General features: G+C 46.1%; 1 protein-coding gene across 1 annotated transcript; it reads right to left on the bottom strand.

The window, feature by feature from the left end:
• Nucleotides 1–18,515: 18,515 nt before the first annotated feature.
• APOA5 (apolipoprotein A5) lies at nucleotides 18,516–33,936 on the bottom strand. The gene is made up of 4 exons (XM_068240921.1): nucleotides 33,789–33,936; nucleotides 32,166–32,218; nucleotides 26,143–26,248; nucleotides 18,516–19,570 (listed from the first exon to the last, which is right to left on the bottom strand). Exons 2-4 carry the CDS (start codon nucleotides 32,212–32,214, stop codon nucleotides 18,700–18,702), a joined length of 1,026 nt encoding a protein of 341 aa, XP_068097022.1. The 5' UTR covers nucleotides 32,215–32,218; nucleotides 33,789–33,936; the 3' UTR covers nucleotides 18,516–18,699.
• Between the last annotated feature and the right edge of the window lie 34,537 nt (nucleotides 33,937–68,473).

Genomic DNA, 68,473 nt, shown 5'->3' with positions numbered 1-68,473 from the left:
TGCGTATGTACACGCACGGAAGACTTAAGGAGCCTCGGGACTGAAGATTGCATGATTTGATCCATACATATATGTCATATTCAGTCTTCTTAGTAGCTGTTCTTTTTCACCATGGGGTGTCAGTGTTGCTACCCTAATGACTTTATAATGTGAACATTTGATATGTAGATATGTCCATTCCTTCCATTGCTTCCTTTTGTATTGTTTATTGTTTATTTACTTACTATTACTTTATCTTTTATCTTTGTTGATACATCTCTTCCCTTGCCCCCATTTTATGTTACCTATTGCGCGCATGCCCCAGCTTCACTTCCTTCCTATTCGGCTCTTTTGGACAGCGCCGCTGCGTCTGGGTCGCCATGGCGACCCAGCGTAGCCGGCGTCTTGACGCGGCCGCGTCATGTCCGGGGTTTTTTCGCTACTACGTCATTTCCTTCCCGGTTAGGTTAAAGGGCAGCTAATACGCTCATTGCACTAGCCTCCTCAGAAGCGGGCGGTTTCCCGCGAGGTGCACTAAGGCGTTCCCTGCGTCTGGGGGTCCCATTTTTTCTCTCTCGTGCCTTCCATTGTGAGTATTCCGCTGTTCCTCTGCACTCTTGTGTTTCACCACGCCATTTTGGCGCATCTATTCTTAATTATTCCCTGTTATTTCCACAGTATTTACCATTGTATTGCGTGTTTTGCACAAGTATATACATTTACAAAAATATATTTTGTCACAGGTGCACGTGTCACTTTGTTTTTGCATTATTGCTTGTTATACATACTACCTCATTGCTATTTTGCACTATATAATATATTTCATGTATATATACAATCTTGGAACATTGGATCATTGTCACTGTTTATTGTCATATTACATCATCTGGCACTGCAGAGAGCTTTTTGTTATTATATAACCTTTAAATGCACTGTGCTATCATTTTGTATCGCATTAACCACTATATGCACTGTGTTATTATCTTGTATTACATTATCAGCGCTGGTGCATTTATTTACTGTTTATCATCATTTGGGACCCCAGACCCATGGTTTTGTTTTTATATGGTTTTATCTTGTGTTGTTTCAATAAAGATATACCTTTCATACATTTATACACTTTGGCATGGTGTGGTGCTTGTCAGGCTAGTCTTTTTTCTTTTGAGAGGTTTGCCGTATTCTGTATCCGGCTATAGTGGAAAGTGGGTGGGCACATGTGTCTTATGTCAGTTGAAGACCCATGAGCAGTGGTTGGTGGACAGGCTGGCAGCTACTTGTAGCATCTGCACACTTCTCTGAGTCTGCGTGGATTACCTCAAAAGCACTAGGTGATGAGATCAAAATTTCCTGTGTAAGCTGCTGCCTGATTACTGAAGGAATTGCCTGTCATCTGTGACTTGCTAGTGCATGGCTCAGTGGCGTAGCTAGAGGTCAGTTTGTGCCTTTTCTGCACGTGCCTTCGTAAAACAGTTGTCCCTACGTAAGTGTTGGCCTTTCCACGGCTCAATTTTTGGCAGCAGAGAGAACAGACAGCATTGCTCTCATCTAAGGCAGACACACAAAAAAATTTCCAAACCGCTGAGCCCCCCTGGGGTGATGGCACTATGGTGGCATCAGCAGCTGACGTTGAAGGGCATGTTGGCTGGCTGTACATAGGTGGCGATAGATGACGCTGGACACTGCCACCAGCTGTTTCTGACAACGAGCTCCCCCTGCTTCTTTCAGGAACTCATCTCCTCCTACTCCTCTCTGACGCCCCCTCTGAACTGTCCCCTTGGTCATCTTGTCTCTTAGGATCCCATGTGACATCCGTATCATCATAATCATCCTGCCCAGCTTCGCTTGCCTCAGACACCTCATAAACTGCACCAACAGCAGGTACTTCATCATCCTCCTCCTCACACCTTACGTCCATAGTGTCGCCTAACTTAGACATATGAAGTGGTGTAACTTGCTTAGCACCTTCATCTTGTTGTAACAGTAGTTGCTGTGAATCGGTTAATTCCCCACCAAATAACTCCTGCAAAGTGTCAAATGGAACGGATGTGGTGCTAGTAGTAGCGCTGGTGGCTGCGGAAGATGAGGTGTTCTGTGTTAAATAGTCAACCACGTCCTGACAATCTTGGGAGTTGATGGGACGTGCCTTCTTCTGAGCACTGTACTTTGGTCCAGGGCCGCACGAAATCACATCAGCACGACCTCGAACAGACTTGCCGGGTGGCCTTCCTCTGGGTCTTCCTCTGCCTCAGCCTCTACCTGTTTTGTCCATATCGGGAGGGGGGGGGGGGGGTGAAGTGAAAGGTATGCACTGACTTGACTAATACAATGTGCAGTCACACAAGTGCAGTTAACAGGTATGCATAGAGTGGTATATCACACTCCGTGCGCTCACGTAGGTAGGTGGGTGCACTGAACAACAGGTAGGTAGGTATATGCAGTGCTGCTGGGTATTACAAATGTGCACCTGTCACACACACACATAGGTACCGTGAACAGGTGCAATGACTGGTGGCATTAACAATGCGTGCGCTCATGTAGGTAGGTAGGTAGGTGGACTAAACAGTGAACAGGTGTAGTGATTGGGATTACAAATGTGCAGCTGCCTGTCACACACACAGGTAGTCACTGAATGTGCTGGGCCTGGCAGTGGCACAGTAGGAATTAAGGGGCCAAAGGCCAGCTGCGACTGACTGACAGGGCTGTATATAAATATAATGCAAGTGGGCCACACACACACACACACAAAAAAATAGATCACAAGAACAAGATTAGCTCTCAAAAGAGCTTTTCAGGGGTGCTTTTTTAGCAATAAGAATCAGCCAGGAGCAAGCTAACAAGCCTACTAGAGCATAACTAAGCTTTCCCTATGAGAGTCTGCAGCAGCTCTCCCTTCTCTAGTTACTGCAGGCACACGAGTGAGTCCAATGCCTGACGCTGCCTGCATTTTATAAGGGGGGAGGGCCTCCAGGAGGGAGTGTAGCCTGATTGGCTGCAATGTGCATGCTGACTGTGATGTAGAGCAGGGGTCCCCAACTTTTTTGAGCCCGGGGCCCACTATACCGACCAAAATTTTCTCCGGGGCCCCGCGGGGCGGCGGTGGGGGGGGGGGCTAGGAGGGGCGTGGCTAGTGGCGGCGGCAGTTAGCCCAGTATAGCAAGTACAGTTACCACAGTATAACAAGTACAGTTACCACAGTATAGCAAGTACAGTTACCACAGTATAGCAAGTACAGTTAGCCCAGTATAGCAAGTATAGTTACCCCAGTATAGCAAGTATAGTTACCCCAGTATAGCAAGTACAGTTACCCCAGTATAGCAAGTATAGTTACCCCAGTATAGACAGGAGAGAGAGAGAGAGAGACAGGAGAAAGAGAGAGAGACAGGAGGAAGAGAGAGAGCAGAGAGACAGACAGGAGGAAGAGAGAGAGAGCAGAAAGACAGACAGGAGGAAGAGAGAGAGAGCAGAGAGACAGACAGGAGGAAGAGAGAGAGAGAGAGCAGAGAGACAGACAGGAGGAAGAGAGAGAGAGAGCAGAGAGACAGACAGGAGGAAGAGAGAGAGAGACACTGGCAGCCGTTAGGGATGTCCAGTGATATACTGCCCGCAGTGGAAGGTGTTGTGGCTCAGAGCTGAGGCCAGCCATGGTGTACCTGGACTGGTGGCCTGGCCCAGCGGTCGGCGATAAATCAGTGGCATCTGGCTCTCATTGCCTCAGCAGTGGTGGAGGAGTTGTGGCGATGAGGCCTCTCTCTTCCCCGGTGTAATGATCCGGATGGTGGAAAATGCAGTTGGGCCAGCCTCTGGGTTCCCAGGGTGCAGCAGAGAACTGGCATCGCGGCGGTGCAGAGTTCACGTGCTGAGGAGCCGGAAGAGCAGCATGGGTGAGACCCAGACAGCCTCCGGATCCTCCTCATGTAGCGGTGGAGCAGCCAGCACATCCATTCTTTAGCAGCAGCATCTGACAGTTCAGTGGGGCCACTGGGGGTGACAGCAGCGGCGATCCTGCAGGAATACGATCCTCCCTCCCTAGCAGGAAGACTGTGTGCCCCATGTGCTGCCCTGGTTTCCGCAGGAATTGAAATTACGAGCCGGAATGACGGAGGCGGGGCCAACGGGGGTCTAAACCAGCTGCAGCCAAACAATGAAGAGGAGGTAGGCGGAGCAGGTACTGCTGGCCTGATATCTAACTGTGGCTGGCCTTTTTGACACCCCCTCCCCGCCTGTCACCCGGAGCGCACTCCCCCTTGCGCTCAATGGACCGTACACCACTGAACAGGAGCGGCGGCAGCGGGGGGGGGGGGAGAGGGAGAAAGGCCAGCTCCGCCGCGGCCCCCCAGAAATTTGCCCACGGACCACCAGGGGGCCGCGGCCCCCAGGTTGGGGACCTCTGATGTAGAGGGTCAAAGTTGACCCCAATGATGTACTATGGGGGCGAATCAAACTTCCGGAAAAGTTCAGGGTTCTCCGCGATCGCGAACCCCGGAAGTTCGCCGGGAACCGTTCGCCGGTGAACCGTTTGGGCCATCTCTACTCCCTAAAGGTGGCCACTAATGATACAATTTTCTGAACAATCAATTACGATCAATTCTTCGTATGAACGATCGTAAATGATCATTTGGGACCACTAATGGACAAAAATCTCCTAATCAATTAGTTCAGATTAATTAAAATCGATTCGAATTTTGGTTCGATCCCATCAATCTGATCAGATTGGTTAGAAGATTTTTTTTCCATCAGTGGTCCCAAACAATCATTTACGATCGTTCATACAAAGAATCGTTCCTAATTGATCGTTCCGCAAATTGTATGATTAGTGGCCACCTTTAACGGTGCATGTTTTGCAGGCAGCCTCACCTATGCACAGGTGGGGTAATTAGTGTCACAGCTAGGTGGATTCCATGTAACTGAGACACTAATTACCCCACCTGTGCATAGGTGAGGTTGCCTGCAAAACATGCACCATTGGGGAGTCACGAGGACAGGTTTGAGAAACACTGCTTTATATGTTTGAATGTAACAATTTCTGATATAGTAAACTTCAGATATAGTAAACTACTTTTAGCGGTCCCTTGGAGTTTACTATAAAGGGTACTTACTAAATAATTATAGTATTGTCATGGAAGTGCAAATTAATGGAACTGTCTACGTGCCATAATAACAAAGCAGTCAAATGGCATCCATGTCACCATAGCAGGTTTGTCTCATAATGGGAGGGCAAGGAATCCTGGGAAGTTCCTGATAATCGTGTGAGCCATTTCTGACGATGACCTGTTACTACATATTCGCAAACATCTGCATTTATATTTGAAGGCATAACTCTTTTGGCAATTCACAAAAATTATTGAAGTAAATATAAAATGAATTATATAAAAAAAACAAAAACAAATGCAGGTATATTTAAAAAGAAACATAAAAAAAATGCTTTGGGAATCTGAGCAAAGGTTACCAATGGATTCAAACCGGAGTGTGCAGATCACAAGATATCCATTCAGTTAGGAGAATTGTTTATCAAATTTTATTGTATTTATTTTTTTGTTTAACATTGAAATAAGTATCTATACAAATACTTACTTTGAAAACCTCGTACTGCGCCTGCACAGGACGCTCCTGGCAACTGGAGCGCAAACAAGGACGTGCATGTGTAGGGCCGCTTTGGCACAGTGGCCTACGACAAACTCAGTTGGCGAAAACTAAAATGCACAACGGTGGGGGACCGGAGGATTATTTTGTCCCAGCGTGGGCACAGGACATCTGCTGGGGGCTGATAGAAGCCCCGGGTATTTACAGGGATGCTCGGATGTGCCTCATCCACGAATTCAGAAATCCGCGTGGTTGCAAAAAAAAATCCGCATTCGGCCCCGCCGCATGCGGATTTTCGTCCGCGTCCACGCAACCACGCGGATTTTTTTCCCGTGAATGGCGTAATCACGCGCGGATTCACGCCCGGAGGCGGATTTTCTTTTAACGTTAATAACAAAGCCCCCATACATGCTACAGTCCCCCAAATAGCATGGATTATCGAGGTGATAAGGGGCAACATAACTTCAACATAAAAAATTCCCCAAAAAAAAATTTTTCTAGAGAAAATGGATTTTAAAGTGAAATCAACACTTTAAATGGGGCTATTAATTGGTAATAAGTGGTTTTAAAAAGGGATATACGCGTTAAGCAGTCAAAGAGGTGAAGGCGAGTTCCAATGGCAGTTGGCGGCGAAGGTACCGCTGGAGGAGGATGAGTGGCTGGCGGCAAAAAGGCTCCAGAGAGTTTTTTGTAATTTTTTTTTTTTTTTTTTTGCAGCAATTAGCAATGACATCGCAGCAGAGTTGTCAGTGGACATGGGCAGTGTGAACGCAGAGTGCAGTGGTGGTAGCGACTGAGTCAGGAGAAGGACTATGCGGGCGGTCAGTTCAGCAGCACAGAAGGACCACGGCAACATACTGGTGGTAGTAGTAGCAGCACAGCGTCATAGTGCTGGCCAAAAAATTAAATGCACCCGGTGACCCGGGCAGTGTGAACGCAGAGTGTAGTAGCGACTGAGTCAGGAGGACAAAGCGGGCGGTCAGTTCAGCAGCAGCAGCACAGTAGTAGTAGCACAGCGTCATAGTGCTGGCCAAAAAATTAAATGCACCCGGCGACCCGGGCAGTGTGAACGCAGAGTGTAGTAGCGACTGAGTCAGGAGGACAAAGCGGGCGGTCAGTTCAGCAGCAGCAGCACAGTAGTAGTAGCACAGCGTCATAGTGCTGGCCAAAAAATTAAATGCACCCGGCGACCCGGGCAGTGTGAACGCAGAGTGTAGTAGCGACTGAGTCAGGAGGACAAAGCGGGCGGTCAGTTCAGCAGCAGCAGCACAGTAGTAGTAGCACAGCGTCATAGTGCTGGCCAAAAAATTAAATGCACCCGGCGACCCGGGCAGTGTGAACGCAGAGTGTAGTAGCGACTGAGTCAGGAGGACAAAGCGGGCGGTCAGTTCAGCAGCAGCAGCACAGTAGTAGTAGCACAGCGTCATAGTGCTGGCCAAAAAATTAAATGCACCCGGCGACCCGGGCAGTGTGAACGCAGAGTGTAGTAGCGACTGAGTCAGGAGGACAAAGCGGGCGGTCAGTTCAGCAGCAGCAGCACAGTAGTAGTAGCACAGCGTCATAGTGCTGGCCAAAAAATTAAATGCACCCGGCGACCCGGGCAGTGTGAACGCAGAGTGTAGTAGCGACTGAGTCAGGAGGACAAAGCGGGCGGTCAGTTCAGCAGCAGCAGCACAGTAGTAGTAGCACAGCGTCATAGTGCTGGCCAAAAAATTAAATGCACCCGGTGACCCGGGCAGTGTGAATGCAGAGTGTAGTAGCGACTGAGTCAGGAGGACAAAGCGGGCGGTCAGTTCAGCAGCAGCAGCACAGTAGAAGTAGCACAGCGTCATAGTGCTGGCCAAAAAATTAAATGCACCCGGCGACCCGGGCAGTGTGAACGCAGAGTGTAGTAGCGACTGAGTCAGGAGGACAAAGCGGGCGGTCAGTTCAGCAGCTCAGAAGGAGGACCATGGCAACTTACTGGTAGTAGTACCATAACACCAAAAAATTAACCAAGGTAGGCACTAGGCAGGTAGTAAATGTCTTTATAAAGGCAGGCATAGTTAACAACAGCACATGCAGCAGCCACTTCATGTCCCCCTGTGTCCGACAATAGGGGCCAGGAACTCACCTTCCACCCAAGCCTGGTTGATTTTCAGGAAGGTGAGTTTGTCCACAGAGGCGTGGGAGAGCCGAGAGCGCTTCTCTGTGACCACGCCACCGGCCGCACTAAAGCATCTCTCTGAGAGGACACTGGAAGGAGGGCAGGATAGGAGTTCCAGGGCGTACTGGGAAAGCTCGCTCCAGATGTCCAGTCTCTTGACCCAGTACTCCAAGGGGTCCACGGGGCTGTCGGTGTCATTGAGCCCGCTGGATGACCCCATATAGTCAGACACCATGGTGGTCAGTCGTTGCTTGTGCTGGTTGGTGGTGGATGCTGTGGCGGGCACCTCTGTTCTGGGCTGCTGCACTGCATACAGGCTCTTGCTTAGGCTCTTCAGGTCTCCGGGGCGCCAGTTGCTGCTGCTGCTGCTGGTGGTTGTTGTTGTGCTGCTAGTGGCAATGGCAGGCACCTCTTGCTGGCTTGGCAGAGCAGTTACAGTGGGGGTGGAATGCTGGGGGAATGCTTCCAGTAGTCTGCGCACAAGGGCCTCCTTCAACTCCCTTGTGCGTTGCTCGGTGGTGGATGGCGTCATTAAGTCTCCCAGCTTCCCCTTCAGACGGGGATCAAGCATCAAGGTAATCCAGATGTCCTCCCTTGAACGCATCTGGATCACCCGGGGGTCCCTGCGAAGGCAGCGCAACATGTGCACAGCCATGGGAAACAAGTGGGCCCTGCCAGCAAGATCTTCCTCGTCCTCGCCATTGTCCCATAACGCATGCCTGTCCTCTTCCTGTGCCATGTCGTTGTCCTCCTCAAACCGCCATCCACGTACAACGCCTGCTGCACTCTGCTCCTCCTCCTCCTCCTCATTCAGGTTAGGGACCTCCAACTCTTCCACTACCTGCTGTGAGCCCTCCTCTGAGCTGGACTGTGCTGCCATCTGCTCCTGTTCTTCCAACTGCCTCAGGGCTTCATCCCCACGCTCAATTAAATTGTCCATTGCCTGCTCCAGTAGACAAACCAAGGGCACCCACTGGCACACAGAGGCCCGCTCCTCACTGACCATCTTGGTTGCCTCCAGGAAGGGACTCAGCACCAGGCATACTTGCTGCATCAGTGTCCACTGAGTGGCAGTAATCATGGGGACTTGCTGGTTGCTGAGAACACTTGGGTCTAGCATGTAGGCCCTAAGAGCCAGCCTGTGCTGACACAGCCGCTCCAACATGGCCAGAGTCGAATTCCAGCGAACTGGCATGTCGATGATCATCCGGTGTTGTGGCCTTCCATACTGCTGCTGTAAGGTGGACAAGAGTGCAGAGGCAGTGGCTGACAGGCGGAAAAAGCGTACCACCGCCCGGGCATCCTGCAGCAGCTCGCTCATCCCCTGGTAGGTGCGCAAGAAGCGCTGCACCACAAGATTGAGCACGTGGGCCAAGCAGGGGATGTGCTGGAGGTTTCCCTGCTGCACTGCTGCCACCAGGTTGGCCCCGTTATCGGCTGCCACATACCCCACTTCCAGGCCTCTGGGGGTCAGCCACCTCCGCTCCTGCTTCCTGAGGGCGGCCAGGACGTTGGTGGCCGTAAGCCTCTCCTTCCCCAGGGTCACCAATTTTAAAAGGGCTTGGCAGTGCCGAGGCTTGGCGCTGCTGCTGCCGAGGCGGGCTTGCTTTCCGGGTGCTGAGGGAGTGTCGTGACAGGACCCTTCTGCATCCCCCCTGATCCCGCGTGGTGGCACCACTAGCTGGGCTGATGCGCTCTTGTCCTCCCTCCCTTCCATCAGTGTCACCCAGTGGGCCGTAAAGGACAGGTAGCGACCTGTCCCAAATCTGCTACTCCACGAGTCCATGGTCACGTGGACCCGCTTGCCCACAGAGTAGTCCAGGGAACGGGCCACGTTTTCCACCGCAAACTTGTGGAGTGCTGGGATCGCGCTCCTGCTGAAATAGTGGCGACTGGGGACTTGCCACTCGGGGATGCCAAATTGGAGCAGCGTCCGCATGGCGCTCCCCTCCTGCACCAGGGAGTAGGGAAGCAGTTGTGATGCCATGGCCCGGGCCAGCAAGCCATTTAGTTTGCGGATCCGCCTGTGGCTTGGAGGCAGAGGCTTGGTCAGACCCTGAAAGGTGTCGCTCAGCAGGGTCTGACGACGCTGGGATGCAGGGGAGGCAGAGGAGAGAGACGAACACTGGCTGCCAGCCTCAATGTCTGTGTCCTGAGCAGCCGAGGTGGAAGAGCGCTTGCGTGCTACTACTGCTGCTGCTGTGGGGGATTCACGACCCTGAGGGAGGGAGGATGCTGCTGCGCTGGTGGGCCTTCTGCTCTCAGGAACCCCTGCCAGCAGTGCCTGCTTCCTCTTAAAGTCCGCATACTCGCGGCAGTGGCGGCTTCTCAGGTGGCCCTGGAGGGATGAGGTACCCATCTTGCTCAGACTTTTCCCACGGCTCAATCTTTTGCTGCATAACCTGCACACCGCATACCTTTTGTCATCAGTACATTCCTCAAAGCAATCCCACACTGGTGACTTTAATTTACTGCGGCCCCCACTAGCAGAGGGTGCAGCGGAGCAATGTGTGGTAGTAGTTGCCGGGGGTTGCATGGTGGTGGTGCCGGCTGAAGCAGTGTCCTGTCTACTTCCTTCACGCCCACTGCTGCCGATGCCCCTGCCCCTGCCTGACATATGGCGATATCCTTGCCTAGGCCGAGGTGACTCGTCATCCTGCTCTGACCATTCTTCCACGGACTCAGCAGGCTGCACATAGTTAGGGTCCACAACGTCATCATCAGCAGCATCATCATAATCCAGCTCTTCCTCTGACTCCCCCGCCTCCTCTTCTGTCCCTACATCCCCAGACACAGACCCCTCTTCTTCATCACCAGAACTCAACAACGCTTGTGATTGTGGCCCGATCTCAATCTCTGCCACATCAGTCCCCAGTAAGTCCTGTGCTTCTTGCATCAGCAGGTTCCCAGATGCCGGACTGAGGGACAGAACGCTGTCATCCTGGGAGGGCTGCTGACCAGTGGGTGCTGGGGTGGATGTCACAACAAGCGTGGGATGTTGGCTGCTGCTGCTACTGCTTGGAGTGGTGCTTACAGTAGAGGTCTGGGAGGAAGTCATGATGTCCATGAGTACGTCAGGTTCCATTTGCTCAACCACCACACGGGGACCAGAAACTTTAAAATATTTGGACAATGGCGTCCGCTGACTCGGCCCAGGCTTTGCTGCCCCCTTTTCTGCTGCATCACGACCACGTACAGCTGGGCGTCCTCTCCCTGGACGTGGAGCAGTCCCAGAAGTGGCTGAGGCAATTGAACTCCCTTTCCTCTCACCCCGCGAAACCCTGCCAGACATGTTGCTAGTAATGAATCACTGGATGCAGTGGGCACAGTACAAGGTCACTGAAGGATGCAGTGGGCACAGCACAAGGTCACTGAAGGATGCAGTGGCCACAGTACAAGGTCACTGAAGGATGCAGTGGGCACAGCAGTGGGCACTGGATATACAACTAGGTCACTGAAGGATGCAGTGGCCACAGTACAAGGTCACTGAAGGATGCAGTGGGCACAGCAGTGGGCACTGGATATACAACTAGGTCACTGAAGGATGCAGTGGGCACAGTACAAGGTCACTGAAGGATGCAGTGGGCACAGTACAAGGTCACTGAAGGATGCAGTGGGCACAGCAGTGGGCACTGGATATACAACTAGGTCACTGAAGGATGCAGTGGCCACAGTACAAGGTCACTGAAGGATGCAGTGGGCACAGCAGTGGGCACTGGATATACAACTAGGTCACTGAAGGATGCAGTGGGCACAGTACAAGGTCACTGAAGGATGCAGTGGGCACAGTACAAGGTCACTGAAGGATGCAGTGGCCACAGTACAAGGTCACTGAAGGATGTAGTGGGCACAGCAGTGGGCACTGGATATACAACTAGGTCACTGAAGGATGCAGTGGCCACAGTACAAGGTCACTGAAGGATGCAGTGGGCACAGCAGTGGGCACTGGATATACAACTAGGTCACTGAAGGATGCAGTGGCCACAGTACAAGGTCACTGAAGGATGCAGTGGGCACAGCAGTGGGCACTGGATATACAACTAGGTCACTGAAGGATGCAGTGGGCACACAAGGATGTCACACTGTGTAATGAGATGCTCATATGCCAGCGAGCAGTGGGCACTGGGCACGGCACAAGGTCACTGACAGAATGAATGAACAGCGCTGGCAGAGAGTGGCGGCGCCGGCGGTGTGACTGGCTGCCTGCAAATAGTACAAGTGTATAACTGTCACTGGAATATACAAGTGAACACTGCAGCTGCACTAACCTGCCTGCCTGCACTCTACACACAGATAATCCCCACTCCCACTACACTGCAGCACTGAACCTGCCTGCACAGCACTACACACAGTTAAATAATCACTAGACTCCCACACTCCCACTACACTACACTGACTACAACTAACTACAGCAATCACTCACTGACTAGCTAACTGTGTACAGTATAAGAGCAGTGTTAGCAAAAAAAACGCTTTGTTTTTAACACAATAAATGCACTTGCTCAAACAACAATGGCCTGGAGATAATCCTCTCAGCACCACAGTCTAGTAGCAAGGACAGAGCTTTTCCATCATGGCCGCCGCTTTATATTCAGGAGGGGAGGGCATAGCTCCCCTCCTGTGATTGGTTGCTAGGGCCTGGCTGGGGCACTCTGATTGGCCTGCAATGTGTCACTTCCGCATAGTTTGACGCATTTCCGCAAACCACGACTTCAGCCCCGGGTTTCACGAGCGTGAATGCGGATTTCTGTCCGCATTCACGCGAAGCCGAAGTAGATTTTCGTGGTTGAAAATCTATTCACGGATTTTCGTGTCCGAGGCGGAATGCGTCAAAATGGTCGTGAATCCACGCGTAAGCGTGATCACGACCTGGCGGTGAGCACCACTGCCGGGTAAGTTAAACTCTTTTTTTTCTTTTTAAAGACCTTACAGGTTTCCTTTAAGAAAGAGCCTTACATGACAGGCGCCATCTTTTTCACTGGTAGTACTCTTTGGCCTCAATTCACTAAGCAGTTTAGGCTAGTCTACAGATGGTATTTAGTCTATTGATGGTTTGGTGTAATGTTTTAGACCTGTTTTTAGACCTGGCCTAACATTCAGTAATTACACAATTCACAAAGGCAAACAAGGAGTAACCACACCCACTTTTTCTGACTGAGATTAGAGCAGCTGATTTCTGTGAGTAAAGTAATTCTGTAAGGTATTTTAGATGTGAGGATGGAACCTTTTGAATTCATTATGCAGGAGTTTAATTGTATGCAGAGGAGAGCTCATCAAAGGAGAAGGATGTCAGTCATAGTTACTCATTTGTGAATTGCATCTTTTGATCATTTCCCCTGCTTTACCCACCTAATTACCAAATGGATTAGACCAGGTCTAAAGCATTTGGTAAAAGTGAATTCCCCTTTGATGCAACTGACCAAACCATCAGTAGACTAAAAACCATCAACAGACTAGTCTAAACTGCTTAGTGAACTGAGGCCATTATTATTAATCGGGTGTTACTTTTTTTTTACTATAATAGTACACACATTATATAATATGGTGGAAAATATGTGTTCCATAACAATTTATGCTTTGCTTTAGGGCCCGTTTCCACTATCGCGAATCCGCATGCGTTGCCCGCATGCGGATTCGCACAGCCAGTACAAGTGGATGGGACTGTTTCCACTTGTGCGTTTTCCTGCACGTTTGTCTGTGCAGAAAAAATCTGCAGGGTAGGGCCCTCAGAATTCGCCTGCGTGTGGAATGCAGGCGAATCGCACGCAATGTATTTAATAGGGAAATCGCATGCGTTTTCCCCATGCGTTTTTTGCCGCGATTTCGCATGCGATTTCGCATAGGTACCCATGTTAATTCACACAGGCAGTGACATGGTTAAAATCGCATCACCCTAACCTATGCGAAATCGCGGCAAAAAACGCATGCGGAATCGCACCCGCATGCGGTTTTCCTGCGGTGATTCGCCGGCGATTCCGCAACGCTATAGTGGAAACGGGCCCTTATACATCATTGTTTTCCTATTTGGCTATTTTATAATTTTCCTGAAATAACAAATAACTTGTATAACTACACAAACATATTTCTCATTCTCCTTATTACCTATTTAAAGCTAATGGGAACCCATATGTAAATAGAAAAAAGTCAGATACTCACCTAAGGAGAGGGAAGGCTCTGGGTCCTAATGAGCCTTCCCTCTCCTCTTGCTGTGCCCTCCATGCTGCGCTGGCTCCCCCGTTCACATCCCCCGCCGAGGGGACTTCGGGAGCAGAGTCCTCCCAAAGACAGGCGGCTCCACAATGTGTATGCGTGAGTGCATCATCGAGGGCGCTTGCGCGTGCGCAGTGTAGAGTGGCCCGTCTTCGGGATCACTCAGGCTCCGGAAGCATTTCCGAAGCCTCCCTTCGGCTGGGAAACAGCGGTATTTGACCGAAACGGTCGAATAACGCTATGTGGGAGCCAGGACAACAGTGGGCACTGGGAGAGGAGAGGGGACGCGCTATTGGACCCAGAGCCTCCCTCTCCTTAGGTGAGTATCTGACTTTTTTTATTTAAAAACGGGTTCCCATTCACTTTAAGGTTCTAGTATAGTAATATAATGTCTTATTACCATTTATTTTCAATATGTTGACTCATTTAATTTTGTTTATGAACACATCAGTACACTAGTGCCTTCTATTCTAGTAACCATGCATTTGCTAACAAATATCTATTCCAATCTCAAAATGATTTAACTAATAAATGCATTTGATTATTTCCAAAATTTCACTATACCCCATCTAGATCCTTGCAGTACAAATTAACAAAACTTTTGGATTTTTTGTTCATAAACCTAAGTCAGGCCCAGTAACACGTTGGAATGAGATGGTTTCTATTGAATTTGTAGCTTAATTTTAAAGGTTTCTTGATTTTGAGCTAAAAATACTGGGCTATCATAAATCTCCACCAAATATGGATTAAAGTTTCTAGCTCTGAACATCCTCTAAAACAATGTTCCTCAAACTAAGGCCCGCAGGCTGAATGCAGCCCCCTGAGGCTTTTTCACTGGCCCCAAACACCAAATCTATAACTTATAGATGTGGCCCACTGCACCTTTAAATATCGGTGGCCCGCATATAGAATAGCAGTGCTGGCAACACCCTTCCACATACTGTAAAAGCCAGCCAGCAGTAATTCGCTGGCTTCCAACCCCATTCTGCATTAGATGACACTGCTGTCCAAATGGATGGCAGGTTGTCACCTGGGTATGCATGAAGACGTTATTCAGGCGCCTCATGACTGAATGGCTGCTGCTGGGAGTTCTCCTCTAGGCAATACTGGGGGGGAATCAATACCTAGATTCAATGTAATGTTTTTCAACATAATTTTATGTGTTCCAGGCCCCCAGCAGTCTGAAGTATGTTGACCTCGGCCCTTGACCAAAAAAGTTTGGGGACCCTGCTCTATATCATTTATGGTCTACCTGTAGAAACATTTTGTGCGATCTTTCTGTAGCATAATATTTCACCATTTTCATTTAAGAAGTTTAACTTTAAAGCACACCTGAATTGGACCAAAAAAGTTGAGTTTTACTTATCTGGGGCTTACTTCAGCCCTCTGTAGTCTTTCAGATCCCTCAGAGCGCAATGGAGGGGACCATAATTTAACCATTTATGCCTCTATGTCCAGGAGGCCATGTGCACGTCCGCGCGCTCCCGTGGCCAATCGCGCGCGTGCACGCACGCTCCCGGCCCGCAGTTCGTTAGCCAGGCAATCAGTGAACCGGGCTATGGTGCCCGATCACTGATTCCTCTCCCCCACGGAAAAAGCGTCAGCTTCTCTCGGAAGCTTCACTTTTTCTGGCTTCATGCGTCCCTCTAAGCGTATGTTACGCTTAGAGTGACGTCATGTAAACAAACTCAAAGTAAAACTACAACTAAATGTAAAAAAAAAAAAAAAAATGCACATATATTTACCCCAAACAAATACTATTTACATCCCTCCCTCCCAAAAATACCCAAATAAAATTATTAATATAAAAAAAAAAAAAATTACAATTTAAAAAAAACAAAAACTTGTAAATATTTACCTAAGGGTCTAAACTTTTTAAATATCAATGTAAAGATGAAATAGTTCTATTTTTTTTTTAACTTTTAAACTTGTAAATAGTGATGGATGCAAAACGGAAAAAATGCACCTTTATTTCCAAATAAAATATTGTTGCCATTCATTGTGATAGGGACATAATTTAAACGGTGTAATAACCGAGACAGATGGGCAAATACAATACGTGAGTTTTAATTATGAAGGCATGTATTATTTTAAAACTATAATGGCTGAAAACTGAGAAATAATGATTTTTTTCCGGTTTTTTTTCGTATTCTTCCTGTTAAAATGCATTTACAGTAAAGTGGCTCTTAGCAAAATGTACCACCCAAAGAAAGCCTAATTGGAGGCAGAAAAAACAAGTTATAGATCAGTTCATTGTGATAAGTAGTGATAAAGTTATAGGCTAATGAATGGGAGGTGAACATTGCTCGGATGCATAAAGTGAAAACGACTGAAGGCTGAACTGGATAAGATACACCTGCTTTGTACAAGTGGCAAAAAAATTGATATTTTGTGAAAATGCTATTATATATATATATATATATATATATATATATATATATATATATATATTTATATATATATATATATATATATATATATATATATATATATATATATATATATATATATATACCGTATATACATATATATATATATATATATATATACCGTATATACATATATATATATATATATATATATACCGTATATACTTACTGATGGCCCAGCATTGCCCAGGTATGTATTTGGCTGGTGTTGGCTGTGCTCACTTTTTCTAACCCTGACACGCAATTACTCAATAACCAAGTTTGTGGCTTCAATAATTTGCATTGAAATGAAACAAATCTGAAACAAATCAGCCATTGTTGCGTGATTGGGTAACACACATCCAAACTTTTGCATTTATAATATTAGTGAGGTATATATATACATACATATATTACTACTATTATCAATATGATACTTCACATTTAACCCAAGGAGAAAGTCAGTGGCATGGCTAAAGAGTTTTACATTGGGCTCCCCAAGCCCTCTATACATAACAATTGATACGGCACACCAAAACCTGCCAAGGACAACCACAGTGTCAGAGGTGCAAGAGGCACAGTTTGTTAACCTCAGGAATAAGAAGACACGGTGAAAGACCTCGGCACTGCTGACGGTGATTTATTGCTAATGCACTTGGATACACATTCACAGTGAAAAGTTCATCTTATGCATAACATATGACAAGACAATAATTATTGTGTGCAGCCTGGAGGGAATGTGGGGTTGGCAGTGGGTGCCGCTTGGTGCACGGCCTGACAACCATTTCACTTTATAAGCTTCTTCAGAGGCTTGGATGCCTTATGCTCATATGTTATGCACAGGGCCGGGCCGAGGCAGAGGCTGGAGAGGCTCCAGCCTCAGGGCGCAGTGTAGGAGGGGGCGCACAATTCATTCAGTTGTCATTCCCAATTGTGTTTGAAGCAGAAAGAAATAGGAAAAGGGGATACATAGCAGTGACTGCAAGCCATATAACTAGATATTAAGGTGTTGGGGAGGTTGTGGGCCCTGGGGCGCCTCTTAGTCTAGTAGCAATCAGTGTGTGACGGCTGAGGTGGGAGGGATGGAGGGGCGCACTTTAGTGTCTCAGCCTTGGGTGTTGGATGACCTTGGTCCGGCTCTGGTTATGCATAACCTGAACTTTTCACTGTGAATGTGTATCCAAGTGCATTAGCAATAAATCGCCATCAACAGTGCTGAGCTCTTTCACCATGTCTTCTTGTTGCTGCAGTATATTGTCTTGGCTCTGAGCACACTGACAGGGAGCACACCACAACCTGAGTCATCCTCCCCAAATCTTTTTGTCTCTGAGTGCTGGCCCACTACTCTTTGTTGTTAGTTTGTTAACCTCCTTGGCGGTAACTCTGAGCCAGGCTAGGGATGGGAAAAAAAAAGCCAGGAGCGGTAATCCTGAGCCTGACTCAGGTAGCCGCTGGGAGGTATGCAGACACAGCACAGCATGGCAACTTTTCTAGCTCACATCCCCTGGGATCCAGATGCTGGCAGTCTGTGCAGGGGCTGCTTTCAAATTACTTAAAGTGAACCTCCAGACTACAAATCTACTCAGCAGCAGTGAAAAGCTTGGTGTTTCTTTAACAGTTTCACAGCATCAGAACTTTGTTTTTCTTACATAAGCCTTATTTTTAGCTGTACAAAAGCTAAGCTCCGCTCTATCAAAGAACACTGCCTGGGCTTTTTTTCCCTGATGCTGTGCAAAGCATGATGGGATTTCCTATGTTGTTATTCACTGGGACTGGGAGGGGTGATCAGCACACAGGACAGTTAGAACTGTGTCTCATGCTCCCTGTCACCTCCTTTCAACCAAAAAGTTGGCTGCCCTCATGAAATCAAACATTTGTCTGTTCTTTTAAAACAAGCTGGGTAAGAGATTATATTACCTATCTATTTTAATTAAAATAACTAATGTAACGTAATGACAGTATGTTTGTTTAGGCTGAAGTTCCTCTTTAACTTTTTTCAGCATTTTTAAACAAAAAAGTATAATTTAGAATAATATTTCAGTTGAGTGTTTGAGGTCAAGTAAGCTGAGGGACAGGCACTACATGTATCACCTTTTGTTGTATTACTTTCTTAATATTATACTGTACTTCTGTATAGTTCAGTATTCTTTAAATTCATAAGAATATAATGAAATATAATGAAAAAGAATAGCCACTTTTAGAAAGTTTATAATTACAAATCCCCACAATGCTACAATAGCATAATGTGTGGCAAATGCATGTTAGTCACTTGGACATTCGGGCCACATGTGTTCATATAAGTGCTTTCATTTTATAAGTATAGTTCCACTTGAAGATAGGTGACATCAGTACAATGAAGCCACATAGAACTTTCAGTTATATGTTTTGGGATATATCCTTCCATAATGATTCCAGTTTCTTTTGCACCTCTTCTATGGAATTGGAAGTGTCCTGTAAATTGAAAGAAGGAGACAGTCTGTAGTTCATCTCCTCCATTTCCATGTTAATAGTCTGAGTAAACTGTTCAATCTGCAAATGTGTATTCCTATGAAACTCTTCAATTTCTTTTTGTACCTGAGCTGCCATTTCCTCTACATAAGGGTCTACAGGCTCAGCTGCTTGTACCTCTAGAGGTCTATCCTTCAGTTTCTGGGGATACATCACTAAATGATCCTTTAAATCATCTAAGTTTTTGTGGATCTTCTCATGGAGTTCTTTTGCATTCTGTGACAGTTTACGGGATAGCTCTTGTACATGCAGGTTTAACTTTTCTTGAGAGGCCAGAGAATGAGGAGAGAGGTTGCTTTGGAGTTCCTCAGCTGCATGATGGATCTCTGCCAAGAGTCTCTCAGTGAGAGGATGAAGAGCTTGTTTTACTTTCCCTGTATGTAGAATGATTTGATATTTGATACTTTCTGCAAGGTCGTCAGTTATGCCATTATTGATATCATTCTTGTACAGGGCAAGCTGCATTTTCAGTTTCTGTGCTGCCTTCCTTATCTTAAGTTTCATCTGCTTAGTGTAAGGCAACAATCGACTTTGTACCGTTTCAAAGTTTTGGTTTATTTTCTGCTGGGCTTCATCTACATAAGGATAAATCTTTCTTTGGATCTCTTGAAGTTCTCTGTGTATCAGTCGGCGTAGTCCATCTGTGTCTTGATACAATCTCTTTTGGAAGTTTGTCTTCAGAGGCCCAAATAAATTACCCATGTAGTTTACTCCATTCTGAATGTTCTTCTTTATTCCACTAAAATAAATAATAAGATTATGTATTAGTCATCTCCTATGTGAGATTTATGCCAATACAGAGCACAAAAATGCCTAAGTTTATGAGAATACTCTACCTTCTTTATATGTTTGTTATATTTAAAGGTACATACTGCCTAATTATGTTGGGCGGGGGTATGCTGCATAATTATGTGTTTCTGTGGGAGCCTTGCCTATTTATGTATTTAAAACAACACTGTGCTTAATTATGTTGTTTGGGGACACTCTGCCTCTTACGTTGGGGGGGGAGATGGGACTTACCCTATTTATTGATTAGTGAGGCATTCTTATAACATTTAGAGGCCATGCAGTGCTTAATTGTCTTCTTAATTGTCTTCTCTTGTGGTATACTGCCTAATTAATGATGTAGCTAGGGGGAAATTGGCGTATGTATTGTACAGCCGTCGGTGAGTTGGGTGCCAGGAAAGCCAAATGATGGCGAGGTCAACATCTGCAACGGAGGGGATCGTGGGACTCCAGAGCTGCAGTGAGGGACAGATAGGCTACCAGGGGCTGGAGGAAGCCCCAGGTAAGTAGATCTTGTTTTCTTTTTCCTACTCGCACCTGTCCTTTAACCTCCTGGGCAGTATGCCCGACACAGCATGCCCCTTAGGAAGTTTTCTAGAGCACTCTGTGTTCCCAGAATAGTTTAGTTAGCTAGAAGCAATCCAGTATAGGTTAGCTAACCACAGGAAGCCCAGTGTAGCAGCCCCCCTCTCTGATCCTCCCTTGGAGCAATTTCCTCATCTTCTTCCCCATCTCCCTCTGCATCTATCCATCCCTCCCTCCCTCCCTACCTTCTTTCCTCTCCCTCTGCATTTATACCGCTGTTACTCACTGTGCCTCTTGCCCACACCGATCAACCACACATCTCTTCTCTGTCCACAGTACTGGGGTGCAGCATGTTGATGTCATCAAGCGTGGCCCAGTACGGTGGACAGAGAAGACCAGAGTGGGTGATCGTTGTGGGCATGAGTAATAGCACTGGCCACCCGCTATGCTGAAGAAGGAGAGGAAGGGAGGGATGGATGGATGTGGGAGGGGGGAGAGGTGGGGGGTATCGTCACCCACTATGCCGCAGAGGGATAATTGGATGGATGGATGCAGAGGAGGAGAGAGAGAGATGGGGAATGGCATCAGCCACTCGCTATGCTGCAAAAGGGAGGTATGAATGGGAGGAGATTGGCAACCCACTATGCTGCAAAGGCAGGAATTAATGGAGGGTATGCTGCAGAGGGAGAAGGAGGGATGATTGGATGGGGAGGAGAGATGAGGGAAAGGGAGGGATGGATGAATGGGGGTGGAATCGGCCACCCACTATGCTGCAGGAGGAGATTGAGAGATAATTGGATGGATGTGGGGGGGGGATGGGGGAGGATTGGCCATCTGCTATGCTGCAGAGGGAGGGATAGGGGGGAGAGAGATGGGGGGATCTGCCAACCTCTATTGTGGGAGGTAGAGAGAGGGTAGGGATCTGTGATGGGTGCGCCTATATTATAGCTAGCTAACTATACTGGGGCACCTGAAGCTTGCTAACTATACTGGGGCACTTGTAGCTAGATAACTATACCGAGGCACCTAAAGCTGGGTAACGATACTCGGGAACCTATAGCTGGCTAACTTATACTGGGGGCGGGCACCTATACTTGGCTCCCTATACTGGGGGCACTTACACTCAACATTGGCGTGCAGATTCCTTATCATGTACCTCCGATAGTGACATGTTCCCCAGCGATCGGTGTTGATGACACCAGGGTCACACACCATCATTAACATCTGGTGGCAAACGATTTTTTTGTTTGCATTGAATTTAATACAATAACCTGTGGGGAATTCCGAAGACAGATGAGCACCTCACAGTAAACGACACAGGACATGTAATGTATAAATGCACACACATTTATACACTGGGGGGAAGCGGTGAGGCAGCGGACACAGCAGATTCTCAAGAGATTTCATTCTGAAATCAGCCGGGAATCAGCCTGAGGTGTATGGGCAGCCGCCAGATCTCTCTCTAATCAGATTTGATTAGAGAGAGGTTTGTCTCTTGGTGAAATCTGCCCATCATCGCTAAATGTATAGCCACCTTTACATTCCTACTAGTGCAGGTTGAGCAGCTGCAGCTGCAGCTCGGAAGTGTAAATGATCAGAGTAATTTTTAAGTAAATTTTGATTGGATTTTGTGTTTCAAGCTTTCATTATAGTGCAAAATGCATAATAGACCCTCACTTGACTTGACACATTTTGGTAAGTTACAGGAAAGGGGGGGTTATGAAAATTAATTGGATCACTTTTCGCACAGAAATCCAGCAGAAACTGAACACCAGGGAGGTTAACGTGACTTCGAGCTCATAAAAAAAATGAAAGTTGTACTCACCTGGGGCTTTCTCCAGCCCAGTGCTGGTCGGGAGGTCCCACGACGGCGTCCTGGCTCTTCTCCTTCTCCCTGTTCCGGAATGGCTGACTCGCCCGAGTGTCGGGCTGCTCCTTCCGCGTATGACGCGGATTACGTCACACGCCGGCCGCCTCGCGTCATCACGGCGGCCGGCGTGAAAGTACTGCGCATGTGCGATTAAAGCGCGCATGCGCCATACTGCCACGCCGGCCGCCGTGATGACGCGAGGCGGCCGGCATGTGACGTAATCCGCGTCATACGCAGAAGGATCAGCCCGACACTCGGGCGAGTGTCGCCCGGGCTGCGGCCTGTCAGCCATTCCAGAGCGGGGAGAAGGAGAAGAGCCAGGACGCCGTCGTGGGACCTCCCGACCAGCACTGGGCTGGAAAAAGCCCCAGGTGAGTACAACTTTAATTTTTTTTATGAGCTCGGAGTCCCTTTAAGTATTTTGTTTAGAGTGTAGAATTTATTTTATTATGTTGTGTGAGCTGAAAGTCTGCTTAATTATGTTGCAGATGGGGACATACTTCCCATTTATGTTGTTTTAAAGGGAACCTTAACCCTTGCAAAAAAACTAAGTTTTACTTACCTGGGGCATCTACCAGCCCCCTGCAGCCATAAAGATACATGCACCTGCAACGCGTATAAAGATTCATGTTACCACCCACGATAGCGGCCTGCACCAGCCGGAACGCATGCAAAGGTAGGTACTCGTTAGGGGCCGCCGACTCTGAGTCAGCAAAATCGAAACTAGCTGACAGCGGGGGACCGGAGGAGACGTGACTGATGTCGAGGGCACAGGATGGCTGCAGGGGGCTGGTAGAAGCCCCGGGTAAGTGAAACTTTTTTTTTTTTGCAAGAGTTAAGGTTCCCTTTAGGGAAATGTCTCATAATTATGTTGTTTGAGGAGACATTACCTAATCATGTTGTTTTAGGTTAGTTTGTTTTCTCTAGACAAAGTAAACTTTCTTTTGACATTATTCTTCAAATAATTATTTTATTTTATATACATTTTAAAGGGAACAAGAAAGAAAAAAATAATCTTTCTCAGCTTTCACTCACAATATTTTAAAATAAATGCTTCCATTGTAGATAAAAATCACGTATGGCTATTTATCACAAAACCTAAATAGTTTTGCTGGTACAATGTATGGTGACAACATTTGACTTTTAAATACAAGCATATTCTTCTGAATTTTTGATCCTTTTACTGTTAGAGAAAGAGGTTAATATAGAGTTTAGTTGATGATTTTGTTATGTGTTTGTGTAAGTGTGTGTGTGTGTTAGGGGGGGGGAGCGATCTCAAATGTGGATGAGGCTAGAAGGTGGCTTCTTTTTACTATAATAGCCTTAGGTTTCATTTTCATTGCATGGTGCCCTCATTAATTCCCCCTCTAGTCTCCATACATAGTGGCGGTGTTGTGGTCCCCCCTCCCCATTACAGTTTTTTGTTCACTGGTGGTCTTTTGGTCCTCCTCCCAGTTAAAAGCATACTCCTTCCAGCCCCTAGAAGTCACATCACTGCAGCTCTGTTCTTCTTCCTCATCCTGCTGGCAGCCTCTGAGGGCTTCCCCACATTGGGAGTCGGCATCTTCTGCAAATGCCTTGGCATGTGCCTGCCCTGTTTGAGAGCGCACCCACGTCAATGGGAGCGGACTGCCAGTACCCTCCCCATGTCGGCGCATTTGTGCGTGGCGCGGGCATGTGCATGCACAGAAAATGCCAACCCATCGGGAGTCGTCAATACTTCAGAGGCTGCCAGCAGGACACGGGAGAAGACCGGAGCTGCAGCAAGGGACACACGTAACTTCTAGAGGCTGGAAGAAGCCCCAGGTAAGTAAAGCGAGTTTCATTCATCACCTTAGATATCCTTTAATGCAACACAGGATGTAAAATCGCCATTTTATGTCACTTCTAAGGCATACAGGAATTTCCCCATCAATGATTAATTTGATGAATTTGATCGATGTTGAAAATCATGGTCAGTCAAAGTGATATTGATGAGTAGTCAATATCTTTCCTATTCAAAGCATATCAGTGATTAAAGCCTGTATTCCACCATTTAGTGAGCAGCTCAAACTTGTCAACAAATCAGTTTGAGAATTCTGGGGCACATGCGCCAATTGCTGTCAATGAAACTCTTACCAGTCTAAACTCAACAAACATCTGTTGATTCTCAACCAATCAACTGAGATTTTCATTCCTAGTCAATAGACCATTTACAGATCTCTAGAGAAATATTGATCACTCTTAAACTGTAATCAATATTTATTTGATTCAACCATGAAATCTAATCTACTGGTTGATTGAACAAAAAGGTGTGTATATCTAGATTTACACAGAGTTTTCTGTTAGAATGTAAGTATACTTGAATTCTAGGCCTCAGGTACTAAAGTCTAGTAAAGACTTGAGATGCAGGGTCTCTTTAAAGGGGTTCTTCCGCGAAATAGGAAAAAAATAAAAAGTGGTTTATTTATAAACTATTAAAAATCCTCTTCAAATAGTGCGAAAAGTGTTTTTTAAAAATGAATAGTTTCATCAAAGTAACACCTAATGTAATCAGTGACGGATGACGCCAGGGAGGCTAATCCATTTGTTAGGGGTGTTTTTTTTTGTACTATAATATCACAAACATAACTGCTGCGTACCTAGTTGACAGTTCTGTAGTCCGTTGCTGTCAGGAATGGCTCTTACAATTAGAATAACGGCTGTTATCTCCCGGAGCTCTGCGCAGTTATTTATTTTAGTTTCACGGAGGGAGAGAGAGGACCCCGGAGCAATGAATCAGGCAGAGGGAGATCAGCTGATCAGTGAGAACGTAGGGTGTCTATGCAGAATCCTCTAGCGAGTGATCTCTTTGTCGCTGCAAGATTTATTGGTTTGTGTTGAGTTCTCCAGGCAGCTAAAAGTTAATAAGAAAACACAAACCCATAAATCTTGCAGCGACAAAGAGATCACTCGCTTTCAGGAGATAAAGAGGATTCTGCATACACGCCGTAGTCTGGTTGCCGGGCAATGACGTCAACAAATTACGTTCTCACTGATCAGCTGCTCTCCCTCTGCCTGATTCATTGCTCCGGGGTCCTCTCTCTCCCTCCCTGAAACTAAAATAAATAACTGCGCAGAGCTCCGGGAGATAACAGCCGTTATTCTAATTGTAAGAGCCATTCCTGACAGCAACGGACTACAGAACTGTCAACTAGGTACGCAGCAGTTATGTTTGTGATATTATAGTACAAAAAAAAAACCCCTAACAAATGGATTAGCCTCCCTGGCCGACATCTGTCACTGATTACATTACGTGTTACTTTGATGAAACTATTCATTTTTTAAAAACACTTTTCGCACTATTTGAAGAGGATTTTTAATAGTTTATAAATAAACCACTTTTTATTTTTTTTCTATTTCGCGGAAGAACCCCTTTAAGCATAATTTCTCGGAGAGAAATTATGCAGTCATTTACAAGAAACATGTTCCTCTAGAAGGACACATAATAGGTTTTCAGGTCTAACTGTACCAACTGTTAGACAACGAAACGGTAAACAAAGGCGATGTTTGGAAAACATTGCAGTCCTTGCAACTAGGTCATAAAGCAATGGTATATTAGATGATGATGTGGGTCACATGCCCATGCCCACCACTTGTAGGATTGGGGGTATGGCTCGGGTGATGTCAGAATTTAACTCTTTGATGTTTATATAAAATAGGGAGACAGGATGGCAGAGACTACTTTACTTCGCCTTCTGCATGCTATCCTGCTCTCTACGCTTGCTATTTAGAATAATAGCTTCATCTCTGTATGATGTAAATATATGTGATGTACATAGGACATAGAAAAGACTGTTTATACTCTGAAGAAATCAACATGTAACAAAAGATGCCTAATTGCTGAATAAACCCCTTAAAGGTGAAGGTGGCTGTCTCCGCTCTATCTCTTGTATGCTGTCGCTGTGAGTTGCAGCTCTAATGAGTTGCTGGTGCCGGAGTAAAAGGTGTGTTGTGCGGTTGCCAATAGCAACCAACGTATAGGTTCTTACATTTTCAATAACAGAAGTGCTGATCTCAGCAATCAAGGGATACTGTAAAGGAAATCCAGTACCAGAGAGATACTTTATTTAATATGTCCTGGAGTTTTTCTTTTATATTATGCTACATACCTTCCCTCTCTGACAGAATTTACGTGTAGACTCCATGCATTCTTCTCATTGGTAAGCTGACTAAAATAATCCCAGAAGCCACTGTGAGTCTCATCAGCTACACAAGCTGTTAAAAGGTAAATTGGAAAAAGAAAATTAGATTAGTCATATTCTGAGCCTTTTAGTGTCAGGGTTAGTGTGCGGCAGTTCAGGTGTCACCAGGAGTGTCAGGGCAGGGTGATGTGGGTGCGCTGGGTGCTGGTGTGTGTATGTGTTTCAGCAGGGGGGAGGGAGGATGAGGATGCCGGCAGAAGTCAGTGTCAGGGGATTGCTATACTAAGTATAGCAAACCGTGGAAAAAGCGTCTTTGAAAGTACCACTGGGGCTTCCCATTAGACCCTTTACAGACCAAAGGGACAACTCCTCCTGATGGGGGATTCCAATTTACCTGTTAAACAACCAATGGGGAGCCCCAATTCAAAGATTCTTTGCTGGGGCTTGCTATACTTAGTATAATAAGCACCGATATTGATTGCTGTCGGCATCCGCTGCTGCGGTTCTCCCTGGGGAAAATGGCAGATCCCATACGGATGGGAGATAGGGCTCAATACCCCATAGGTAAATAATGCTGATCACCCCACCAAAGGCCCACCCTATTATGAACCTCACTTATGGGGATGCTCATTTCATATATAGTTGGTTTGGTCCCTTTAAAGGGACTCCGAGCAGTGCAGAAACTATGGAAAGATGCATATCATTTTAAAGCTCTCTTTCTCCTCTTTCCAATGATATATAAACCGCCGCCCTACGCCTTTTAGTTTTCGCTTTTTTCGCGATTGAAATTGCAGCGGCCGCGATTTCAATCGTGAATATAGAGAAAACTAAAAGGCGTAGGGCGACGATTTAGCGGTCGTCAGAAAGAGGAGAAAGAGAGCTTTAAAATGATATCCATCTTTCCATAGTTACATTGTATTACACAGGGCGACTTTTTCTGCTGAATGGAGCTGCTGACACTGGGGAAAGTGTCATCCTGTGTAATACAAGCAACTATGGAAAGATGGATATCATTTTAAAGCTCTCTTTCTCCTCTTTCTGGCGACACCTAAATCGTCGACCTACGCCTTTTAGTTTTCTCTATTTTCGCGATTGAAATCGCGGCCGCGGCAATTTCAATCGCGAAAATAGCGAAAACTAAAAGGCGTAGGGTGGCGTTTTATATATCATTGGAAAGAGGAGAAAGAGAGCTTTAAAATGATATGCATCTTTCCATAGTTTCTGCACTGCTCGGAGTCCCTTTAAGTTAGTAAGAATGACATACTACATACAGTGGGATGCGAAAGTTTGGGCAACGTTGTTAATCGTCAGGATTTTCCTGTATAAATCGTTGGTTGTTACGATAAAAAATGTAAGTAAAATATATCATATAGGAGACACACACAGTGATATTTGAGAAGTGAAATTAAGTTTGTTGGATTTACAGAAAGTGTGCAATAATTAAAAAAAAATGAGGCAGGTGCATAAATGTGGTCACTGTTGTCATTTTATTGATTTCAAAACCTTTAGAACTAATTATTGGAACTCAAATTGGCTTGGTAAAGCTCAGTGACCCCTGACCTACATACAGAAGTGAATCCAATTATAAGAAAGAGTATTTAAGGGGGTCAATTGTAAGTTTCCCTCCTCTTTTAAATTTCTCTAAAGAATAGCAATATGGGGGTCTCAATACAACTCTCAAATGACCTGAAGACAAAGATTGTTCCCCATCATGGTTTAGGGGAAGGATACAGAAAGCTACCTCAGAGATTTCAGCTGTCTGTTTCCACAGTTAGGAACATATTGAGGAAATGGAAGACCACAGGCTCAGCGCAAGTTAAGGCTCGAAGTGGCAGACCAAGAAAAGTCTTGGATAAACAGAAGCGACAAATGGTGAGAACAGTCAGAGTCAACCCACAGACCAGCACTAAAGACCTACAACATCATCTTGCTGCAGATGGAGTCACTGTGCATCGTTCAACCATTTGATGCACTTTACACAAGGAGATGCTGTATGCAGAGGAAGCCTTTTCTCCGCCCACAGCACAAACAGAGCTGCTTGAGGTATGCAAAAGCACATTTGAACAAGCCAGCTTCATTTTGGAATAAGGTGCTGTGGACTGCTGAAACTAAAATTGAGTTATTTGGGCATAACAAGGGGCGTTCTGCATGGAGGAAAAACAACACAGCCCTCAAGAAAAACACCTGCTACCTACAGTAAAATATGGTGGTGGTGCCATCATGGTGTGGGGCTGTGGGGCCATCATGGTGTGGGGCTGTGGGGCCAGTGCAGGGGCTGGGAATCTTGTCAAAGTTGAGGAATGCATGGATTCCGCTCAGTATCAGCAGATTCTGGAGCCCAATGTCCAGGAATCAGTGACAAAGCAGAAGCTCCGCCGGGGCTAGATCTTTCAACAAGACAACGACCCTAAACACTGCTCAAAATCCACTAAGGCATTCATGCAGAGGAACAAGTACAAGATTCTGGAGTAGCCATCTCAGTCCCCAGACCTGAATATAATTGAAAATCTGTGATGTGAGTTAAAGAGAGCTGTCGATGCTAGAAAGCCATCAAACCTGAATTAACTAGAGATGTTTTGTAAAGATAAATGGTCCAAAATACCTTCAACCAGAATCCAGACACTCATTGGAACCTACAGGAAGTGTTTACAGGTTGCAATTTCTGCAAAAGGAGTATCTACTAAATATAGATTTCATTTCTTTTTCTGTTGCCCAAATTTATGCACCTGCCTAATTTTGTTTAAACAAATATTGCACACTGTCTGTAAATCCAATGAACTTCATTTCACTTCTCAAATATCACTGTGTGTGTCTCCTATATGATTTTTAACTGACATTTTTATCTTAACAATCAACGATTTATACAGGAAAATCATGACGATTAACAAACAAACTTTCGCATCCCACTGTAGTAGCTGTTCTCATTAGATCCTGCAGTTCCAAACAAATCTGTAAACAAGCTCTGCGTTAGGCATGGTTCCCACTTGTAAAGAAAACAAACACCTTGGGTACATTTTCTGAAGTGCAGCGACGGACATGCAAAACTGATCTAATGTTAACAATAGCTTGTGCTTCCAGTTACTATGTATAAAGGTTCCATTTACTGTGCGAGTAAACGCAATACAAAGTCTCGACCTGCTGCATTGTTCCAGATAGCGGATTTGCTTCCCATAGAGACCTATTGTAGATACTCATCTGCCCCGAACATGAATGTGAGGAGAAGGTGGAGTAGACACAGAGTCAAACTGAGCCTAAGGCTATGTCCACACGTGCAGGTTGCAGATCTGATCTGTTTCAAACGAATCCGTTTTTGTAAACAATATTTTTCCCTCCCCGTTTAAAAAAAAAACAACCTTTTTGCAGCTCACATTTCCAGTCCGTGGCCGCGGGGGGTGGTGGTGGGGGGGGGGGGGGGGGGTTGGGGGGTATGGTGCGCCATACTGTAGGAAATAGCAGCCAGGATGGGGGGTTGCAGAGCAGGGGCGGGGAGGGGGTCCCCCCCTCCTCCCTTTCCTGGGTCCCCCCCTTCCTTGCTCCCCCTCCAGCTAGTTTCTGTTTAAAATCATTTAAGAATCAATGTATAAAGCAAGCGGCAAGCTTACTTCCTTGCATTCCACCGCTCGCCATCACTTCCTGCTACGCCATCCTCTATACTTCATTGGGCGGCATTGCAGGAAGTGATGCGGCGAGCGGTGGAACGCAAGGAAGTGAGTAAGTTCCCCGTTTGCCGCTTGCTTTAAAGAAAACCTGAATTGAAAATTAAAAGTCAAAATAAGCATACACAAGTCATACTTACCTTCCATGTAGTCTACTCCTCAGTGTCTTTCTCCTGTCTCACATCCTATTTGTTCACTGTGATCAAGGGGATTTTCCGTCCTCCATTTTGAAAATGGCCATTACCCATAACAGCTTTCTGGTCAGCACACAGTTAAACTGTAACATCGCCCACTTCAGCCATAGGGAAACATGAACATTGCCTGGTACATCAGTTTTCCTCTCAGCTATAACTGACAGCAACTGAAATTTTACTGACAGCAACTGATATATTTCAGATCTGACAAAATATTGTCAGAACTGGAAGGGATCATTGTCAGAAGAAAATGGTGAGCTCCTGAGAGGAACTGATGGCAAGGTAACTATGTAATGTTAATTTGAAGTTACCTCATGTGTTTATTTTAAATATTTTTACTCAGTACAGGTTCTCTTTAATACATTGATTTTTAAATTATTTTAAACTGAAACTAGCTGGAGGGGGAGCGAGGAAAGGGGGACCCAGGTGAGGGAGGGGGGTGACTCCCCTCCCCGCCACCCGCTGCGACCCTCTGTCCTGGCAGCTAACCCCTCCAACATGGTGGGCCCCCTCCCCTCCCACAGGCAGGGCTGGGACACAGAAAACAGATCCGTTTCTGTGTCAAAAGCTGCCTGTGTAGTGGGGGATCCGTTTTGCCATAGATCACTACTCCTCCATGTATTAGGGAACTATCCAGGTCCGTGAGAATCCTGCAAATCCGGACCCTACGTTACATTTTTCAAAACGAATCTCCCTGAACGCTGACGGATCCAGGCCAAAACCAGGCCAAAAACCGGAGCCACGGATACGTTTTTTGAACAAGTGTGAACTTACTCTTATGCTTTCCATAGTTTACATTTACCTCTCCGGAACCACCTGCCTAAATAGGTGTAGGTAGACTGACAAAGCAGCTGGGGAAGGAATTATACCTAGCAGAATCTCTGAGTGATAACAGTACTGCATTATTTACTTTTTTCTTTGTAACACTATTTTTTTTATTAAATCAGAAAAAGTTTCCACAGAAGAGAGAACAACTGATACATCATATAATGAGCATTATTTACTTTTTATAGAGTCAATGGACCAGGGTATTGATTTTATGTATAAAATGCTGAAATAGTGAGCATCAAAATTTATGGAATAATTCACATCACATACTGTCTTTTAAAAACCTCTAACATTCCAACAATGCTTCTATATTGTGAGACCTGTTTGGGTAGAAACCTACATTAGCCTACATTATGTTTTTAGGGTGTTGGAGAAATTGACCTGGAGGAAACCCATTCAAACTTACTCAGTAGACTATGCATAGACAGGGCTGCTACTAAGGTGTCTATGACCCCAAGCGGCACATTATTTGTGGCCATCCCCGTCAGAGGCCCCTTCTGCCTCCCAAATAGGTGGTCCTTTAGTATTGGTAGGTAACCAAAAGTGAAACCCCGACCCCAGTATAGGTAGCATCAGCTAGTATAGGTAGCCAAAGTGTCCCCCCAGTATAGATAGCCACCCCCAGTATAGGTAGCCAAAGGTGTGTGGCCCCCAGTATAGCTAGGCAACCCCTAGTATAGGTAGCCATAGGTGTCAGCGGCGGCCATACAAGTTACAGACAGCAACCTGTGGTAGCATGGGAGGCCCCTCCTTTAGCTAAGGCCCCAAGCAGCCATTTGGTTTGCCCTGGCCTAGCTGCAACCCTGTGCAAAGATACAGTACACGTACTTTAATTGTAGCTAGATTTAACAACTAGGGATGATCAATAAGATGCAAATAATTTCTCCTTGCATTTAAATTTAATGTAAATTATATGCAGCTTGAAACTGGACCAATCAGAATCATTTCCTGTAAATTTTATTGGTCAAAGTTCAATCTGCATAACTTTTACACAAAATTTTAACGGAGGGAGAAATTATTTTCATCTCATTGATCATCCCCAGCAGAGGGAGAGCCGTCTTTCGGGCTTCTCCTTGCGTCCAAATTACCATACGGCCGGAACATATGTACTCTCTCATCGATCATCCCTATTGGCAACCACTCTCTGACTAGCTAAAAGTCACTTGTAGGAGAAACTGCTTCTCCGAAACTCATCATCCCTGTGACATGAACCAATATTAAGGGATTCAAATTGTTCCATTTGTTTTCAGCACCAACAAATCAGTTGAGAGATGTAGCATTACTGTACACACACAACGAACATACGACCTACCTGATACAGATGAGATTAGTATCAGGCATAAGACACCAGTTCTTGTCATTTTGCTGTGATGAAAAGATGAAGAAGTTTATTTGTTAAATAGTTCAATATCTGTTGTGTACAATTCATCATCCTTCAATGTACTATAAGAGCCCCTTTACACTATGGCCTCCTTTAAATTAACCTTTTCTCCTGAGTTTTCTCCCAAGTGATAGTTTCACACCTTATGAATAAAATGCATTTTAAGCCCCCAGCAAGCAAGAACATACTCAAAATAATTTTGACAGTTCTTTTTCACCTACTGTTTTTGGAGGGGTCCCAGGTGGGTGGAAGGGGGTGCGCCGAGGGCCAATGAAGTGGTCAGGTTGTGACATCATGCAGAGGCAGTGTTAGCAGGGAGAACAAAGCTCTGGGCCTGGGATCGGCTAAAGCTCTCGGCCTGGGATTGGTTGCTCAGTGGTGGCTGATAAACAGGCAAACAAAGGGGAAGGCAGAGCAGCGACCCAAAGTGGCCACGGCATGTGGCCCGGCAGCTATGGCCTGTGGGCCGCATGGAATTAAATCAGAGCTTGGGGGGGGACCAGAAAAGGCTCAGCGTGCCAAATTTGCCCGGACTTTGGACATGCCTGTCCTATATGATAATTTTTTTATCTTCTCTTTCAAATAATTTTTCAGCATTTCGCAATTTAAAAAAAAGTAGCAAAAGTAGTAGAAAAAGTACTATCAACATGATTTTGTGTATTTTCTTGCTTGCTGGGGATTTAAAAGTCATTTTATTTAGAATGCGTGAAAATATCACCTTGGAGAAAACAAAGGTGAAAAATTGCTTATGGGCCCATGTCTCTAATCAATTGTGTACAAATTCTACTGTGATCTAATGTTATAACACAATGGGCCCAGTTTACTTTTTTTCTGCTAAGTTTTCTCTCCTAAGAGATCATTTTTCATCTTCTGTTTAAAATAACTTTTCAGCACTCTGCAATTGGTGAAAAAGTGTGTTCAAAGTTATTTTCTGGCCTGCTGGTGGCTTAAAAGCAGGGCCGGGCCGAGACAGAGGCGAGAGAGGCTCCAGCCTCAGGGCGCAGTGTATGAGGGGGCGCACAACTCACTCAGCTATCATTCCCCTATTGTGTTTGAAGCAGAGAGAAATAAGAAAAGGGGATATATGGCAGTGACTGCAAGCCAGGTAACTAGAGATTAAGGTGTTGGGGGGATTGGGGGCCCTGGGGTGCCTCTTAGTCTAATAGCAATCAGTGTGTGACGGTTGGGGTGGGAGGGATGGAGGGGTGCACTTTGGTGTCTCAGCCTTGGGTGCTGGAGGACCATGTCCCAGCACTGTTTAAAAGACATTTTATTAATAAGATGTGAAAATATCACCTAGGAGAAACTTAGGAGAAAAGGTAAATTGCATCTGGTCCAATAAACCCTGAACATTTCAAAGGGGTGATTTTTTTTAATAGTCACTGCAAGTTACCTGTTGTGTTGGATAGAAATACAATTAGACATTATGTGGAAAGATACATCAGGAGATTGTGCTGTTAAAGCATTGCTATGCATAGACTATTAGCTGTATGGACATATGTACATTTAAGAAAAACAACTGGGTATAAATAAGAGAGTCAAGTAAACTCTTACCTAGAATGTAACTGTTAGCCTTTTCCCTCCAATCCACTTAGTATATGTTATGCTGTTCCTGTTTTCATGCTGACAACCCACGTTTTATAGAACTTTGGAAAAAGCTCAACCTGGTGACGCCTCTTCATTCGTGGTGTGACAAAGTGAACCTGGTAAAGGTGTGATAAGCACATTTATTGACAGAGGGATCACACATGACATTTCCCTTGTGATGCTTCATACTGATTGGCCACAAGGAGGCAATAGTTCCAATGCACAGCAGTGATCTAACATCACCATCATCTACTCTAAAGGGATTGTTTACAACGTGTCCGATCATAGTGAAGTCATGTTTTATGATTCCGTGTAATTGTGGTTTATGTCATGCATTCTTAGAATGCATTTGATGTTGATAAAGGTTTTGCAACATCTGATATTTTACAATGATAGTAGTAAAAAAAAATATTACCTTTTAAAGTTTTAAGGTGGCCACTAACAAGGCAATTTGCTGAATGATAGTTTATGAACCATTAATCCTTTGAACAATCGTTTGGGACTACTAACAGACGAAAATATTCTAACCAATCTAATCAGATTAATGAAATTGATCCGATTTTTGGATCGATCTCATCAATCTGATCAGATTTAGGTTAGGAAATTTTAGTCCGCTAGTGGTCCCAAACATCCATTGCCAATTATTTATATGAATAATCTTTTTTAAACCTGAGAGTTGAAATACTATCTTCATTCATTTATAAACAATGCCAATTGCCTGACTTCTGTGCTGTGCCTCTGATATATTAAAGCCTGTTACACACTTTCAATGCACCTGATTTAGCTGCAAAGAGCACAATTGGTGGGCTCATCGATCTAAAAAAAAGTAGGCTACCTGATCCGGGGGGCTGAGGGAATCAGGTAGCTGCTGCCCCCGCCGCTCCTGTGGGCTGCACTGGCCCACTTTCACTTTCGTGACCTGGAGGGAGAGATGAAATCCAGTGTGCAGGGAGGCGGGGAGCGGCAGGGGGTACGGCCAGGGAGAGAGCTGCCCAATGGCAGTCCTGGAAAAGCCTGCAGGAACGCCCCTGGTGGGCATTTTAAACAGGGAATCCCTCTCCCCAATGTTTACCCCCCCCCCCCCCCCGATCGCCACCGAATACATACCCCCCCACCGGAGCCCACGCCGGCGCAGCCTCTTTATAGCCTCCAGGGACCATAGTTCATAGCAATGCCTGAAGCTATGGCGAAAGTCTCTGCCATTGCAGGATCGCGGCCAGGTAAATATCGCCAGCGGCGATCGGAGGGGGGGGGACAGTGCTGGGGGACTTGGGGGGAAATTGTAGCTAGCCTAGTGCTAGCTACACCAATTTAAACACATTTTTTTTAAAAAGCCACCCGCGGCCGCATGGCCGCAATAAATAGAACACCAGGGTGGTTAAGAAGCTTTACAGCCATATGCAGTCACTGTTAGTCGGGTGCAGCCTGGTAAGATACTCTACTATTTATTTTGTACTTTTCATAATAATGTAATTTCTTTACTCTAAGTTGAGGGGTTGTTGTGGGTGGTGTCCCCAGGTGGTGAAAGGACCTGGGGTGCTGCCTACACCGCACTCCTTCCCCTTTTTATGGTTTAGCTGCTCCCAAGTCACAGTTGCATGGATGTTCCCAAATCTTTAGGTGATTTTAAACTTAGGTTAGGGTGGGGACCTGAGAGAAGCCTGCACGTGGCATCCCCGCTAACATGCTTTGCAACATGGAAGTGATGTTGCATTAGTTTCAATAGCACCTGTTTCAGCTGCAATGAGCACAATTGTACTTTTAAGAGTCTTTACAGCCCTATGTAGGTGGGTGTAGCTTGGTAATATTCTCTACCATTTCTTTTCTACTTTCCAGAACACTTTCAATGTTGGTTGGCCAATGACTGGCCAATTGTACCACCTCCATGTTATATGAGGCTAAACAATTTTGAATACGATGAACAGATTGCATCGGTAAACACTCATACTACATGGAGGTTGTAAAATTGATCAGTAATTGGCCAATCAAATTGAAGGTGTGTACCGGGCTTTAGTCACTGGCCCAGGAATAAACATTCGAGCAGATGCTTTGACTTCGGTCTGACTCTACAAGCTGCATGCTTGTTACAAGTGTGTGATTCAAAAACAGCTAAAGCTAAAGTTTCAGAATGTTAGCCAGGCAACTGGCATTGTTTATAAGGGAGTGAAGATTACAGCCTCTGTATTCCTATCACTTCAGGTTTCCTTTCAATGAAGATTTTCCTGCCAGCTGAATGACACTGAAAAAGTGCTTACCACTCCATCTGAATTTATAAACTGTGAAAAACCTCAAGTCAAAGGTCCTGGGGCATAGAAAATTGATAATGAAACAAAGCCAGGTGAAGATAAGAATGTTTGAACTTTTATTGCATCTTAAGGGCAGATTGACACTGAAAGCTCTGAAAAACCACTAGTGTTGACAGTTGCTTTCTCAAAACTTGCTTTGTGCTGACTGGTGCTTTTACACATTACAGGTGTTGCCTGGCATTGATATCTGCTTTTACTAGGTGTAGATTGGCACTTGCTAGTTATTTTACGGGCGTACTGACTCACATTTTTTAATGACATTTGTGGAGGTCAAGTATTTAGCCAGTGGCATCAAAATTATGTGCCAGGCTTGTAGTGTTAACTGTCTTCATTGGGAACAATTGAGTTTACATTTTTCCAGCACTGCGATACATCACAAATTATAGCTGTAAGAAAATGATAGAACAATGTAAGCTCCTCACAAGATCATCTCTGTTTGGCACCATTTATCAAATCAACATTATACATTTGAACTTAGAGTGGTACAAAAAATAATGTAAAACTTAAAGGATAACCCCAGTCAAATATATTGTTCAAGGCTTCCACAGAGTGGGTTAGAGTCAAGACTTTGGCGTTATGTTAATCTAGTTTAGGGGACCAAGCAGGCAACCTCATAGGGAAATTCCGCTAACGTGATTGGGTTGACAGGACCCTCTCGAACTGCTAGATGTCAAATAGGTTGCAGTAAACTATGCCCACGCTGTGTACTGCACAAGAGAAAGGGATGTGCGCTCTGACCGGTCAACTCCTGACTTAAATCCTGGGCAATGGATGCCTTGTGAGGGTGTTTGCACTGCCCTTCATTTCTTGGGGGTACAAGGAGGCCTACACGCGGCACCCCTGTTGAGATGCAAAATATTGCATGGGCCAACTCCTGCAGGAAGAGCAGGTGGATAGTTTAGATCCTGCATATTCTGGTGGGTGAATGCAATTTGCAAACACTTTGCCATTTTAATTAGTCAGATGACTTGAGGCAGCCAGTATTTAAGTCAGGAGTTGACTGGTCAGAGCACACATCCCTTTCTCTTGTGCAGCATACAATTGTGTTTCTTTCTTCCCGGGGTGTTGTGGGGCGGGGTGCAGATGGGTTTACCCAGCGGTGGCAGCGTCTGGGGGGCTTGACTGCGCCTCCCCCCCCCTTACCCCACCATCGGTGTGTTTGCTCCCAGGACATGCAATTTGCACCACAGGTAAGTAAATTGGCAAAGGTAGGGTATCTATCCTTTGGGGGGGGGGGGGTGCAGCATGGGTCGCTCCCCCCTGGGCACCGGCCATGTCCAGGGGGTGTACCGGCCATGTTCTCTCGCTCCCCTCTCCCTGAGGGGCAGTTGCACTATTTCAATTTGGGCTATGGATGACCCTGTCACCTGGTCAGGAAGTGAGTAAAAGCTTGTCAGTAGAGGCATAGAGAGTTATCAAAGCCTCACAAACATTCAAAATATTTTCCATGCTACTAAAAGAAAAGCTTTTATTGCTGTTGGTGTCCCCATTCGGAAGATTCCTCTGGACTTCCTGCTCATAATTGACCCACCTTGTGGTCAGAATGTTGGGAGAAATCACCTTCAGTAGAAACCAGCTGGCAAAAAAATCCTTGCCAAATTTGCCTGCTGTGGTAGTTCTATTGTTTCTGTTTAGCTCTGCCATATTCATTATAACAGAAGCACTCTAGTAGTTAGTTAAGCACTCTTCTAAATACCAGTCACTGCATACGTGTTCACGGTACCCGTGTGTGTGACAGCTGCATATTGTATTGATACCAGTTACTGCATACCTGTTCACTGCACCTGCGTGACTGTACATTGTTATACCAGCAATCACTGAATACCTTTCACTGCATCTGTCACTGTGCATTGTATTATACCTGGGAGTCAGTGCATACCTTTCACTTGAATGGATGGCAGACTTGCCCTCCATAACAGATTCTCGTTAAAGGCAAGTGGTGTCATCTCTGGCACACAGCGTTGGGTCAAGGGTCCATCTGACCACAGATGCCTGGTCTGCAAAGCATGGTCAGGGCAGGTACATTACTTATACAGCACATTGGGTCCTTCCTTGGATGTGTGGTGGTAGTCGTTTCTCAGGCTCCGACTCTGGACCGGAATCGAACCCTGATTCCCTGGCCGTACCCTTTCTTTAACAATGGTAGAGAAAGAACCATCGACAGTCTGAGCAGTGATTAACCCCTAGACTACTGGGTGCGCAGACTTGACCTGTTGCCAGAGCTGTCACAATTTGCCATCCAACTTCTGTCTTGCCCTGCCTCAAGCGTCCTGTCAGAAAGGACCTTCAGCACAGCTGGAGGCATTGTCAGTGAGTAAAAAAGTCACCTAGGTCAAAAAAAGAGTTAAGTATTAGTACTACCCTCCCCTATTCAGTTCCCTAGTGTATAGGGCTTTCCCCCAACCTCCCCATATGGCTTCCCTGGTGTTCTAGGGCTTCATCTACAATATAGCTTCCCTGGTGGTCTAGAGTAGAGATGGCTCGAACCTCCGATTTTAGGTTCGCCAACCTCGAACGCAAACTTCCGCAAAAGACTTCAATGGGGAGGCGAACTTTGAAAACTAGAATCATTTATTCTGGCCACAAAAGTGATGGAAAAGATTTTTCAAGGGGTCTAACACCTGGAGGGGGGCATGGCGGAGTGGGATAGAGGCCAAAAGTCCCGGGGAAAAATCTGGATTTGACGCACAGCAGCATTTTAAAGGCAGAAATCACATTGAATGCTAAATTGGAAGCCTAAAGTGCTTTAAAACATCTTGCATATGTATACATCAATCAGGTAGTGTAATTAGTGTAGTGCTTCACACTGACAGACCAAACTCACTGTGTAACGCACCGCAAACAGCTGTTTGTGTAGTGACGGCCGTGCTGGACTGGTGCACACCATGGCCAGAGTGCAGTGGCACAAAACAACAGTGGCTGTCGAGCTGATCGAATTTGGTCTGTCCACAATGAATCAACGACCTTATTATCTTGGGTGTGCCCCCCCTCCCGACACACTCATATTGCCAGCTGTCATTGCTTCATTGTGATATGCAAGCCCCTTCACCGCGGCAAGGTAACGATCACGAAGGGGAATTGACACATGTAGATGCCTTTTGTTTTGTTGTTGCAGCTGCAGTGCAGCCAGAAAAATTAGGCAGGCATGTACACGCACCAGAAAATTATTATAGCGGCCGCTGCTAGCAGCGGCCTTAAAAATTCAGGATTCCACCTGGTGTCCTGGACCCTGTTGGTGGTGGCGGAGAAGGCAGTCAAGTGGCCTGCGGGCAGAGATGCTGTGTGGGTAGTGACTTAGTCTTGGGGCAGGCAGTCACACGGCGTGCAGGCAGAGATGCTGTGTGTGGGGACTGACTTAATCTTCGGGCGGGCAGTAGCCCTCTGGGATCTATGCCTTATTCATTTTGATAAAGGTGAGGTACTAAACACTTTTGTGACCTAGGCGACTTCTCTTCTCAGTGACAATGCCTCCAGCTGTGCTGAATGTCCTTTCTGACAGGACGCTTGAGGCAGGGCAAGACAGAAGTTGGATGGCAAATTCTGACAGCTCTGGCCACGGGTCAAGCCTGCACACCCAGTAGTCCAGGGGTTCATCGCTGCTCACAGTGTCTACATCCACACTTAAGGCCAGGTAGTCGGCTACCTGCCAGTTGAGGCGTTGGTGGAGGGTGGATCCGGAAGGGCTAAGGCGAGGCGTTGGACTAAAGAATGTCCGCATGTCCGACATCACCATGAGATCACTAGATTGTCCTGTCCTTGCCTGCGTGGACATGGGAGGAGGATTACTGGCAGTGGTACCTTTATTCCGTTGTGCTGTGACATCACCCTTAAACGCACTGTAAAGCATAGTTGCCAGCTTGTTCTGCAAGTGCGGCATCCTTTCTGCCTTCTGGTGATTTGGAAACATCTCCACCATTTTGTGCCTATACCGAGGGTCTAGTAGTGTGGCCACCCAGTACAGCTCATTCCCCTTGAGTTTTTTTTATACAGGAGTCCCTCAACAGGCTGGACAGCATGAAAGATGCCATCTGCACAAATTTGGATGCAGACGTACTATCCATCTCCTCTTGCTCTTCCTCAGTGATGCCAGGTAAGTTCTCCTCCTCCCCCAGCCACGAATAATACCACGGGAAAGTTGAGCAGCACAAGCCCCCTGCGACGCCTGCTGTGGTTGTTCTTCCGCCTCCTCCTCCAAAAAAACACCTTCCTCATCAACTGACTCCTCTTCCCCACACAACTCTTCCTCCTCCTCCTTCTCCCCCCTCCTCTGTGCTGCCGCAGGTGTTGAGGAAACATCTGGTTCTGAGAATTGATCCCACAACTCTTCCTCCTTTTCCTGTTACTGTTCCTGTTCACACTCCTCCACAGCTTGATCCACCACTCTACGCAGGGCACGCTCCAGGAAGAAAGCATATGGGATCAAGTCGCTGATGGCGCCTTCAATGCGACTCACCAGGTTTGTCACCTCCTCAAACGTCCGCATGAGCCTGCAGGCATTTTGCATGAGTGTGCAGTACTTCGGCCAGAACATCCCCATCTCCCCAGAGAGTGTCCTTCTACTGTAGTTGTAGAGATACTGAGATACTGGTTGACAGCTTTTTCCTGTTGTAGCAGGCGGTTAAACATAAGGAGGGTTGAACTCCAGCGAGACGGGCTATCGCAAATCAAGCGTCTCACCGGCAAGTTCTTTCTCCGCTGAATATTGGCCAAGTGTGCCATGGCCGTGTAAGACTGCCTGAAATGCCCACACACCTTCCTGGACTGCTTCAGGATGTCCTGTAAGCCTGGGTACTTAGACACAAATCTCTGAATTATTAGATTGAGCACATGTGCCATGCAGGGTACATGTGTCAACTTTCCCAAATTCAAAGCCGAAATAAGATTGCTGCCGTTGTCACACACCACGTTGCCGATCTCCAGTTCGTGCGGGGTCAGCCACTGATCCACCTGTTTGTTAAAGGACTTACGAGCCCAAATAGCAAAAAAAAGATAAGTACCTTAGTTGCTTTTAAATGCACGGAGGACGCCATCCGCGCCCTCCGTGCAGTTCCGCCGGGTCCCCGCAGTGTGATCGCCCCCCGTGCCGCTCCCGACCCCCCAGACGGGGTGGGGCTCCCCTTCCTCTCCTAAGATGGCCGCCGGCGCTGGCCGCGGCTGCGCAGTCCGCACACACGTTAGTGCGGCTGGGGGGAGGAGGGCCCTAGAGCTGTGCAGCCGCACTAACGTGTGTGCGGACTGCGCAGCCGCGGCCAGCGCCGGCGGCCATCTTAGGAGAGGAAGGGGAGCCCGACCCCGTCTGGGGGGTCGGAAGCGCCACGGGGGGGGGGGGGGTGATCACACTGCGGGGACCCGGTGGAACTGCACGGAGGGCGCGGATGGCGTCCTCCGTGCATTTAAAAGCAACTAAGGTACTTATCTTTTTTTTGCTATTTGGGCTCGTAAGTCCTTTAAGAGCAGCCAGAAGAGCTGCTCTAGTGTGACTCTCCACTTTGAGGCAAGACATGTTTAAGATGGCGTGACACCGTCGTACCTGGCATGTAGCATAGGCCCTGGGGAGCTGGGGCTGTGTAGCTGGAGAGGAGATCGCAGCACCAGTAGAGTTGAACTGCCACTCAGCCAAGGAGGAGGACGACAGCAAAAAGTATGTAGTAGGAGGAGAGGAGGTGGCAGCAGGCCTGCCTGCAAGTCGTGGAGGTGTCAAAACTAGGTCCGCTGCACAGCCACGTACTACCTGCTTGCCAGCGGTCACCAGGTTGACGCAATGGGCTGTGTAATTAATGTACCTGCCCTGACCATGCTTTACAGACCAGGCATCCTTGGTCAGATGGACCCATGACCCAACGCTGTGTGCCAGAGATGACACCACTTGCCTTTCAACTTCACGGTACAGTTTGGGTATCGCCTTTTTGAGAAATAATTGTGGCCTGGTATCTTCCACTGCGGTGTCCCAATTGGCCACAAATTTTCGGAAGGCCCCAGAGTCCACCAGCTGGTATGGTAACAGCTGGCGAGATAAAAGTTCCGACAAGCCAGCTGTCAGACACCAGGCAAGGGGGTGACTGTGACTGGCAGACATTGGCTTCTTCCGCTCAAAGATTTCCCTCACGGACACTTGGCTGCTGCTGTGGGCAGAAGAGCAGGAACCGCTCAAGGTGAGAGGCGGAGTGGAGGAGGGTGGCTGTGATTGTGAAGGTGCAAGGGAGAAAGCGGCTGAAGATGATGGACCTGAAGGAGGAAGAAGAGAAGGACGGTGGCTTTGCTTTTGTGTGCTGCTTTTCCTCAGGTGGTCTTGCCATTGCAGTTTGTGCCTTTTCTCCATGTGCCTTCGTAAGGCAGTTGTCCCTATGCGGGTGTTGGCCTTTCCACGGCTCAATTTTTGGTGGCAGAGAGCATAGATGGAATTGCTCTGATCTGAGGCAGACACACAAAAATATTTTCACACCACTGAGCCCAGGGGTGTGGGCACTATGGTGGCGTCAGCAGCTAACGTTGAAGGGCATGTTGGCTGGCTGTCCATAGGTGGCGATACAAGGCGCTGGACACTGCCACCAGCTTTTTCTGATGACGAGCTCCCCCTGCTTCTTTCAGCAACTTGTCTCCTCCTACTCCTCTTTGACTCCCCCCTCTAAACTGTCCCCTTGGTCATCTTGTCTATTAGGATCCCACGTGGCATCCATGGTATTATCATCATCATCATCATCATAATCATCCTCCCCAGCTTCGCTTGCATCAGACACCTCCAAAACTGCACCAACAGCAGGTACTTCATCATCTTCCTCCTCACATCTTACGTCCATAGTGTCGCCTAACTCAGACATATGAGGTGGTGTAACTTGCTTAGCGCCTTCATCTTGTTGTAACAGTAATGGATGTGAATCAGTGAATTCCCCACCAAATAACACCTGCAAAGTGTCAAATGCAGCGGATGTGGTGCTTGTAGTAGCTATGGTGGCTGCGGAAGATGAGGTGTTCTATGTTAAATAGTCAACCACGTCCTGACAACCTTGGGAGTTGATGGGATGTGCCTTCTTCTGACCACTATACTTTGGTCCAGGGCCGCACGAAATCACGTCAGCACGACCTCGAACAGACCTGCCGGGTGGCCTGCCTCTGGGTCTGCCTCTGCCTGTTGTTTTGTCCATATCGGGGGGAATGAAGTGAAAGGTATGCACTGACTTGGCTAATACAATTTGCAGTCACACAGGTGCAGTGAAAGGTATGCAGTGACTGGTATTACAATACAATGTGCAGCTGTCACACAGGTGCAGTTAACAGGTATGCACGGACTGGTATATTAAACAGCGTGTGGTCACACAGGTACTGTGAACAATTATGCAATGACTAGAATTACAAATGTGCAGCTGTCACACACACAGGTACTGTGAACAGGTGCAGTGACTTGTATATAGTATAACACTGCGTGCGCTCACGTAGGTAGGTGCACTTAACAGGTAGGTATGCAGTGATTGGTATTACAAATGTGCAGCTGTCACACACACAGATACCGTGAACTGATGCAGTGACTGGTGGTATATAACACTGCATGCGCTCACGTAGGTAGGTGCACTGAACAGGTAGGTATGCAGTGATTGGTATTACAAATGTGCAGCTGTCACACACACAGGTACCGTGAACAGCTACAGTGACTGGTATATAATATAACACTGCGTGCGCTCACGTAGGTAGGTGCACTGAACAGGTAGGTATGCAGTGATTGGTATTACAAATGTGCAGCTGTCACACACACAGGTACCGTGAACAGGTGCAGTGACTGGTATATAATATAACACTGCGTGCGCTCACGTAGGTAGGTGCACTGAACAGGTAGGTATGCAGTGATTGGTATTACAAATGTGCAGCTGTCACACACACAGGTTCCGTGAACAGGTGCAGTGACTGGTATATGATATAACACTGCGTGTGCTCACGTAGGTAGGTGCACTGAACAGGTAGGTATGCAGTGATTTTTATTACAAATGTGCAGCTGTCACACACACAGGTGCAGTGACTGGTGGTATATAACACTGCGTGTGCTCACATAGGTAGGTGCACTGAACAGGTAGGTATGCAGTAATTGGTATTACATATGTGCAGCTGTCACACACACAGGTAGTCACTGAATGTGCTGGGCCTGGCAGCAGCACAGTAGGGATTACCAAGGGGCCAAGGGCCAGCTGCGACTTACTGACAGGGCTGTATATGCAACACAAGTGTCTGTGGGACACACACACACAAAAAATAGATCACAAGAACAACATTAGCTCTCAAAAGAGCTGTTGAGGGTGCTTTCTGGCAATAAGTATCAGCAAGGAGCAAGCTAACAAGCCTAACACAAGAGCCTAACTAAGCTTTCCCTATGTCTACAGCAGGTTCTCTCCCTTCTCTAATTACTGCAGCCACACGAGTGAGTGAAAAGTCTGACGCTGCCTGCCTTTTATAAGGGGGGGGGCTTCAGGAGGGAATGTAGCCTGATTGGCTACCCTGTGTCTGCAGACTGTGATGTAGAGGGTCAAAGTTGACCCTAATGATGTAGTATAGGGGGTGGGTCGAACTCGCATATAGTTCGCAGTTCACTGCGAACGCGAACCACCGAAGTTCGCATGAATCCATTCGTTGTCAAACCGTTCGGGCCATCTCTATACCAGATGGGTACAGATCTACAGGAAAGTCACAGGTTACAATTAAATTTGTAAATGTAAAGTGAAACCTTCTCTGGCATTTAGCAATCATGCAGTATGCAGATATTTTTGGGAACTTGTACCTAGCTACAGAAACAAAACTAGTTACTTTAGGGAAAGATAATTCAGATACTGGTGAAAGGTTAGCCTTGCCTGATTTACAATCAGTATATTTTTCTGTGTTTTTTCAAAAATGTATACCTATGTGCCCTGTGCTATATTGGAGGGGCAAAAGAAACGTAGGGGAGTTAAATAAGTGCCTAGGAAGTTGGTGTAGGAAGAGTTTGGGTTCATGAAGAACTGGGCATACTTTTCAGTTGGATACCCTTAGCAGGGATGGCCTGCATGTAAATAGGATGGTACAGCTATGCTTGGTTAGAAGCATTATGGGCACCTGTTTGAGCACCATATACATAACAACTACAAAGGATTACATAATCAAACTAAATCATGTGATGGTCATGTGCTGATATGACAGGTAACGGGTAAATCCACAAAGAGGACTGTAGATTTGCTCCCAGCAAACAATCACGTGGACCCCGTGGCAGAACACCATTTCATTAGATAAAGAAAAGAAAACTAAGTGTAGACTGATTTTAATAAGCCCAGTTAGGCTAATAGTGTGGGCCTGCCACTCATGCTCCAGAACCCCTGACGATGCTAGTGAGCAAAACCCAATTGGGTTAAAGACAAGCAACAGCTTTTAACCTTCTCTTTGGAGATTTTACCTGGAGTGTTTTCTTGGATTGTGTGTCATTTTTCTGCTTGGTTTTAACACGTGTATGTCACTCAAAGTATATGTGAAATTTTATTAGCCTAATTGGGCTTATTAAAAATCTGTACACACTTATTTTATTTATTTATTTATTAATTTACCCTATGAAACAATGATTTGCCACAGAGTCCATGTGATTGTTTGCTGGGAGCCCATCTTCAGTCCTGGATTGTGGATTTACCTGTGATTGAGTCAGTCTACGGATCCAGAGTGAGGAAAGTTGGCGATCATCTTGCCCCATGATTTCACCTCATGCTCCGATACAAGTTTATAATGTGTGTTGTTGTCAGTTGGTAAGCCCCATCGTTTCTTGTTATTGGGTAACGGTCACTATTGGAAGTACAGTATGATCCCATCATCAGACCTGCGCTGAATCCTTGGGTTTTGTGACTTAAAGAGGAACTTTAACCTCGGATTTAACTTCATCCCAATCAGTAGCCAATGCCCCCTTTCCCACAAGAAATCTTTACCTTGTCTCAAACAGATCATCTGTATGGCTGATATTGTGCTGAAACCCCTCCCGCCGAAGCAGGTTATTTTGGCTGGGCGCCTTCATAGCAGCAATGCAATGCTGTATGCCTCACGTAGTGGTAATTCGGGGCTCTGGTGGCTGCCAGACCCTGAATTACATCTCCTTCCAAGTTGCGACAACTCAGAGGGGGAATAGTATTTAACGCAGCCTCAGCTCTCCCTGCACCAAACTAAATGGCGCCAAAATAATATGTACTCCCTCCCACAGTGTGATGTCACGACTATGGTCCTGACAGTTTGCTGTCCGTGAAACTTGTTGCATTGCGGCAAATAATGGCTGTTTCCAACTGCCAAGCATACAGTATGTCCCTTTCCGGAACGGTAGTTTACAGAGAATTCTATGCACAGACACAACCTGGCAGGGCTAAAGATGTAATTTCAGAAGGTAAATCAGGAAGAGGAAAGATTTTACAATGGCAAAAGTAAATACCAGTAATTTATAAATCAATATTGTAAAAAAAAAAAAAAATAGCAATTTTATTAATTATATTATTTCCCTCCAGTTCCTTTTTAATTAACTGATGATGATGATGATTTATCTATTCTTATCTGTTTATCTCATGAATTATTTGTCTATCTCATGCATTAGCTCTCTTTGTTAAGCAACCCCCTGGTGAGCTATGCAATGAATTACAGTGGACCTGAACTCTTGCACAGGACAGAAGGAAAACAGAGAGAAATTCACCCAGTATGTATTTGGAGGGGTTAGCCTGTCTAATTCCCCCTCATCTGTGTCTAATCACAAGTTGTAATTTGATCTCTCTATGGTGTCAGCTGACTGCCAAGGCAGATAATCTAATTTGGAAGCACAGGTTGTTAACAATATGTCTGCTGCCATGAAAGCAGGAAGTAGAAACACTGCAAATTTATTGTAGGATTTGTGTCAGCTGTAACAAAGAAATGTTTTTTCTTTAATAGTTATTATGCTGTTGTGTATCTTTTAGAGCAGAGAAGAGTCCTGAGTTCAGGTCCACTTTAAAATAAAAAGTTCACACATGGACTGACGATTAGATATTTTTAAAAAGGTATCACTCTCAACTATACACGCTCATTAGAGTAAGCAATCTTTACTGTTTCATTCCTGGTTGCAAATGTATTGGCAACTTTTTTTAAAGTGGCAAAAAAAAAAAATAGAAGACATACTTCTATTTATTTAGCACTGCAAGCTGATATCTAACAGTGGCTGTACCTACAATCCATGAGGTTTGGTTGCACAGCAGTATACAAGTAGTCCCCACTGCCAGAGTCACATTTATCTGCAGGGATAACGGCTTTTCCCTTTCTGTGCTTGATCACGAAGCTGAATAAACATCAGTTAAATTGGACTTGATTTTTTATTTCATGCACAGTTGGAAAAAAAACCTCGCACTGCGCCTGCTCTGGACGCTCGCCGACGTGAATGAACATTAGCATACCAGAACCACGCAGGCCCAATAGACCGCCGATTGATCAATCGGCAGGAACGTAATTGAGTGGCGGCGGGGGAAAAGAGGATCGTTGAGAACCGGCGCAGGCACAGGACGGCTGTGGAGGGCTGGTGGAAGCCGCAGGTAAGTGAAACTCTTTTTATTCAGTACAGTTTAGGTTCACTTTAAAGGAGAGATAAATTGAATTCAACAGACAAGCTTTGTGAATCAGCCTCGCCTCCTACATGTCATAATACTATATGCATGGAGCCACAATGTTAGCACACGGCTGTCTCAGCAGATTCTAAATTCCAATACAATCTGCAATATCACAACAACTTGAATCATCTGAGCAGGCACAGAATCTTTGCAGTGTTGATCTCATCTAGTGTTTTCACATGCAGAATGAGTCTGGCATATGTTCCGTCCGACCCTTGGTTAATGTGAGAACGACAACAGTTACTGTCACATGGTAGCTTGCTCTTTTGTGTACAAACTTTCAGAACGGGGACAAAGTTGATGGCTGCTCTAAGTCAATGGCCTTTTTGTTATCTACTGTGTTCACCCTGTCTGCAAGACTCAACCCAATCAGTCAAGTCCAATGTGCAGTGTAAGAACTCCAACTATACAGAACTCACTGATCCAGATTAAAGTCCACCATCATCATTACCTCATAACAAAATGCTGTATTTGCTGTACTATGCTGATTCGCACAAAGGTAATTATACTATGGAAGATGAAAACCTGTAGCCATACCAAAAGCTTGTAAATATATTATTCTCAGCCTTTAAGGTTCAATACCTTGTCATACCCCTTGATGTCAGTGGGCTGACTTATAAAAAAAAAAAAAAAAACAAACAAACAACTTAATAGTAATCTGCAATTAGGATAGTAATACCCGCTACACACACTACAGTAGGTGATTCTTGGTTGAGGCGGCCGGTCGTGATAGTTTCTGATGAGTATCTAGGGTGTACAGCTTCCCTGATGCATCATCGAGAGATCTAAAGTACCGCGAATTACGCTATTAGCGTGACTCGCGGTACTCCAGTAGCGTGACTGTTACTATGGTAATGTTCATAACTAACTGTAATGTTTGTTAGTTGAAAGCATTATCGGAGCAAAGGTCTCGCTACGCGAGTATCGCGAATCATGCTAATAGGTATTTTGTGGTACTCCCTGGCATTGAGGGTAATATTGCCATGTGCTATGTGTGCACGCTAATATTACCGCGGTTACATGAATTAACCCCTATGAATGCAACAGTTTTCTCCAGCATCATATCATTCTATTCTTCAGCACTTCAGTACAGATATACAGTGCATGCATTAGTTTCAGAAGTAAGTTAAGTCAGTGCACAGATTTGTTAGGGAACACTTAAAGAGTAACTGTCAGGCTGCAAAAGCTAATTTAAACCTCTATTCTCCTGTGTTAAACAGTTTAAAAGGAAGCCCAAAAGGCAATACTGAAGTTAAAAATCTCTCTTACTATGATGTGTGCTGAACAGCAAGGCTGGTTATTCCCAAGCTCTGAAGGAGGCCGGCAGGACGCATAACAGATACTGCAAAGCATTCTGGGGCTGCCTCTTCTCCCCAGTGCAGTACCTTGGGTCATCCCCTTCATTTCCCTATCACGCCCTAAGGCTGCTTTCATTCAGTGAGAAGTTACAGGCTCATGTTACAGCAGCTTGTAACAGCAGCCAGCACTGAAAAATCACAGGGCACATGTTCCGTTAGAGTATACTGCATGAGTCCGCTATTGTTCCTAGCCACATGGCTAATTAATATTCACTGCACAGTAGTGTTGTCCACTAGCAGGCACGTGCAGAAGGGGGGGCTCTGGGTGCCCAGGCACCCCCCCCCCCTTCTTACAATCTTCAATAAAAAGGCCCTTTTGTCGTGTAAAGGAAGCTCCTCCCCCAACCACGATAAGCCCCACCCACCCGTGATAATCTCCGCCCCCACCCGGGACACTCTGGGGCAGGGATGGCTGATGTGCAAAAGGTGTCTCACGTACTGGTGAAACAGAGAGGAGCAGAAGTGCTATGAAGCCTCGTGCAGAGCCTAACCCTGCCCACTATTCCCCTGTTGTGGAGATGCTGTTCTGACTGACACTGACTACCAAAAGGAATTTCTTGTAAGGAGGAAGTGAGGTGAGGCTCTGTGATGCACACAGTAGAAGAAACTGCTACAACAGTTACAGAATCTTCTGTATTCGGGATAGCTCAGATGACTCATAGCAGTGGCATTCCTGCTGCTTTTTCGCACAGCCCATTCAGTTGTGACAGCTAATTGTGCACAAATCATGTGGAGCTCATTAAGAAGTAAAGAACCAGGCCCAGCTTTCTGCAGCTATAAAGGGGCTTAAAGTGGGGGCTTAAAGTGTGAAATGGATAGCAGATCAAGCTTTCCTTTAAGACTCTGAAGTGACTCTAAATTCCCTTTTTAACTTGTACTTATGTTCATCACTATAACCCCTGCTAAACCGCCGCTATCCCAAGGGAAAATGAGGGGTCTATACCACCCAAATCCCCTCTGCTTTGTCCAGGGAGCGCTTCCTGAATGAGGCAGAGCTAATGGCTGTAGCTCTGCCTCTCAGGCGGGGACAGGCAGAGATCCGTCGGCAGATTGATGCAAATGGAGGCAGAGCTGCAGCTCATAGCTCTGCCTCCATAAGCAGCAAAATCCACAACCAAGAAAGTCGTGGATTTTGCAGGGGGTATTTGGGGGGTATTAACCCCTCGTTTTGCCGCAGGATAGTGGCGGTTTAGCAGGGGTTATAGAGGTGAACATAACTACAAGTTAAAAAAAGGAAATTTAGACTCACTTCAGTGTTTCTTTAAGTGCAGTGCATAAATTATTGTGAAGTGCAGCACCTTTTTTTTTTCTTCTGTGCGTGATGGCTGAGGCTGGGGGGAGAGGCGCAGATAACCAAGAATGCTGTGCCACAGCGCCACTATCAGCTGCCTCATTGGGAGATTATAGTGTACTTGAGATGTCAAAATAAGCATATTTGATACTTACCCCGGGCTTCCTCCAGCCCTATGAGCACCACTGCGTCCCTCACCCTCCTCCTGAGTGCCTCTATTCGCATTTTATCGTTCACAGTAATCTGTCTCAGTCGTGCCAGTCGGCTCCTCTGCACATGCAGGGCCCCTCTACACATGCGCAGAAGAGCCTGACTGGCACGGCTGAGCCAGTTACCAGGGCTGATTGCAGCCGAACAGAGGTGTCCTCGGGTGTCCTTTAAGGCAGTGTTACCCAACCCTATACTCAAGTACCACCAACAGTGCATGATTTGTGGAAATCCACAGAGGTAGTTAATTACTAATTACCTCACCTGTGCATGTCTGTGGTTGACTGCAAAACATGTACTGTTGGTGGGCCTTGAGGACAGGGTTGGGGAACTGTGCTTTAAAGAGAACCCGAGGTGGGAATTACTAATACTATTGGGGCACAGAGGCTGGTTGCGCACACTAAGACCAGCCTCTGTTGCCCCATTGTGTGCCTCCATGTCCCCCCTGCTCGCCGCTATAGACCCCACAGTGCTGGCGACACGCAGCGCGTCGCCAGCACAATGTTTACCTAAACGCTGTCAGTAAGCGCCGCTCCCCCGCCTCCTCCGCATCGCCGCTACCCGCCCGCGTCACTTCCCTCCTATCAGCGGAAGGGAAGGGACACGGGCGGGTGCGCCGATGCGGAGGAAGCGGGGGAGCGGCGCTGACTGACAGCGCTAAGGTAAACATTGTGCTGGCAACACGCTGCGTGTCGCCAGCACTGCGGGGTCTATAGCGGCGAGCAGGGGGGACATGGAGGCACACGATGGGGCAACAGAGGCTGGTCTTAGTGTGCGCAACCAGCCTCTGTGCCCCAATAGTATTAGTAATTCCCACCTCGGGTTCTCTTTAAGGCACACATATAATATAAAGCTAAACACTAGCACACACAATAGGCAGGCGGCAGCCGTTGGAGGCAGGTGACCGGTCTGAATGACTTCACTCTGTTCAATGCAGCCAGCGTCTGCATGTGTGTCAAGCAGAGGGGCTCAGAGATGGTTTGAGACAGTGGGAGAGCTTGGGGGGGGGGGGGGGGGTTTACATGTCACTGCTGGGCAAGGTCTACTGTGAATTTCGGGCAGGGGCGGGGCTAAGGCCCCTTTTTGAAATTTGAGCACCCCCCACTAAAGTGACCTCTGCACGGCCCTATCCACTAGGATCTTTTTTGTGAGTCGAATCATCAGGAAGCAGGGAGGATATGACATCACAAGTGGCTTCATTCGAGACAGACAAACATGGAAACTGCCATGAGCTGTCAGGAGCATCATTCTCTGCAAATACTATATAAAAATTCTGTGAAATCCAAACGTGGACAGTGAAATGCATATGTAATATAAGTACAGCCAATATTTAGCTACTGATATATGTGTTTTTTTTCTCTGAGACTCTATACCTAACAGCTCCTCTTTAAAGGACTAAAATTAAATTTCGGTGGTGGACAGAAGTTAAAGGTCAAGGTAAGAGTTTCATTATTTTAAAGCTCTGATGGCTCAGTGAGAACATTCTGGCTATTGGGTAAGCCAGGATACCAATTAATCTTGTCATTGGCTTGTCATTAGCACCCTGTTACTGATGTAGTCTAATGCCATATGTCACTGTTGGTCATCTGATCAACATTTCTAGCTACAAATACCTCATTTCACATAAAAAGGTAATACCTGAGCAGTGTGCAATAATTGTTTAAACAAAATTAGGCAGGTGCATAAATTTGGGCACCACAAAAAATAAATGAAATCCATATTTAGTAGATCCTCCTTTTGCAGAAATACCAGCCTCTAAACGCTTCCTGTAGGTTCCAATGAGAGTCTGGATTTTGGTTGAAGGTATTTTGGACCATTCCTCTTTACAAAACGTCTCTAATTCATTCAGGTTTGATGGCTTCTGAGCATGGACAGCTCTCTTTAATTCACACCACAGATTTTCAGTTATATTCAGATCTGGGGACTGAGATGGCCATTCCAGAACGTTGTACTTGTTCCTCTGCATGAATGCCTTAGTGGATTTTGAGCAGTGTTTAGGGTCGTTGTCTTGTTGAAAGATCCAGCCCCGGCGCAGCCTCAGCTGTGTCACTTATTCCTGGACATTGGTCTCCAGAATCTGCTGATACTGAGTGGAATCCATGCGTCCCTCAACTTTGACAAGATTCCCAGTCCCTGCACTGGCCACACAGCCCCACAGTATGATGGAACCACCACCATATTTTACTGTAAGTAGAAGGTGTTTTTCTTGGAATGCTGTGTTAATTTTCCTCCATGCGTAACACCTCTTGTTATGCCCAAATAACTCAATTATAGTTTCCAAAATGAAGCTGGCATGTCCAAATGTGCTTTAGCATACCTCAAACTGCTCTGTTTGTGCTGTGGGCGGAGAAAAGGCTTCCTCTACATCACTCTCGCATACAGCATCTGTTTGGGCTTGATTCACAAAGCGGTGCTGTTAGCACGCCTGTGAAAACCCCCTTAGCACGCCTAAAAGAGCTTTTTGCTCGCTAATTTGTGCGCGAACCGCATCGCGCACAAAGTTTTGTAGGGCGCTCTGTGCGAAGTGCCCATTAAAGCCTATGGGACTTAGCGCATGCATAGGACTTTGCGCGCGCAAAGTATGGCACGATCTGATTGAGTAAACCAGTGCTAACCTACTTAGCACTCTGGTTAGCGCGCCTAAAGACTTTAGACGTGCTAAGTAGGTTAGCACTGCATAGTGAATCAAGCCCCTTGTGTAAAGTGCGCCGAAAGGTTGAACGATGTACAGTGACTACATCTACAGCAAGATGATGTTGTAGGTCTTTGGTGCTGGTCTGTGGGTTGACTCTGACTGTTCTCACCATTCGTCACTTCTGTCTATCCGAGATTTTTCTTGGTCTGCCACTTCAAACCTTAACTTGAACTGACATGTGTCATGGGGAGAAAGTGGAAATGCTGGCACTGCGGCTTCAGGACCTCTTGAGTAGAGGGGGGGGGGAGGAGGGAAGGAGAGGGGTGGTGTAATCGCAGGGATCCGAGTAGTACAAAATGGACTTCAGGCGTGCTTATGCGGAAATGGAGTCTATATGTAAACAGAGAGGTAAGGAAGCGCTGACACTGCTGTCAGTTTCTTTATTAAATCTTCATAGGAAATCTTAATAACGTTGCATACAGGCATACAGGTTAAAAGTTGTAAGACACATACCGGATTCACTGCGGAGGCCTCCATAGAAGCGCACCAGCGCGAAACGGCTGTAAGGCTCTTCATCCCCTGCACCCACCGCACCTCCCCGCAGTGAATCCGGTATGTGTCTTACAACTTTTAACCTGTATGCCTGTATGCAACGTGCAGCAGTGCCGGCGCTTCATTTTCTCTCCGTTTACATATTAACTTGAACTGAGCCTGTAGTCTTCCATTTCCTCAATATGTTCCTAACTGTGGAAACAGACAGCTTAAATCTCTGAGACAGCTTTCTGCGTCCTTCTCCTAATTCATGGTGGTGAACAATCTTTGTCTTCAGGACATTTGAGAGTTGTTTTGAGACCCTCATGTTGCTACTCTAGTCTTTAGAGAAAATTAAGAGAAGGGAAACTTCCAATTATCCTCCCTTAAAGACTCTTACTCATAATTGCATTCACCTGTGTATGTAGGTCAGGGGTCACTGAGCTTACCAAGCCAATTTGAGTTCCAATAATTAATCTAAAGGTTTTGGAATCAATAAAATGACAACAGTGCCCACATTTATGCACCTGCCTAATTTTGTTTAAACAATTATTGCACAGCTTCTGTAAATCTAATAAACTTCATTTCACTTCTCAAATATCACTGCGTGTGTCTCCTATATGATATATTTTAGGGCCCTTTTCCACTAGCAATCGCTAGCGTTCACGCTAAACGCTAGCGATTGCTGAATCGCAAGTGCAGGAAACTTCCCGGCGATTGCGTTCACGATTTTGCTATGCAATGCACTGCATAGCAAAATCGTGGCAAAGATCGCTCCGCGGTGCGATTGCGTTTGAGTCAAAAACGAATGGCGGTAGTGGAAATTACCTACCGTGATTCCTATGTTAAAAAGCAAACCGTAGCGATTTCAAAATCACTAGTGGTTTGCGATTTTGCGATTCAGCATCGCAAACGCCGCTAGTGGAAAAGGGCCCTAAATGACATTTTTTATCATAACAATCAACGATTTATACAGGAAAATCATGATGATTAACAAGGTTGCCCAAACTTTCGCATCCCACTGTATATATTCTTTTTTTTATCACAACAATTTCCATTACAAAAATTTCCCATACAAAAAGAGGAAGTTGACATGTCTACATACAAATTACGGCTTATATCACAGTCTCCACCCTTCCATCCCCCCTCCCATCACCCTTTACCCTCTTCACCCCAGGAGAAGCCAAAGAAAGTATGCAGCATATCCCCCATTCTTACTCCAAATCTACTTAAGATATTCATCTTTTCATATTATTTCTTCTTTGTCACCTTCTCATCCTGGGCCTACCTCTCTTTATATCCAATCCCCCCCCCCCCCCCCCTCCTCTCATGGGTATAAAGTTCCATTTATTGTACCTAGCGGAGAGCCAGGTTCCCAGAGGAGAAGAGGGGAACACTTCCCACCTCCTAGTGCGTTAACGTTTAGGAGCCTACTCCATCGCCTTTTATCCTTTAGTTACACGATGAGCTCCATACTCCTTATATATCTGCATACAAACAATTCATTTCACACAACAGGCACATCAAACAGTACACCATCACACTCACTCAAATCAAACAACATACCATCACACAAGCAGCTAGAAAAACACCCCAGCAAGAAAGAAAGAGAAAAAAGAAAAAAAGGGGGAGGGGGATACCAAAACCATTTCTACTATAAGACGGTCTATTGATCTGGGTCCTTTACACTTTTACACAAACTAACCTCGTCAGTTGGATGTCAAGAAAGCAATTATAAAATCTTCTCATGCTGGTACAGGGACCCAGCAAGACTACACTACTTCTAGAATTAGAATTATTCTACGATTTCTGTAGGGCTTGGCTGCCCGTGGTCCTGCTCCTGGTTGCTGTGGTGGGGTGGTGAGCGGTGTTCAACTTCTTCCACAATGTACACTACTTCTACCCTGAGGTAACCTCCACCTGCTGGAGATGCAATTCGGGAATAGGGGACTGCTTGCATGTCTGGTAGGGCTGCCTGCTCATCGATCTACCCCTTTTGGGACACAGTCTTTAAATTGCACAAAGCACTCAACATCAAGTAGATCACTCCAACCCCTGAAGTCACCCTGCTCTCAGCAAAGAAAGAAATCTATCTTCCAGTACATTCTCATAGTGGCAAGAGCCTTAATAACGATGAAACTGAATAGCGATGAAACTGAAAACTACTTCCAGCCATTTAAATGTAGAATTAATTAATTTATGAGAATGGATTACCTGATGTTATCAGCACAGGGCAAGCAGGAGAAATTTGTGCTCAGGTGGGCAGTATGGGTGGACTTCAGAGACTCGGATGCTGCCACAAACTTTGTATCCAACCATCAACCACAATAGCAGTACCACAAGGTGGCACAAAAGCCAGATGTTCACAGATAGCAATTAACCTCCATTGGCCTAAATACGGGAGAGGAGATGCCACTTTTTATCTTTATACCGGTAATTTTCAAAATGATGTGTGGTCATAGTTATGTTTTTTGTTCAATTCTACTCTTACCCTATGCCCCTCCCACTCCCCTATTTTTTCCCCATCCCTTGTCCTTACTCACCCCTTTCACACCTAGCCCACCTTAACTTTGAGAGAACTATCATTATTCTGTTAAATGCCTTACCAGGGTTGTTCCCTACGAACATCAAGTTTCTAAGAACATTGTATATCTGGATTTCTTTAACCACTTCAGGACCACAGTCTTTTCGCCCCTTAAGGACCAGAGCCTTTTTCTCCATTCAGACCACTGCAGCTTTCACGGTTTATTGCTCGCTCATACAACCTGCCACCTAAATGAATTTTACCTCCTTTTCTTGTCACTAATACAGCTTTCTTTTGGTGCTATTTGATTGCTCCTGCGATTTTTACTTTTTATTATATTCAGCAAAAAAGACATGAATTTTGGCAAAAAAATGATTTTTTTTAACTTTCTGTGCTGACATTTTTCAAATAAAGTAAAATTTCCTATACATTTGAGCACGAAAGTTATTCTGCTACATGTCTTTGATAAAAAAAAAACCATTCAGTGTATATTTATTGGATTGGGTAAAAGTTATAGCGTTTACAAACTATGGTGCCAAAAGTGAATTTTCCCATTTTCAAGCATCTCTGACTTTTCTGCGCACCTGTCAGGTTTCATGAGGGGCTAAAATTCCAGGAAAGTACAAATACCCCCCAAATGACCCCATTTTGGAAAGAAGACATCCCAAAGTATTCAGTGAGAGGCATGGTGCGTTCATAGAAGATTTTATTTTTTGTCACAAGTTAGCGGAAAATGACACTTTCTGACAAAAAAGAAAAAAAAAAAAGTTTCCATTTCTTCTAACTTGCGACAAAAAAAAATTAAATCTGCCACGGACTCACTATGCTCCTCTCTGAATACCTTGAAGTGTCTACTTTCCAAAATGGGGTAATTTGTGGGGTGTGTTCACTGTCCTGGCATTTTGGGGGGTGCCTAATTGTAAGCACCCCTGTAAAGCCTAAAGATGCTCATTGGACTTTGGGCCCCTTAGCGCAGTTAGGCTTCAAAAAAGTGCCACACATGTGGTATTGCCGTACTCAGGAGAAGTAGTATAATGTGTTTTGGGGTGTATTTTTACACATACCCATGCTGGGTGGGAGAAATATCTCCGTAAATGACAATTTTTTATTTTTTTTTACACACAATTGTCTATTTATAGAGATATTTCTCCCACTCAGCATGGGTATGTGGAAAAATACACCCCAAAACACATTATAATACTTCTCCTGAGTACGGCGATACCACATGTGTGGCACTTTTTTGCACCCTAACTGCGCTAAGGGGCCCAAAGTCCAATGAGTACCTTTAGGATTTCACAGGTCATTTTGAGAAATTTGGTTTCAAGACTACTCCTCACGGTTTAGGGCCCCTAAAATGCCAGGACAGTATAGGAACCCCACAAATTACCCCATTTTAGAAAGAAGACACCCCAAGGTATTCCGTTAGGAGTATGGTGAGTTCATAGAAGATTTTTTTTTTTTTTTTGTCACAAGTTAGCAGAAATTGATTTTAATTTTTTTTTTTCACAAAGTGTCATTTTCCGCTAACTTGTGACAAAAAATAAAATCTTCTATGAACTCACCGTACTCCTAACGGAATACCTTGGGGTGTCTTCTTTCTAAAATGGGGTCATTTGTGGGATTCCTATACTGCCCTGGCATTTTAGGGGCCCTAAACCGTGAGGAGTAGTCTTGAAACCAAATGTCGCAAAATGACCTGTGAAATCCTAAAGGTACTCATTGGACTTTGGGCCCCTTAGCGCAGTTAGGGTGCAAAAAAGTGCCACACATGTGGTATCGCCGTACTCGGGAGAAGTATTATAATGTGTTTTGGGGTGTATTTTTACACATACCCATGCTGGGTGGGAGAAATATCTCTGTAAATGACAATTATTTGATTTTTTTTACACACAATTGTCCATTTACAGAGAGATTTCTCCCACCCAGCATGGGTATGTATAAAAATACACCCCAAAACACATTATACTACTTCTTCTGAGTACGGCGATACCACATGTGTGACACTTTTTTGCAGCCTAGGTGCGCTAAGGGGCCCAACGTCCTATTCACAGGTCATTTTGAGGCATTTGTTTTCTAGACTACTTCTCACGGTTTAGGGCCCCTAAAATGCCAGGGCAGTATAGGAACCCCACAAGTGACCCCATTTTAGAAAGAAGACACCCCAAGGTATTCCGTTAGGGGTATGGTGAGTTCGTAGAAGATTTTATTTTTTGTCAAAAGTTAGTGAAAAATGACACTTTGTGAAAAAAACAATAAAAATCCAATTTCCGCTAACTTTTGACAAAAAATAAAATCTTCTATGAACTCATCATACACCTAACAGAATACCTTGGGGTGTCTTCTTTCTAAAATGGGGTCACTTGTGGGGTTCCTATACTGCCCTGGCATTTTAGGGGCCCTAAACCGCGAGGAGTAGTCTAGAAAACAAATGCCTCAATATGACTGTTCAGGGGTATAAGCATCTGCAAATTTTGATGACAGGTGGTCTATGAGGGGGCAAATTTTGTGGAACCGGTCATAAGCAGGGTGGCCTCTTAGATGACAGGATGTATTGGGCCTGTTCTGATGGATAGGAGTGCTAGGGGGGTGACAGGAGGTGATTGATGGGTGTCTCAGGGGGCGGTTAGAGGGGAAAATAGATGCAATCAATGCACTGGGGAGGTGATCGGAAGGGGGTCTGAGGGGGATCTGAGGGTTTGGCCGAGTGATCAGGAGCCCACACGGGGCAAATTAGGGCCTGATCTGATGGGTAGGTGTGCTAGGGGGTGACAGGAGGTGATTGATGGGTGTCTCAAGGTGTGATTAGAGGGGGGAAATAGATGCAAGCAATGCACTGGCGAGGTGATCAGGGCTGGGGTCTGAGGGCGTTCTGAGGTGTGGGCGGGTGATTGGGTGCCCTAGGGGCAGATTAGGGTCTAATCTGATGGGTAACAGTGACAGGTGGTGATAGGGGGTGATTGATGGGTGATTAGTGGGTGTTTAGAGGAGAGAAGAGATGTAAACACTGCACTTGGGAGGTGATCTGATGTCGGACCTGCGGGCGATCTATTGGTGTGGGTGGGTGATCAGATTGCCCGCAAGGGGCAGGTTAGGGGCTGATTGATGGGTGGCAGTGCCAGGGGGTGATTGATGGGTGGCAGTGACAGGGGGTGATTGATGGGTGATTGACAGGTGATCAGTGGGTTATTACAGGGAATAACAGATGTAAATATTGCACTGGCGAATTGATAAGGGGGGGTCTGAGGGCAATCTGAGCGTGTGGGCGGGTGATTGGGTGCCCGCAAGGGGCAGATTAGGGTCTAATCTGATGGGTAACAGTGACAGGTGGTGATAGGGGGTGATTGATGGGTAATTAGTGGGTGTTTAGAGGAGAGAAGAGATGTAAACACTGCATTTGGGAGGTGATCTGATGTCGGATCTGCGGGCGATCTATTGGTGTGGGTGGGTGATCAGATTGCCCGCAAGGGGCAGGTTAGGGGCTGATTGATGGGCGGCAGTGACAGGGGGTGATTGATGGGTGGCAGTGACAGGGGGTGATTGATGGGTGATTGACAGGTGATCAGTGGGTTATTACAGGGAATAACAGATGTAAATATTGCACTGGCGAATTGATAAGGGGGGGTCTGAGGGCAATCTGAGCGTGTGGGCGGGTGATTGGGTGCCGGCAAGGGGCAGATTAGGGTCTAATCTGATGGGTAACAGTGACAGGTGGTGATAGGGGGTGATTGATGGGTGATTGATGGGTAATTAGTGGGTGTTTAGAGGAGAGAAGAGATGTAAACACTGCATTTGTGTAATGATCGCTGCTGCAGCAGCTATTGCTGGAAGTAGTGCTGCAGCTCAGGCAGTTCTGATCTATTTCCATGCAAGCTGCATAGCTTTGTCTGTCTTTCCCTGCTGTCGGCTTGTGACTGATTATCATTCACCTGTGTGGGAATCTGCATGTCTGCTCCCATTGGATGACCTCAGTATAAAGATCTGCTTCCTGCAGGGTTTCCTTGGGTTTTTCATAGCTTCAGCTTAAGCCAGTCTTGCTGTCGCTTTAGCCCCCGATCGTGTTTCTTGTTATAAAGATACTTTGCTGGTCTTTGCATCATATATTGGTTCATTGCCAATATATATGCATACCAGCACGTTTATTATTTTCCTTGTATTTGTGTTACGTGATACATCAGTGTCGCTGATGTATACGTACACAAACTGTTTATATCCTGTGTGCAGTTAGTCAGCTTTCCAGCACGTTTTGGTAGGTTGCGCGTACCGTGACCACCCGTGCTGAGGTAGTTACCCTGCTCCTGGTTCTGTTTGTGGATTGCGTTCATCTCTGCGAAGAGATAACGAATCCTTCTGAATCCTGTTCTGTTACTGTTTGTGGATTGCGTTCATCTCTGCGAAGAGATAACGAATCCTTCTGAATCCTGTTCTGTTACCGTTTGTGGATTGCGTTCATCTCTGCGAAGAGATAGCGAATCCTTCTGAGTCCTGTTCCCTGTATTACTCCATTCCTAGTCAGCGTTCCTGCTTATGTCATATATCGGTTCATTGCCGATATATACATATGTTAGTCAGACGTTACAAATAGTTTCATTGATAGCTGTAATTGTAATGCGCTAGGAAAACATACTTATTGTATATTTATCTGTGTTACGTTCATCTATCTTAATCCTGCTATTTTCTGACTATCCTGTCCTGTCTTTGTGAGGCACGCCATCGCCGCATCGCATTGGCTGCCTCATTCCAGTCTGTCTGGTTTTGGACGCTTGCTGTCGCTAAGTAGCCGCTAGCTAGCAAGCGTTCATTCTGTCTGCCTGTCCTGATCTCCTCAGTTCTGGTTTGTGCGCTCAGCGCTACTTTGCGCTGAGACGTTATAACGTAAGCATTGTTTGTGGCTGTCAGATCTGCACCGGCTTTGTGCGCCACAATCTCCTATTGGAGTCAGTCCTCCCCTCCACTATACTAGGGATAGCCTGTTTCCTGGTGCTAGTGTGTGTACCTCCTCCACGCCAGCTCATGCGTTGCATGCTGACTGTGGAGAATACACCACCAAGCCTAACAATTTGGGAGGTGATCTGATGTCGGATCTGCGGGCGATCTATTGGTGTGGGTGGCTGATCAGATTGCCCGCAAGGGGCAGGTTAGGGGCTGATTGATGGGTGGCAGTGACAGGGGGTGATTGACGGGTGATTGACGGGTGATTGACAGGTGATTGACAGGTGATTGACAGGTGATCAGGGGGGATAGATGCATACAGTACACGGGGGGGGGGGGGTCTGGGGAGAATCTGAGGGGTGGGGGGGTGATCAGGAGGGAGTAGGGGGCAGATTAGGGACTAAAAAAAAAAATAGCGTTGACAGATAGTGACAGGGAGTGATTGATGGGTGATTAGGGGGGTGATTGGGTGCAAACAGTGGTCTGGGGGGTGGGCAGGGGGGGGGGTCTGAGGGGTGCTGTGGGCGATCAGGGGGCAGGGGGGGGGGAATCAGTGTGCTTGGGTGCAGACTAGGGTGGCTGCAGCCTGCCCTGGTGGTCCCTCGGACACTGGGACCACCAGGGCAGGAGGCAGCCAGTATAATAGGCTTTGTATACATTACAAAGCCTATTATACACTTTCCGTGCGGCGATCGGGCAGCTAGTAACCCGCCGGCGCTTCCGAACGGCCGGCGGGTTACAGCGAGCGGTGGGCGGAGCCAGTCCCCGGCGGCTGATCGCGTCACAAATGACGCGATCGCCGCATAGCCACTCCCGCAGCCGCCCCCGCCGATGGGCGTATTGCGGTCGTTTGGGCCCGGACTTTGCCGCCGCCCATCGGCTGGGGGCGGTCGTTAAGTGGTTAAAGTGTACCAGAGCTGTGAATATAGCAAGATTCGATACTTACCCAGGGCTTCCTCCAGCCTCATAAGCACGCGTGAGTCCCTCGCTGTCCTGCCGTGGTCTGTCGTTCAGCTGCAATCAGCCCGATAACAGGCTCAGTCACATCAGTCAGAGTGATCTGCGCATACAGTCAGGGAGATCCCGCGCATATGTAAAAGGCACCGACTGACGCGACTGAGCCTGTTACCGGGGCTTGATTGCGGCTGAACGTCAGACCGCGGGAGGATGGCGAAGGACTCACACATGATTATGGGGCTGGAGGAAGCCCCGGGTAAGTATCGGATCTTACTTTATTCACAACTCTGGTTTACTTTAAGATGCACTCTATTATCATATGAATATAACATTGTAATTCAACTTCTCACTCAATGCTAACCCTGTTTGTGCCATAAATTTAAATAAAACCTTATTGCTGAAAAAAAAATCAATTACATGCACAATTTTATTCACATTATGCAAGTCTCCTTATGACCACTGGGTGGTGCAAAGACTATTCATTTATGCCAAACTCTCTAGGTAGGATGTTTCATGAGGAAGAGATCAGGGTTTTTGTTCTCTTTTTTTTTTTTTAGCAAGCCAATTTTCACTGCGACCTGACTATTCTTTTACTTTCAAATTCCTGTTTATTTGTTAACAAGAATAAAACAGAATTAAAGTAATCAATGATGAGTATTCAAACAATGAAAGAGAAATAACACATACTAAGAAATAAGGCTACAATCAGGGGCATAACTAGAAATCATTGCAGAACCCCCCACCCCCCACCACTTCGCTTTCTGCACAGGTAAACTGAGAACCAATGTTATTCAATTGGCTAATGCACACTTGAATGTGTTTTCCTCATGCAGTTAAAATCTGACAGCAGTGAAACATTACAGGCATTTTCTCTATCATTAGCATCTGTGATAAAGCATGCATGTTTTCACACATGGGGCTTGATTCACTAAACCGTGATAAATCAAATATCACACTTTATCAAAGATATCACACTTTATCAAAGTTAACACGCCTTATCAGAGTAGCATAGCAAGCACTATGAACTTATGCCTGCTAATTGGCAATGGCACTCGTCCTGCCCTGAGCCCCTGCGGGTTCGTAGTGTTGGTTATGCTACTCTGATAAGGCATGTTAATGTTGATAAGGTGTGACATCTTTGATAAGGTGTGATATTCGAGTTATCACGGTTTAGTGAATCAAGTCCATGGTGTGCAGACACACATCGTGTGCAGAAAACGCATACAGAAAACCGATAAACAAGTGTGCTTCCAGGCAGCCTTAGCTTACTACACTCACTCTGTCCATTTCCGAAGGATCAGAACTGGTTCTACAGACTTCTCCAGCATCACTACAGTATTGAGCACTTGGGGAGGAGTAGAGAGGTTGGGGACTGGTCTCTGTACACACGAGCCTGATGCACACTGACTAGGGTAGGGACTATCTACAAATCTTTGTCTACAAAACCTTGTATGATTCTGTATCATAGACTGAGCAGATGCAGTCATTGGAACAATTGTGCAGAGAGCAGAAAGTTTTTTCTCTCTGCGTCTTTAGTTGTCCGTCTCTCATGACAGGGGAAAATAAACTTCTCCCCCCAAGAGGCCACCTGCGGCTTCTTCAAACCCCTCCCCCCCGCCTGCATCTCTTACAAGGTCTATTGTTACTCCCCTGGCTACAATGCAACGATAAAGCAATCACAACCTATTCTTGGATAGATCATGGGAATCATGGTATTATAACCAACCATATCACCTGTAACTCATTAGACTAAACATAGAAACTGGTTGATGGTGTATCCTTATATTGTTATACCTCCAAATATAATGTGTAGGAAGAGGTATCTCTATAAAAACAGTGTGAAAACTGCTTCAACAAATGAGATCCAAAGGGAGACTCAAGCCAAACTTTCCAATTATTAAAAAAGGATGGTGACTTTTCCTGAATACAACTAGTGAGGTATTTATTTAGGCGGATATAGTTGATTTTATTAATTACTTGATTCCATTCTATGTCCTCGGAAAGCCATTTAGCCCCAATGGAAATTCTGATGTCAATTTGCATTAATAATTTATTCTCTGCAGATGAAATACAGTCGACTTTTGCATTCAGTAGAGCATTTTCAGGGTCAGAAGGTGTGGGACACTTGAGTAGGACACTTACATACCTATACATTCTTGACCATAATTTTTTGACTCTGGGATATTCCCACCAGGTATGCCAAAAAGTATCTTGTATCTGTATCTTGATGTCCACTGAAGAAATTAGATTTCATTAAGGAAGAATATTTGGATACTTTATCTGGTGTGAGATGCGTGTGATGTAATACCTTGATGGAAGTTTCTGTCAAGCTTATATTGGGGGAACATTTTTTGGTCAAACGTGTTTGACCACATCTAACTCCATTGCTCTTGATGCAGTGACCTTTCCAGGTCGAACTCCCATGCCCATTTGTGTTTTAGTTTTATTGAGAATAGTTGAGTTTCGTAATAGAATTCTTTTCTCTAAGTCAGGAAAAAATGTGGACTCCAGGGCAAGAAAAGGTGGATATGCCCAAAGAAGAAAAGGAGTAGAGCTCTGGGGTTTAAAGAAGTAGGGGTCCAGTAGGAGTCCAGCAGAACCCTTCCCTTCTTCTCTGTTCCCCAACTCTGTTCCTGTATATTGTTTATAGGATATACAGTATCTTACAAAAGTGAGTATACCTCTCACAATTTTGTAAATACAGTACAATAGAGTCTCAGTTATCTGGCACTGATGGGGATCAGCTGATACCAGATACGTGTGCTTCCTGGTTGCTTAAGACTCAATATTAAAAAGTCCTAGCTAATACAATACTATACCCCACTCTATATGCATATCATGAACTCTGTATTAAAGAGAACCCGAGGTGTGTTTAAAGAATGTTATCTGCATACAGAGGCTGGATCTGCCTATACAGCCCAGCCTCAGTTGCTATCCCAAACCCCACTAAGGTCCCCCTGCACTCTGCAATCAGAAATAGATCACAGCCGCGCTGTGCGGCTGTGTTTACATCTGTAGTGTCAGTCTCAGCTGCTCCCCCTCCTCCTGCATAGCTCCGGTCCCTGCCCCCGTCCCTTCCCTCCAATCAGCAGGGAGGGAAGGGATGCAGGCGGGGACTGGAGTTCTGCAGGAGGCGGGGAGAGCAGCAGACTGACACTATAGAGATAAACACAGCCAGCTCTGACAAGCTGTTTGTCAGCAGCGTGGCTGTGATTTATGAGGGATTGCAGAGTGCAGGGGGACCTTAGCAGGGTTTGGGATAGCAACAGAGGCTGGGCTGTATAGGCAAATCCAGCCTCTGTATGCAGATAATATTCTTCAAACCCACCTCGGGTACTCTTTAAGGGCCTGAACCCACTAATGTAGTTGTGTCCACTTTGCAGCAACAAATCAATGTTAGGGCTCGTTTCCACTTGCACCGCAAGTGGCCATGCGTCAGTGCAGTTTTGCTGCGTTATGTTGTGTCATTCCACCAGAGGAGCGGAAGATCCTATTGATTTATAATGAATGGGATTGCTGAACAATCATGGCAAAATGCATGCAACCATGCGCTGCGATTCAGTGATGAATGGAAACATAGACAGTGCAGTCTATGCACTCTCTGATATCCCTGCGATCACGTTTCCAAAAGCACAGCTAAAATTGTGCATATGGAAACAAACCCTTACAGATGCTGAAAAGCAGACAGAAAGTGGACACAATTGCGTTAGTGGGCTCAGGCCCTAAATGTTAAAATATAGTAACTCTATGTTAAAGTTTATTAACCTTGGGGGAGCAATGGAAGTCAGTCTTTAAGTACAGCAGAGCCCACAAACAGCCTATGAAGTTGGCCTTCACCACTGTGTGTACTGCCGGTGATTTGTTCTGGTTGGTTGAGACTGCTGGTTAGTTGAGTTCTGGATAACTGGGACTCTACTGTATTTTATTATATATTTTCATGACTCTTTGATACAATGTAAAAAACTGGTCTGCTGTTGTCCCACAGGCAAGCCTCTTCCAAGGCTGGTTTCACACTGTAAAATGGCGTAAGTGATGCGGAGTGCCGCGCCCGCTGCCCAGCATCGCACCGCCAAAAACAGGCCTTCAGGGTACACCGCGTTAGTACACAAATCTGGCAGATCTGGCATGTTTTGGACTAGTCCATCTCCTCATGGGGGACTTTCTGTATTTCTATTAATCTTTACTAAAGCACCCCCTGTAAAGGACCTATATAAGGATGCCGGCCAGCTTCTCTACTGTCTTGCCCACTTTTTTGGCTGTTAATCCAAGCAACTGCCATTCAGTAAGTGCTTTTAAATATAAATAAAATGATGAGATGGATTAGCCCAAAACTTGTCAGATCTGCCAGATTTTTACTGCCCACTGTAAATGACTGCAACATAGGAGAAAAGTAATATATGGCTCATTTTACTCTTGGAGAAATATAGATTTTATACAGATCATACACATGCATTTTACATTTTAAAATTTTTCGCAATATAGTGGTCCTTTAATTTTGAGGCATATGGCTACTTAAAGGGACACTTAAGTCAAACAAAAAAAATGAGTTTTACTCACCTAGGGCTTCCAATAGCCCTCTGCAGCTGTCCGGTGCCCTCGCCGTCTCCCTCCGATCCTCCTGGCCCTGCCGGCAGCCACTTCCTGTTTCGGTGACAGGAGCTGACAGGCTGGGGACGCGAGTGATTCTTCGCGTTCCCAGACACATTAGCACCCTTTATGCTGCTATATGGTATATGATATATGCTATAGCAGTATAGATGGCGCTATTGTGGCCAGGAACGCGAAGTATCCTTTAAAGTGTCCCTTTAAAGGATACCTTAGCCCTATTAAAAAACATGGATGGCATGTGTAGAAGGCTCTACTCACGCCCACGGCTCCCCTCGTTCTCCATCCCCCTCCGTTAAGGCCTAATTTCCCCCCAAAGCTACTTCTGGGACAGTGCACAATGTGCAGGTGCTGCCTGGCAACATTCATCTTTGATCGCGCACCCATGACCAGGAGCACTCTGCACATGCACACTACATAGTTGTGATGTAGTGCGCATGTGCAGGGCGCTCCCGACCGCAGGCGCATGATCAAGGACATGCATCGCCGTGCAGCCACTCTCCCGACCAGCTTCGGAGGGACATTAGGCATTACTGGATGGGGATGGAGAAGAACTTGGGGGAGCAGCGGACATGAGGAGCACCTGAGCACATAAGGAGCACCTCCTACACATACCTGCCCCCCCCCCCCTTTTTTTGAATTTTTAAAAGGGCTAAGGTATCCTTTAAAGAGGTGGGATTTAATTATGCTAGTGGGGCACAGAGGCTGGTTGTGCACACTAACACCAGCCTCTGTTGCCCCATGGTGTGCCTCCAAGATCCCCCTGCGCTACGCTATACCCCCCCCCCCCCCGCAGTGCTGGCGACATGCAGCGTGTCGCCAGCACAATGTTTACCTCTGCTGCCCGCGTCACTTCCCTCCAATCAGCAGGAGGGAAGGGACGCAGGCGGGTAGCGCCGATACGGAGGAGGCTGGGGAGCGGCGCTAACAGACAGGCAGAGGTAAACATTGTGCTGGCGACACGCTGCATGTCGCCAGCACTGCAGGGGGTATAGCGGAGCGCAGGGGGGTCTTGGAGGCACACCATGGGGCAACAGAGGCTTGTGTTAGTGTGCACAACCAGCCTCTGTGCCCCACTAGCATAATTAAATCCCACCTCGGGTTCTCTTTAATTCAAATATAATAGAAATATATTTCAGAAAAAAGTAACCGAAAATATCCTGCAACAAAAATCCCACAGACGACAATAAGAAATGTATGCGAGAAATGATGCTGTTTTTACAGGAGAACGGTGTTTCTGATTAGGGTGGGGAGCAATTTCAGTGTTTGCCATAGGCGTCATATTACCCAGATTAACCACTGTTCCTCCATGACAGGGGCCCCTGGATAAAAGATAAAAGATACTCTGTGATTCTTAGTGACAGACCTGTTAGTTTAAAGCTGCGTACACACACCTGACTAAAGTTGGCTTAGGCGGCCGATAATGACCGTCAGGCTTGTGAACAGCAGCCCCCGACTGCTGATGCGAAACCTGCCAGGGATCAGCCCGGTGGATCAACTTGGCCGAGCAACAGCCAACTTATTTGTGCACATTGCTTTCCCGGCCACTGGATGTCACATGCCCGCCACTCCGTTGTTCCCCTGCCCCCCACATAGCAACATAATGTGTTGTCAGCTACACATTTGACACATGTCTATACAGGCTGGCCCAGTGATGTTGCCCAAGAGGATCGGATCAAAGGAGTGTATGCACCTTAAGA

Source organism: Hyperolius riggenbachi, chromosome 6 (assembly GCF_040937935.1).
Source record: "Hyperolius riggenbachi isolate aHypRig1 chromosome 6, aHypRig1.pri, whole genome shotgun sequence".
Lineage (NCBI taxonomy): Eukaryota > Metazoa > Chordata > Amphibia > Anura > Hyperoliidae > Hyperolius > Hyperolius riggenbachi.
This window is presented reverse-complemented; position numbering and strand designations above follow the sequence as displayed.

Bases quoted from the DNA above. Each gene is read 5' to 3' on its own strand.
- APOA5 (XM_068240921.1), bottom strand. From the start codon at position 32,214: ATGACAAGAACTGGTGTCTTATGCCTGATACTAATCTCATCTGTATCA. The intron at 26,249-32,165 runs GTAGGTCGTATG...ACCTTTTAACAG, and splicing joins ACTAATCTCATCTGTATCAG to CTTGTGTAGCTGATGAGACT. The intron at 19,571-26,142 runs GTATGTAGCATA...TATTTATTTTAG, and splicing joins AATTCTGTCAGAGAGGGAAG to TGGAATAAAGAAGAACATTC.